Genomic DNA, 53,153 nt, shown 5'->3' with positions numbered 1-53,153 from the left:
GCCTCATGTGATGCTACTCTACACTCCACAAATGAGGAACCACTCATTCCTAACATGGAAAAAGAACTTCTTACACTGAGTGTATATATTCTGCAACAAGTCCTGTGTCAGGCACCTTACATATTATTTTCTTTGTTTTGTCACGTTAGCAACTATGTGAGTCATTATGGCTTCCTGTTCACCAATAGGATGCACTGATTCACCTATGTGTATAGGTGCACCTCCTTCATTCAAGCCTACCAGCACTCAACCTCGATTAAAGCTATCACTTATCTTTTGAAATGATCTCCCAGTCTCCTCCACCCCAACCCTCCTCACCCCCCAAAAATAAATTCCATTTTAGGCCCTTGAAATTCATTCTCTCCCCTGCTCCCAGGAGTCTTGTGATAAGACACACATCGTCTAAACTTGATTCACCTTAACTTTATCCTTCTGTGAATTAAGACAGGAGAAAAACAAACACTGTAATATTTCATGCTCAAATGCTATGTAAAGTAGCAAACTACTGAATTAAACAAATACAAAACAAATATTTACTCTTTAGGAGCAAAATAGTGGTTTCCAGAAGGGAAATGATAAAAGGAAGTAGGAAACTGGGTAAAATGAATCATCTGAATGGTGGATGGAAATTAGAATTAGAGAAGCAAACATAATATTGATTTCAAGGTTATAGACTGGAACCTGCATAGGAAGGAAGGAAGGAAGGAAGGAAGGAAGGAAGGAAGGAAGGAAGGAAGGAAGGAAGGAAGGAAGGAAGGAAGGAAAGAAGGAAGGAAGGAAGGAAGGAAGGAAGGAAGGAAGGAAGGAAGGAAGGAAGGAAGGAAGGAAGGAAGGAAGGAAGGAAGGAAGGAAGGAAGGGAGGGAGGGAGGGAGGGAGGGAGGGGGAGAGTAGAAGAAAAGTGGGGGGAAGGAGAAGAAAGGAGGGTAAAGAAGAGGAGGGGGAAGGAAGGAGAAGGGAAAAGAGAAGAGAGAAAGGAGGAATCATAGATTCCACTACTAAGAATGTTAGGAGAGCAGCCTGGGGTAGTCCCCACAATTTAGGAGTCTCCCCTTATGAAGCATTGTAAGGAGATCACCCTAGTTGAGCGAGTGAAGGACGCCTCTGAACAAACAACTGTATATCCCCACAAAAAGTCTATCTACCAATAGTAGCACCATTAACATCGTAGTAGCTTTTCCATTGCAAATCTGACATTTTATTCCTCTTCAAAGCTCATTTTGAGTGCTTTTGATGTTTTAAAAACATAAGATAATAAAGTCATCAACACACACTAAAAGATCTGCAACATTCATAAGCAGGGGTGTCCAGAGCATATCTTATGTTAAAGAAAAGATCGGATTATAAGGTCTTTTCTTTTAAATCTCTTAAAACCTTTAGCTTTAGAATGAGAGACTCAAACTCTTCTCTAGGTCTTAATTTTCATGTGACTTCTTATTGCTTTTTTTAAAAAAATCCTCGCTAAAACTCTAAATCCCTTCAACATAGCTTGGCTCCCTGCAAGGCTGAATTGGCAGCAGACTGATCCTTTATTGGTGGGTAATGGATTTAGTTTGATTGCTGACACGGGAACAATGAGAGGATAAACAATTCCATTTGTGGCCATGAAATTCTCCATCTGTTGAGTGAGTTCCTGACTGAAAAGCGAGGGGCAGAGACAGACAAATGGGCCTGCTAGGCCTGATGTTAACGACCCGTCATACAAGCTGAACATGTGGCTTCATCAATCAAAGGCAAATAGCATCTCTGGTGGCTCATGCCATTAACTCACCAGCCATTTAAGTACCTAAGAGTTACCAGAAAATTGAACCTAGAAACCTGCCTTGTAATTCTGATCTCACCGAGAAACCAATAAGACTAAAGGAAGCCAAAATTATTTTCTTGATATTTGACAATCATATCAAATCTCTTCTCAGGCCATGATGCTTTTAAAAATGAAAATAAATTTCAAAAACAATAGGGAACTACTCAAATTTTTATTAAAATTTCAAAGAATTTTGTTGGAAATTAAACAATAATACAGGATTTTCTGAATTAAAAAAAAGAACCACTGTATGGTAAAGCATGGTACTGTCAGGCGTGTCCAGGCCAGAGAGTGGGCTAAGACATTGGGTAGGTGGCCAATAATACATAAAGTATCATGTATAATATAATATATAAATACATAAAAATACATAAAGGCCTTGTATGTTTACTGCAAATGCTCATAAATGCAGAGAGCAATGCTGAACTGAAGGCTTACATGTAGATTCTCTGGTTATTGAGCATATCCCAGTGAACAAAATCCTCAGGCTGTGCCACCGATTTCACAAGGCTCACAGTGGATCAACCCCTGTCTGAGTTCTTCTTTCACACTGAAATGATGCTTACTGGAAAAGAGCAGATTGCTCCTAAATCAGAAGACGAGGGCATTGCATTAGGGGACCATACGCAGTCAGGGGTCTATCCTGGGTCAGCAGAATGCAAGGCAAGCAGCCAACCCTGTTGTACTATCTTTCCAACCCCCTGTATTTTAACTATATCATCTGAGTCCAGTGATTCTCAACCAGGGATAAATTTTCCACCCAGAGATAATTCACCTGGAGAAAAGTTTGGTTGTTGGTACTGAGGGAGTGTTATTGACATATTAGAGGTAAAATCTTGGGATGCTGCTAAACATTTTACTGTGCAGAAAATAGTGACCTGGTCCCAAATGTTAATAATGTCACATTGGAGAAACCTTGCCTGAGATCAATGGCTAGGCTGTTGTAGCCTCAGTTTTCTCATGTGTAAAATGGTAATATCGGTGCTGGAGTGATAGCACAGTGGACAGGGTGTTTGCCTTGCATGCGGCTGACCGGGGTTCGATTCCCAGCATCCCATATGGTCCCCCAAGTACCGCCTGGAGTAAGTCCTGAGTGCAGAGCCAGAATTAACACCTGTCCATCTCTGGGTATGACCCCAAAAGCAAACAAAACAAAATTAATAAAATAAAATAAAATAACATAAAATAAAATGGTAATATTCTAAAGAGTTGTGAGAATAAAACAAAATGGTGTACAACAGGCTCTTAGCATACTGTTTCGAAAACAAAAAGTGTTTATTTCACCTTATTTTTTTGGTTTGGGGACTACACTTGACTGTGCTCACTGCTTGCTTCTGATTCTGTAGTCAGGGATCACTTCCTGGTGGTGCTCAGGGGACGGTATGAGGTGCCAGGGATTGAATCTAAGTTGACTGTGTGCAAGGCAAGTGTCTACTATCTCTCCAGCCATGATAAGTGCTATTTTTATAAGATATTATTAAACTAAACCTATATATGATTATCTCAATGTTTACAGAATCTAGTAAAGATTTGTAGAATTTTTTTGTTTGTTTTGGGGCCACTTCTAGCAATGCTCAGGGGTTACTCCTGGCTCTGCACTCAGGAATTACTCTTGGTGGGACTTGGGGGACCATATATGATGGTGGAAATCAAACCTAAGTCTCCTACATGCAAGGCAAGCATCTTACTATCTTTCGGACCCGAAAACTTGGAAAATTTATTTTCTGCTGCTACTCAAGCCCTAATTGAGAGCATCAGACCCAGAGCATCATTGATACAAGGAGGTGAAACACACTCAACACCAGGACCAGAGGACCCACTTACATAAATGTACCTGATTTTGCAAATATAAATACAGAATACTCAATTTAATCTGACTTTAGGAAATGACGAATAATTTTTAATTCAGGCATATTCCATGAAATAGTTGAGAAATGCTTACCTCAGGTAAAATTATGTGTAATTTAATCTTAAATTGAACTAAATCATCTGTATTTTCTTCTGACCACCATTCACTAACAGCCACCTGTGGGCTACAAAGGAGAGTATTTTTCACACACAAAGAACATTGCTTTGCATAAGCTAAAGATCGAAACTCTCTCTCACAGGAACTGAAAGGAGGATGTCATCGTATCTACTAAAATTACAAATGTATCACAGTTTCACAAATATAAGGATCTCATGGTGTGGTGCCCACCCGCTTCCCATTCTGCAGAGATTGGTACCACGATGTGGTGAGAGTCCAGGTTAGAGAGACATACAGAGAGCATGACAGAGTTAGATCCACCTTGCAGGGTTGTTTTTAAGGCTAATGTATAACGAGCCTGGTACACAATAGGTAAAACAGTAACACCGGTATATCTTCAGTCTGTTATCCAGCACATGATGGGGGCCCATAAACATGGAGTGACTGGGTGTTGATAGCACCAGCTGAGAGGCCACAGGCCATCACTTATACTGGGGAATAGTACCCTCTGCTCAGCCCTGTATATATGAGTGTTCTTTTAAAGTCACAGCCTTCTGGGGACCAGGAAGAGTAAGTGCAGAGTGGGGTTTTGCATTCATGCAAATCAAGCTTAGCAGATCTGTTCTACCATCAAGGTCAAAAACCATAGATCCTTGCAGGAGGGCTGTCAAAGCCCTCTTCTTTCTTCCGTTTACCGGTAGTTTGCAAATGGGAGAGTGTTCAAAGTGACTGCTGGACTCTGTCCCAGTTTCTGACTCAGTGACAAGGTGAGAATTTGCATGTCTAACAAGTTCTGGGGCTGCACCCATGCTGCTGTCTGGGGACAATTCAAGAACCACCCAACTCTGTCCAAACACCAGCTGCATGTGATAGTCACCAGGGGTGTTATTAAACATTTATTCCTGGGTCCTAGGCAACCTAAACAGTCTGGTGGGAGCCCTGAATTCCCTGTAATTCTAATTCATCTAGGTTGGAAGTGTCTGTTCTCGCGGAGTGAATGCTCACCTCCAACTCGAATGTGTGCCCTGGGACTAGCAAGGAAGGCTCCCTGAGGACCTGCCCACAAACTCAGTCTTTCAGGCCCTGCCCAGACCATTGGGATCAGAATTACAGCAGTCAGAGGCCCAGGATGCCCACGTACACTCACGTCTGAGAAGCCTTTTTTGGATTTGGCAACTCCCCACTAATTCTTTCAGTGAAAATTATAGTCAATAAAGTTTCATTGATGCTTCAGACAGAGCAGAAAGGACCTCTTGTGACTGAGGCTGTGGTGCAAGCTTGGTGACCCTTTCCTGAAACAATGAACAGAGGGAGTTTCTCAGCTTTGAAAAGAGCTTATAACCTCAACAATGTTGTGTAGATTAACTTGGTCTGAAGAATCAATGACTTGACATAGTCCATGTTTTTAAAACCATGTTTCTTGTTTCATACTCGTCAATTCCCAACTCAGGTTTATCAAGTGACATCTTTTTACAGCAAAGCTTTCAAAAGCCAAGGATTTCCAAAGTCTTTTCCTCTGGCCGTTGTGTTTTGCCCAAATGCATGAACCAAACCAACCTAGGGGGAAAATACCCCATTGTAAAGAATAAATCAAGAGGTGGTGTCACTGAGCTCTGCCCATTAGTCAAACAGGGGGTCAAGCATTTTTCAGAGGATGCAATATAGAAATAGTCTTCCACTAGCACTGACTTCCCTTTGAGTAAGTATAGAAACCACTTTTAAATGAAAACACACAGCCATTTAGAATGTCAACAATATAGAATCCGTAGGAGTGAATTCCCTGAAACTGGGAGAAGAGAAACCTTGACCAGTAAGACTTACTCGGGTTTAGTTTCACGCTAGACAGGAATTGCTCCCTACGGTCACACCACAGTGCATATTACTATGTATGGATCACAGAGTTTGTATTTCAAACAAGGACTCTGGCCTTCATCCCTTCATGGGTTGGAAGGTAACTGGACAATATCAAAGTATCAAAGTGCTGACTAATATCACAATGATGAATTCAGAGCACAAAAGCTAAACCAGATCATTTGGCAAGAAAATGACAAGATCAATAATATCTATATTTCCAAGGCTTTGGGAAATAAGCCTTCTCATATCCTATTGGTGGAACTCTCTGGTGAAGAGTGATTGTGCTGTGGGTAGAGCGTCAGAGCATTTGCCTGACAAGTAACTGAGACAGATTGGATTCTTGCATCCATATGGGCCCTTGAGCACCGCCAAGAGTGATTCCTGGCTGCAGAGCCAGGAGTTACCCCTGAATGTCATCAGTGTGACCCCAAAACAAAAAGAATAAAAGAAAAACTGTCAATTGATGCCAATATTTTGTAAGGCAATTTGAAAAAGTCCATCAAATTTATAAATCTGTATATGATGACCACACTCCCACAGCTAGTACTAAAGCCTACAAGAATGAGAGGAGATATACATCAGGATACATAATCAAGAATGTGTATCTTTATAGAGTATGCTATATTGTTTCCATTTAAAATGTAAATAAAATAAGTTCATTAAGAAAAGGGTGGGGGGGCTGGAGTGATAGCACAGTGGGTAGGGCACTTGCCTTGCATGCTGCCAACCCAGGTTCGATTCCCAGCATCCCATATAGTCCCCTGAACACTGCTAGGGATAATTCCTGAGTGCAGAGCCAGGAGTGACCCCTGTAAATCGCCAGTTGTGACCCAAAAATTAAAAAAAAGAAAAATTTAAAAAAGGAAGAAAAAGGTAGAGCTATAAACATTTTGTATACTTTATTTTATATTTACATATGGGGGCTGAGAAAACCTGATCAAATCCAAGGCCTCACATGAGAGATCCATGTTCTACCATGAACTATAGTCATGGCCCAAGAAGAGATATATACTTATAATGGAGTACATATACGTACATATATGTTTATATTTATATAGAGTTCATGCACATGCATACATATGTCCTGTTAGATAACAGTTATTTAAAAACATAAGTTTAACAGCGGCCACTCAACACCTTTATTGCAAACCACAACAGCTAATTAGAGAGAGAAAACAGAAGGGAATGCCTTGCCACAGTGGCAGGGTGGGGTGGGGGGGAGATGGGATTGGGGAGGGTGGGAGGGACACTGGGGTTACGGGTGGTGGAGAATGGGCACTGGTGAAGGGATGGGTTCCCAAACTTTGTATGAGGGAAGTATAAGCACAAAAGTGTATAAATCTGTAACTGTACCCTCACGGTGATTCTCTAATTAAAAATAAATAAATTAAAAAAAAAACATAAGTTTAAAGGGAGAGAAATAGTGTAGAGGGTAGGGTGCTTGTTTTGCACATGGCTGACTTGGGTTTGATCCCCAGAACCTCACATTGTCCCTGAGCACAGAGTAAGCCCTGAGCATTGACAAGTGTGGCCCCAAATCCAAAACATTTTAAAAAATTAAGAATAAGTACATTTTCACACATGAGTGTGAACATACTTCTTTTCTCACAAAATAATTAATTTTTAATTGGCTCACAGTGAGACACACCATTACGAAGTTATTCACATAATGCCTAAAAGTAGAGAGAGAGTATGGGGGAAATTTTCTGCCACAGAAGCAGGGGTAGGGGAGGCATAGGGGGAATACTGAGCACATTGGTGGTGGAAAATGTGCACTGGTGGAGCAATGGGTGTTTGATCCTTATATGACTGAAACTCAAACATGAAAGCTTTGTAACTGTATCTCACAGTAATTCAATAAAAAAAGAAAGTTGTTCATGATTTGGTTTCAGGTATGACTATACTTCTGTTTTTAAAAGCATATATATATATACATATATATGTGCATATATATATATATATACACACACACACACAAGATCCAGAAATACATTTACTGATTTATCAATCATGATTGCTTTTAGGAAGTGAAACTAAATTAGTGGAAGTGTATTTCAGTTTTTTGTATACTCATATATTTTTAAAAATTGTTTATAACAAGAATTATTATTTCAAAAATATTTCAAAATGATAATTTTTTTTCAGTTTGGTGGGTTTTTTGGCGAAGGGATGCTGGGTGCCTGGACCATTCCTGCTGTGCTCTAGAGGCCCTAGAGTGCCAGGAAGGAGTCCAGACCCTGGCACAGCAAAGTCTCACCCAACCCTTTTGAGCCAATACCCTCAGATCCCAGAAATTGATATTTAAAGAATTATTTTCTCTGGCGCATTTTCTTAACAGGCTTAATTAGTTACAGGGGGTTTTGTTTGTTTGTTTGTTTGTTTGTTTGTTTGTTTGTTTTTTGCGTTACACCTCAGCGACATACAGGGATTACTCCTGGCTCTGCACTCAAGAATTACTCCTGGAAGTGCTCGGGGGACCATATGAAATGCTGGGAAAAGAATCCAGGTTGGCCTCGTGCAAAGCAAACACCTTCCCCACTGTGCTATCGCTCCAGCCCCTAGATATTGTTTTAGATATATCCATTTGACATAATACTATTCACTAAACACTATTTAGTATAATTGATTAGGTTTTAGCTTTTTTAGAAAACATTTAACTCAGTGGGACTAGTTACCCTGAGTGCCCAGAGGGTGCTTAGTCTCAATTGAGAATCAGATCATTGGAGATGCTCTGGTAGTCTTTTAGCCCTTGCCCTTTACTGTCACTGTCACTGTCATCTCATTGCTCATCAATTTGTTCCAGCGGGCACCAGTAACGTCTCTCATTGTGAGACTTATTGTTACTGTTTTTAGCATATGAAATATGCCAAGGATAGCTTGCCAAGATCTGCCGAGTGGGCCCAATACTCTTGGCAGCTTGCCAGGCTTTCTGAGAGTGGCAGAAGAATCGAACACAGGTTGCCCTCGTACAAGGTTTATGCCCTACCACTGTGCTATCACTCCAGCCCTTCACTACAGCCTTTTATTATGTATGTGATGAAGGTAAAGCACAGATATCAGTAATAAATTGCTGATATACCAAGGTCACCGTAATAGAGTGCTTAATCAGAATTTCTTAAATGTAAAGAGTAAGGTGTACATTTTTTTGTTCAATTTCATCTTGAAGAGTTTATTACCTACAATCTTTTAACATAATTATGGCCTATTACTACAACTTCGGATTTGTTTTCTATTGTATTAGATATTTATCTAAATTTTATATTATCTAAAAAGTTAATCATTGTGGAGGTTATAAAACATTTAATCAACACACTTATTTGATGAAAATATCCAAAACCTACTTAAACTTAAGCAAATGGAAATTGAACAAATAAAGACTGAGGAATCTTATTGAGCCCATGACAGAAATTACATTAGGCTTAAGAGAAACAGGTGGAAAATGGGAAGTAAGCTATCTGGGATAATGCTTTCTCTCTCCTTTATGACTGTATTTTGGGGATACACTGTCCAGCTGTACTCTGGGGCTCTGGGAATCACTTCTGGCAGCCACTTCTGCAATCCTTGGGTCATGGAACATGTCTGATTGTTGGTTCAATAGTTGGGCTTGTGAGTATTGCTGCTTGGGCCTAGAAGTGTCAGAAGAAACCCAATAACTTCTAGTGATGCGTGGAGGCCACCTGGACTATATTTGAAGTTCTCAGGGGCCATGCAGTGCCAGGTTTGAATTAGAGACTTCACACTTTCAGGACAGGCCTTCCAGCCCTTCTAACTGTCTCCCCAGTCCCAATTTGCATTTTTAATGGTATCCTTTTCAACTCTCTACACCCACCCCTCAGTCTCCCACCCTCATCCCCACTCCACCATCCCTCCCACTGTCCCTTGCCTGCATGTACACCTGGCCACCAAGTGTGGGACACTTGTTTCTTCACCCCAACTAAGTCCCTTAAACTAGACTTGCCTTAGACCTAAGGCTAATTGAAGACCAGCTCCTTTTGCCACATTTCACTGCATGATTATTATAGATCTCATGCCAATTTTTTTGGGGAAAAAAGTGGCTGTAAAACACGAAACTTTGTAAGTTTGAAACTATACTTCACGGTGATTCACTAATAAAACATTTTTTTAAAAGTGGCATGTAACCAATATGAAAAATGTTTTTTATCTTTCTTACAATTTTTTAAAATCATGCTTGCATTACTTTAAACCAATGAAACAATTGTGTGGTGAAATATGGTATTTCCACTAGCTTCCCCAGCTTCATCCCCATTAGGCCCCTAAGAATGATGCTTTCCCTCTGATCAGAGACCAAGCAAACCCCAATTGCTATTTCCAGAAGGCAGAAGTTTGAATTAGGTGTCCACTCTGGTCCAATCAGGTGTGATCAAATGGATTCAGAGGGTCAATCAAATGTGATCGAGTGGACAAATTTAAACATATGGCTTCCTAGGACCATCTTCCATGGCTGAGTACAATTTCCAAAGATCTAGTTTCATATCAACAACTGCCTATTGAGTTAAATACTCTAACCTTGCCTACTCTAGAAATATCAATGAAAGCCAAGTCCAAAATGAAGATATTACAGTTTTGGATCACCAGTTTCAAAGTAGGAGGGTTTTGAAGATAGATATTTAGTAGTTAATTACATTGACTGTGGAGTCAAGTTAGGAATTAATATTCTAATTCTGCCAGGAACTAAACATTTCACTCTTGGGTAAGTAACTCACTCTTTGTGCTGCAGTTTCCTCAGCATTAAGTTATAGTTGGATAGTTGTGACATTAAATCAGATTATATGTCATGTTTCTAGCTCTTTACCAGCATTTAACAAATGGTAATAAAATTATTGATATTATTACATCATCATGAATCTGTAATAATTATTTTTAATTAAAAAATAATGTAGGGGCTGGAGTGATAGCACAGCGGGTAGGACATTTGCCTTGCACTCGGCCAACCGGGGTTCGATTCCCAGCATCCCATATGGTCCCCTGAGCACCGCCAGGAGTAATTCCTGAGTGCAGAGCCAAGAGTGACCCCTGTGCATTGCCAGGTGTGACCCAAAAAAAAAAATCTGTAAAAATCGATGAGAAGTAGTAAATGTGACATATGTTTCAACTATATTGTATTTGTGTGTGATGTGTTATATATAAATATAAAAGATAAAATACAGACTATATATTATATGTGAGAAAATTTATCAGGGTATTTAAGATCATAAAAATGCAACCTTTCCATAGTTGAGTTCCTTGAGCACTGGACCTCACTACTTGTCCCACAGCCTGAAGGATGGTACAGGAAGATGCTAACCTCACAACTCTTTCTTAAAAATGCCAGCCCTGTCAGTCTACAGGCATGAGGCAAAAGAAACAATTCTTTTATTTAAAATAGAAACTTTGAAGGAAGCCAGATTAACACATGACAAATTTCTGCATCAACTTTTTATGGGGTATGGGGGGTGGGGAGCAGCCCCTTCACTTCTAAAATGAAAAGAGGAATCACTGGTACCCAATCCACATTTCTTTTTCAGTGACATTCTTCAGCCAAGCTTGGCGTTAAACCGAGTAGGCGATTTCACTTCATCATCACTTCACAAAAGACTTCCAAATTCATTGCGGCAGACACGGCGAAATAAAAATGTTAAATACATCCTGGCTGGGAGGGGACTGAAACCTCCACACTCAATCAAAGGTTTGCAATAATAGGATTCATAAAAAAAAAATAGACAGATGGGATTAGAAAATGTTGCAGTGAAGACTCTGGAATGAGATGAGATCACAGCACCAGCCTGTCTTTTGTGGACCTGCACAATGATTCTCGAGCCAGACTGGATTAGGAAACCTCGCGACTAGGGATTCAGAGAGAGGCCTCCGGTTCCCAGGCACTTTGGGGGAGAGAAGGTTGAAAGAATGCATCAGATTTACAGCTGCAGTGATGAAAATATAGAAGTTTTCACCACCGTGATTCCTTCCAAGGGTGAGTAAAATTGCCCTGGTGCTTCCCTTCCCCGTCTTTTGGGCAGGAAGGTAGGTTAAGACCAGCACTTGCTGTTTTGCTCGGTTTGGCCCCCAGGTCACGATGTGCCGATGGGTTCCCTGTCTTGATGGCATTTTGTTGTTGTTGTTTCTGAAAAGGAGGCATGTTGGATAATCGTCAATCATTGAGAAATCCATTGAGGGGAGTCTGGGGGCAGTTAAAGCACTCCAGTTCACCTCGCTCAGTGGGCAATCCTGTAATAAGCAAACAAGTGACAGCGAGCCTCCGTCTTAAGAAACAGACAAAAATTCCTAATGCATCTTGACAAATAATTGCATTTTCTCCAGCAAGCAAGTAGGTTCTGAAAGGAGAACCAGCTGGCCTCAAAGTGTGATTTCTAACTGTACCACAAAATGTAAGGAGAAATACTGGCAGGGGCCTGAAGTCCAGTGAAATAGTCAAAGAATGTCCTGACCTGGGTTGTCCCCTATGCAGACCCCAGGATCATGCTCCTAAGGATAACCTCAAACTAGCACACCCATCCCCCTCCCAGGTGAGACTTGGTGAGCTTTGGAGGGACATAGTGCAAATTCCAGGAAGGGCTTTGTGTGAGAACTCAGCTGATTCCTGGTGTCCAGTCACTGGACAGTCCCCCTTGCCTCTTCTGCAGCTTAGCCCTCTCTCCTCTCCCGGGAGCGCCGGGGACTCAGGCTTTGCTCCTGGCTCATTGTCAGGCTTGAATGCAATGGGCTGGATGTTTTCTGGTGTGGTGACTCCCTGTTCAAACAACGCCTTTCTTCTCCTCATGGTGTCAGGGCCACTGCCTGCCTAGGGGCAAAGGTGATAGGAGGGGGTGGGGACAGCAAAGAGATACTCAGCCAGACACAAAGAAAATAAATGAAGCTTAAGACAGCTATTGCCTCATAGAGAGGGGTCTGCTTACACAGAGTTGGAATTTTCTGTAGAGAGTCAGAACCATACCTGGGATGACCCTCTGACCCAGCAGTTTTACTTCTTCAGTTTACATTCATATACCAGTTTCCCTGGTATATGAATACTTACAGGATATTGATTCTACAAGGGCAAAATTGAAAATAATCAAAGCATCCATGAAGAGGGGAGGGTATAAATTGTGGTACCATCAACATGTTGTGGAATACTCCACAGCAGTCAAACAGGAATGGAATTGATCTAATGTGGTTATTATATCTATTCTATCAGAGGATGCAAAAACAGAAAGTAGAATAAAAATAAGTAGACTGAAAAGTAATGCACTTATACTAGCATTTATTGCATTTTGGAAATACAAGCTAATACTATATTGCTTATTGATAAATAGCTATAGAAAAGTATGAGGACTTCAACCAAAGCTTTTACAGATAAAATTAATTAACTGAATAATCCCGGGCATGAGGGAACTAGAATCAAAAAGGGTAGACAGTGAACTATGTGCTAGAGAGAGTTCAAAGGGCTGAACATACAATTTGTATGCAGGAGGCCTGGATTTGGACCCTGAGCACAGAGCAGGAAGTAGTTCCTGAGCACCACTGAGAGTGCCCCCAAATACATTTTTTTATTTCTTTTTAATTTATTTCTCTAAATTTGTATTCTAAAATAAGAAACCAAATAAGCAAATGTGGAAGTTGTTAAAATGTACTTATTTTTTCCATTGAAAATGTTAAATATTTCAATGTCAGACAGGAAGAAAAATAGCAAAGTCAAATGACCCTTTTAAGCTAAAAGCAATATGCAAGCCAGGGGCAAGGCCATGCTTCGCCTGAATAAAATCATTCAAAATAAGACTTTTGACTCATATACTTAGCATAATGAGTAAGATACTGCCTCTACTTCTGCTGTTACTTACCCTGTTTCTACTTCTGTTTCCACATCTGTAAAAGAGAAAACTAGAACTTACCTCTCAGCTTTGTGAAGAGCCTGTGCACACAATATCTAGAACCTGGCTATTAAGCATCACTAAATACATCACAACGTCATTTATATTTTTATTCCACATTTAAAAGATTGAGGATATCCAATGATCCTATATTCCTTTCTTGCAATTTTCACTCCTGGCCTCTTCTTGGTATTAAACAAAGTTTTCTTCTCTATCCATAGACATCTCATTGCTCAGAGAGTTATTTTCTGACATATTTGCAGTTTTACATTACCCCACACATACTTGAAATCCACCTCTTCTTATTTTGTGTTTTTCCTTCTTTTGCCTTCCCCAAAGTTCAGTAAGCAGTAGGCTTTGGATATCAAGTAGGCTCAGTCAGAGAGATGGTACTTGCTACTCTTGACATTTTATAGAATTGGTAACTCTTGATCAGCCCTGCCCAGATGCTTCAGCTGAGCCATGTTTATTCACGCTGCAATGACCCAAGCACCATCTGAGCACAGTCCAGCAGGTGCATGTTAAGAGCACGCGTAGGCTTTCTCCACAACCAACTGTGGGTCTTTATTAACTCCCATGTCTAAAGTGGAATTAGTTTCATCTCTATTAACTTCCATCTCTAAAGTGTAATTAGTGAAGAGTACCTACCTCATAGAGTTGCTATGAGGAGTGAAAAACAATGCAAATAAACCATCATCTGGTAAAACTCCATAGTATTATATTACTATTTTATTTTATCACTCTTTCAAATACACACAAACAGACTTATATTGTGTTCAATCTCAAAAATTGTTTTTTTTTAGATGAACCACTCAATGTCTCACAAAAATGTGGCAACAGAAAATGTAATGGTGTTTTTTATTGTTTAAAGGCACAAGACTGTAACTAAAGAAAAGTGCATAATTTTACTCCCTAAAGTATAAAAAATCCCTTTAAGGTAAATATTTCACAGACCCAATTCATAGTAACTATAAAGATAACAGTTGTGGTTTTACCAAGAAGTTGTCCCAGAAGTTATTTCCTGAAGCACAGCAGAGTGCAAAGAGGGTTTAAACCTAGGGTGAAGAACACCACAGCATGCAAAATAATTACCTTGGGGATAAGCAATAATGGGAGGAGGGGCAGGCTGGGGGTTGGTGAAGGCAAGCAGAGAAAACTCCAGAAACCCTAATAGAATTGAATCCATTCAGTCCACTCTGTATCTAGAAATAATCACCTATTCTTTCCACCTGCTCTCACCTTGTAGCCAGAAGGAAGTTGAATAACTTTTTTTTTTTGCTTTTTTTTTGGAGGGGTCACACCCAGCGATGCTTAGGGGTTACTCCTGGCTCTTCACTGAGGAATTACTTCTGGCAGTGCTGGGCGACCATATGGGATGCTGGGGATCAAACCTGGGTCAGCAGAGTGCAAGGCAAACAACCTACTGGCTGTGCTATCTCTCCAGCCCCAGAGGTTGAATAACTTTCACTAAGATCTGGAAACATAGTCTTCCAGGCAGGGAGCAGTCATTTATCATGGAATCCTACCACAGGACTAATTCAGTTGTAGGTGTCATTATTCATCTCATCTTATGTACAGGAAAGAGAGGCTTAGAGAGAATGTGTAATTTGCCTGAGTCATGTAAAGGCAAATGGTCAAGTTCAAATTCACACCCAAGTGAAGGAGCTGAGTGTTCTGGCTATTCACTGTCCTGATTTCTTTGGGTACAGGAAAGAAAGAAAAATAAAATAACAATCTAACACTTACCAGAGCATTTGTTTGATATGTGACAGGAAGTCATTTCAGTTCTCAGTAGAGCAGTGAGCATGTGATTTCAGTTCAAAGTACATCATTCAGCAGCAATGTAAGGAGAACTAAAGAGATGCCTGGGTACCTGGGCATCTACTCAGATGCCGGCTATCAACAAAAGACCCACCCATTCCCAAGCAAGTAACATTTCTCTATGGGTAATTGATTTTTTTGTTTGCTTTTTGTTTGGGGGTTACACCCAGCGATGCTAAGGAGTTACACCTGGCTCTGCACTCAGGAATCATTCCTAGCAGTGCTCAAGCAACCATATGGGTAGGATGCCAGAGATTGAGCCTAGGTCAGCTGCATGCAAGGCAACCATCTTACCAACGTAATATCGCTCCAGCCCCTGGGTAATTGATTTCTTTAAGGTCACTGTGTATTGTACAGTAAAATTAATCTAAAAATTATTTAGCCATTTTAAATGTACAGTTCTGTAGCATTAAATATATTCATACTTTGTGCAACCAACACCATTTCCAGAACTCTTTTTTTATCCCAAATAGAAACTCTGTACCCATTAACAACTCCCCATTCCCTCTTTCTCCAGTCCCTCATAACCTCTATTCTGCTCCCTGTGTCTATGGACTTCTGCTCTCGGTACCTCAAGATCCGCTCATGTTTTATTGTATGTCAGAATTCCATTTCTTTTTAAGACTGAAGAATATGCCATTGTATGCATGTAATGTATTTTTCTTATCATATTTATTAGATGGACAAAGGTAATTCCTATTTTTATAACAGTGAATAAGGCTAATAACTATAGTGCACCTCTATTGTAGGTTTGTTATTTAAAAAGTAGCTGTGGTTAGATAAGATAAATTTGCAGTTATTCTCTGCCTCTTCCTCCCATATCCCATCTTCTATTCTCCTGCCATCACTCCAAGCAGGAACCCTTTCGATTATTATTTCTACAACTCCATAAATATTACAGGCAATCTCTAAAACCGTTTCTTTATCTCTTTTTGCAGTGTCCAGTCCAGCCAGAAGGAGAGTCAAAAGCTCTCAGCACCTCTTGACTAAGAATGTAAGAAACCTGTTTTGATCCTTTCAATTGACTTTTTAAAAAAAAAGTAAAAACAATACAATATCCAGTCACATGACTCTCTCTCCTCTGCTCTTAATAACAAGAAGAGTTACTGCATTCCATATTATTATTGCTGCCTTTTGTGTTCTCCAATTAAGCAAAATAATTGATCAATATTAACCAAATACAAAATAGTTCCAAATTGCCTCCCATCTCCATTTATTTCCAGCACAGAAAGTATATATTATCAAATATATAAACTTTATTTAAATAGAGACCATGATATGGTAATAACACCTCTGACCTAGGTGTTGTCTTAGTTTGAGTCCATTTGTAATAGACTGGTTTTTTCAGTATAACAAATAAGAGTGCAATGAATTTATTTGTACAAAATACTATTGTTTCTTTTTGGATGAATTTATGGTACACAGATCTCAAAGTAGCATAAACAGGTAAAAAGATAGAAGCAGTTCCATTCATCCATCTGACTATTCATCTATTCATTCACATCTTCATTGAATATTTGCCTTTTTACTATGTGGAAGAGACACTGTCCTAGATGTAGCAATATAATAATTTCTAAAAGCAGATTTCTGCTTATAGTCTTGTCACAGACTGCCAACAATTCTGAATAATTTTCAGTCTTCCAGCTGTGCTTTTCATTTACCTCCAACCTCTTTGTCATTGGTTTTTATATCAAATTTATTTTCAAACTATCTTTGCTACTTTAATTAATTTATTGGAGATCTGCCATAGTCCACAGTGTTCGGGAACTTTGGGGATGCTCCCTGCAGTCACCAGAGGACCTTGAGTGCTGGGAATAAAACCTAGATCTTCCTGTATACAAAACATTCTTTCGCTACTTTAATAGTGTTTCTTAAATAATACTAATAATACTCCGAGCCAGGCTGTTTTCACTCGGGGCAGCCCAGAGGGGGGCGGGTGAGAATCCTCCCCATCCCAAGGGACCTAGCCCTGGCAGCCGACCTCCACTATCCAATTGCCACCATGCTCCAGGACATTTTCTGGACTGCGCGACACATTATAAGACACTTCCTACCCATTTGCCATAATTGCCACACCATATTTGATGGAGTTCAGACAGTAGGCAACAAATAATAGAGAGTACTAGATAGGTAGGTAGATAGATAGATAGATAGATAGATAGATAGATAGATAGATAGATAGATAGATTGATACCTCTCAAAGAGCCCAGCAAGCTACCGAAAATATCTCACCCATATGGGCAGAGCCTGGTAAGCTACCCGTGGCATATTCGATATGCCAAAAACAGTAATGACAGGTCTCATTTCCCTGACCCTGAAAGAGCCTCCAATCGTTGGGAAAGACGAGTAAGAAGAGGCTGCTCAAATCTCAGGGCTGGGAGGAATAGAGATATTACTGGTCCTCGCTTGAGTAAATTGATGAACACGGATGACAGTGACAGTGACTTTTTAAATTAAATTTAATGATGCGGTAAATTACTTATTTTACATACAGATTATATACAGATTTATATGCAGATATATACATATACACAAATTTCATAATATGAAGACTGTCAATACATCTTTGTATTTTAATTTGGGGGTATAATATTAATGGCCTTCTAAAGCACTCCAAGGCCTGGGGGTCATCCAGGCCAGGTGGTTCAGTGCTAGTGCTGAGTTAGTGTCGCTGCTCAGGCCCAGCAACAGTAGGCAATCATCTGGCCACCCCGGTGTTGTTTGGGGACTTTCAGGCATCAAACTCCTGTTAATGATAAAAATATCATCATTATTATATAATATTAAAGATCACAAAATAATTACATAATTGTCATATAATAATAACATTATTATTTTAGACAATGGAAAGGAAGTCATTAGACTATATAGTACCAGAGTTCTAGGGGAGAAATTTCTCAGGGGATTTAGAACCTAAACAAAGGAAACAATTCTCAGTGGTAGAGGTGAAATCACTTGGGATTGGATATAAAAAGTTGACAATCTTGGGACAAAGACCAACCTCCTGTATACTCTAGAATTTCCTGGGCATGGTTGTGATTAAGAAAGACCTCTATCTTTATGTTTATGTAGTCTCTTAAGTACATTTGCTAGGGGCTGGAGCAACAGCACAGCAGGTAAGGCGTTTGTCTTGCATGCTGCTGACCCAGGTTCCATTCCCAGCACCCCATATGGTCCCCTGAGCACCGCCAGGAGTAATTCCTGAGTGCAGAGCCAGGAGTAACCCCTGTGCATCACCGGGTGTGACCCAAAAAGCAAAAAAAAAAAAAGTACATTTGCTCAAAGAGGAAAAAAGGGAGTATGAATTTTGAAAACACGTGAAAATTCTTTACTTCTTTCCCCCTTCCATCTTCTGGCCATCCTTTCCCTCCCTGCCCCTCCTTCCTTCCCTTCTCCACCCACCCAGGTTATTGTTGGTTTGTTCGGGGGTCACAGTTGGTTCCTATCCTGTAACGGGGTTCAGGGGGTCACTTGCAATAGTGCTGGGTGGATCATACAGCGCTCCGACTCGGGCTGGGGTCTCCCTCGTGCAGAACACAGCTTCTCTCTTAAACGACTGGGACAAGGAGGACAGCACGTCCTCTCCTTCTGCTGGAGTAGTCAGAGGGCACCCCCGCCTGAACAAGGGCACCAATCGCCACAGCGCTGCATTTCAAATAGCCGCATCTGTTGTCAAACCATGTCAACCGACGGGGCAGCTGATCGTCCCGGGCTTGGGGCCTAATGACCCTGGCTGCTAACTGCGCAGGAACTGCTGCTGGGGGACACCCAGAACCCACATTTTCTTGGCCCCTGGCACATGAAACATTCTGAAGCTCAGTGACACAGTTTGATTTTCTGGCTAATGTTCTGCCTACTGTGCTTGGCATTCCCGGGAGGAAGGCAGGTGCCAAGGCTTGCCTGCCAGCACTCGCCCCAGCTGCTGAGCTGCGGGCCTGTGGCTGGGCCTGGGCCCTGGGTGCAGATGGGCAGAGGAACAAGCCCAGTCACCATCCTTGTCCCGCAGGTGGTGATAGAATCCGAGCTCTGCGCCCCACGCCCCCTGGAGCTGCTGCCGCACCGCAGAGACCGCGGCGACGGCGAGGGCCGCCGGGCTGGCCGGCTGCAGAGCGCCCCGCGACAGGGACCGCACCAGGGAAAGATCCCATCCAGACCGGGTAGGTGCTTGGGAAGATCCCATCCAGACCGGGTAGGTGCTTGGGCCCGAGTCCCTGACACAACCCCAAGGGTGCGGGGCGGCCTGGAGCGCCTGTCTGGGAGGGGGCTGTTTTTCTGCATCACGCAGGTGAACTTAGCCCCTGTGGTGTGGGGACCGCAAGGTCCCCAGCATGTGCTGCTCTGGTTGTGAATGTCCCAAACAGGCCCTTCGGGGTACGGGAACCAGCAAAGGGGCTTTCATCTACCCTCTTGCCCCATCAGGACGCCCTTGTGGGCTTGAGAGGTGATGAAAAAGGTGCCGCTCTGGGAGAGAAAAACAGGAGGACCTGGTCTGTGAAACTAAAGCAGCGCGCAGTTTATTTCAACGGCTGCACCAGCGTGCTCCTCAGACACGGTCATCTTAAAACCTTCACATCATTCTAAATGTGAACAACAGGCTACTTCAACACTTTATATGATTTGGGGACAAATTTGTTTTGAGGGGCCAGAGAGATGGTACAGTGGATAGGACGTTTGCCTTGTACACAGCAGACCCAGGTTGGATCCCAGGCATCCCATATGGTCCCCCCAAGCACCACCAGGAGTAATTCCTGGGTAAAGAACCAGGAGTAACCCCTGAGCATCGCTGGGTGTGGCCCAAAAAGGAAAAAAAATTGTTTTGAAAACTACCTCCCTTTGAACTTCTAAAAAAGAAATGGCTTCTGTGCCCAGTATCTGGGACTGGCTCGCTGAAGGAAGTCTCAGATGGTATTTTGCTTTCAGTGCTGGCTTGGCTTATTCGTTGTGTTCACAATACAAAAAAAAAATTTTTTTTAAAGAACACAATGGAAAGTCTGAGGTGTCCTCAAAGCTTTTGGATTTTGACAACTCTGTATGTTACAAGAACTGATAAAATACTCCACTGAGAGTGTCCCTCATGCTTCCATCTTCCCTTTTTATCTCCCTCATGAGTATCTAGATAGAATGGCTAGCCTTGTTTTTGAGATCCAATGTATAAGAACACATAAAATCAAGCTACTTTCTCTGGTTAAGCAGTTTCATATACATATGCATGTAAAGTGAAATCATTAGGAAAACCACAATCTGCCTTGCAAATTCAGAGATGTTTCTCTCTTTCTATATATAGATGGAAGGGTGGGCACATGTGAGTGTGAAAAACGAATATCTATATCTTCTACAAAACCAAAGTGAATTTAGAGCTGTGTTTCTCAAAATTTAATGTGCAAAATAAATACACCAAAAAAATTACCTAGGCCCCTTGCTTTATATGCAGATCCTAATTCAGTGGGATTGAGAAGAATCCCCAACTTTGCCTGTAATAAGTTTCCAGATATTGCTGTTGATGCTAGTTCCAGATTACACATTGATAATTTAATGGTTAGTTCTGAAATGTGTGCTTCAAAGTCCCCAGAGCAGCTGAATCACCAAAGACCATGCTGGAATATGAATTTTGGATCTTTAGAAACTCTTGGTTAGCAATCTGCATTGCAACAATCCACTTGTGGTGGGAGGATTGCATACTACAGAGAGAACCCCTGGTGCCCTGCATGCCTCCCTGCCAAGTCACACACAGAAAGGGAAACTGCAACACAGAAATAATTTGAGCTACCCAAGGCTGCACTGCTCACCTGCACCAGAACTGGCTAGTAAATTTTTAGACCAGTAAATCTACAGTAAATTTACAGATCAGTAAATCTCAGATCTCCTGATTTCTCAGTTCATGCTGAGAATAGCATGAAAATAGCATGTAAATTCTAGTTTAAGGGAACACTTTCTTCCCTTTCTAAGGAGGTTATAGACACAAGTGTAGAAGTCAGTTTTTTTTTTATTCTGAAGGAGGTAAATAGTGCATCTTGAAATGGAAAAAATCTGCTCAACACGTGACAGCTCATGTGAGAATGTGCAAGTCGGTTTTTTTTTTTTTTAAAAAAAAGAAGATTGAACTGGGCATTGATTCAATTCCTTCAACTCCTCCATCTGATTCTGCAGTGGATGGGAGGAAGGGAAGCTTCTCAGTCAGAGACAGGCTGGGTTATCCCTACAGGAAAGCGTTGGTACCAATCCTGGGTCTTCCATCCTCTAGTCAGAGGGAAGTGTGGCTCCAAGGATCTCCGACCTCAGGGTCTGTTTTTACTCTGGGCTATATACGAGAAGGCTCTTTTATATGAAGGCTATGGTGACCTTCTCATGTAGGAAAAAAAAGGGATACTCTGAAGGATCTTGGAAATTGCCTGGACTCTGAAAGAAGAGGTCTGGCTAAGAAACTCTTTCACTTTGAGGTCTTGATCCAGTGAATCTTGGGTGACTTGAAAGAGAGCCCTCTACTTCCTGAACCTAGGAGGACTTCCTGCCTGCCGAAACTCCCACCAATATGTCCTTGGAAACCTCAGGATCAGCTTGTTCAAAAAGAACTCCTCTTCCTCCCTCAAACCTCTCTTTCTTTCTTAGCTAGGGTCACTATCTCTCTTTCCAGCAACTTACTGGGTTATCTTACCAACAGCCCTAGGCCTCTCCCTCTTCCTCCCACTGAAAATTGAAAAGAAATTCACTCCTAGATGTGTCCCAGCTCTCCTTGGTCTATGGAATAAATGACCTGGGTCAGACTCACTCCATCTATTGGCCACTTTTGTTTTTGGTGCTTCCTGCCTGGGCGACTCCCAGCTCTTTGCACTGGAATTCTTTCAAGGGATCAGGTGGTGCTGGGGAGAAAATTGGATCAGTCACAAGCAAGGCAAGTGCCTTCACCCCTTTGCTATTGGCCCTTGCTTCTTCTCTAATGTGTGACAATCAAGCCTGGCCCTCGGCTACCCAGTCCCTTCCATCCACAAGGCACCTCAAAAGAGAGGGATTTTCCTAAAACAGAAATCATCCTTGGTCATCCTTCTGTTTTAGCATTCCCTCCCTACACAGGTTGCATTTCTTGGCTTTTAGCCAAGGGAGTGTGAGTAGAGAAATTTTAAGAATCCCTGTCCTAGACCTGACCTAGCTTCATCAGAATTATTATAAATCTCTAAGATCTGAGTTTCCTCATCTAGAAAATGGTCACGACTATGGCAGCTGCCTGACTTACTCCCAGCTTTGGCTCAGAGATCACTCCTGGAAAGCTCTGAGCACTATATGGGATGTCAGAAATCAAATTCAGGTTAGACATGTGCAAGGCAAATTCACTATCTGCTGTAATATTGCTCCAGCACTGTGTTTTACACTCGATCTAGTGCCTGACACAGTGGATACCTCAAAATAATTTATTATTATTTAGTCCAGAGCACTGGGTATTATTGCTTGGTCTTAGTAATCTTGTAACTTTTTATTTTATGGCATTAAGATGCTGCTTTCTTTGAGGGAAAGAATATTTGAGGAAAAGCTATTATTTGTTATTTCTTTATGCCTTAATATAATAGGATTATAGGAACATGAGTCCCAGAAGATAAATTTATTGAAATTCAGTTTCACCAACATTTTTTTTATTTTTTGCTTTTGTATTGAATCACAATGAGACACATGAAAAAATATGAAAGTTATAAAGCTTTCATATTTGAGTTTCAGTCATACAATGATCGAATACCCATCCTTTCACCAGTGCACATCTTCCACGACCAATGTCCCCAGTATCCCCCACCTCACCCTGCCTTATGAATAACATAAGATATTGTGTCCTTATGAGTGTGGCCATGTGGTCCTGAAATTCTAAAATTTTAAATAATTAGGGTCTGGAGAAATCTCTGCAGTGAACTGCTCAGTTCTGAGATTCTTTTGCGTGTCTCTGATTCATGGTCATTAAGGTGTTCAAATAGCCAGAGGCAGTTTGTGGGCTTGACCTTGAGGACTGGGGGATGAGAAGGACTGGCCCATCTCTATCCCTTGAGGCCTGGACTGTGCTGTCATTGGAGTGTGCTGCACTTCTCATTGGGTTCTGGAAGTTGGCAGCCACTGGGATTCTTAGGGGGCAGGTGGAGGGATGCCTGATCCTGTTTGAGGCACTCCGGTGAAACTGGCCTGGCTTAAAATCCAGAGGCATCTCTGCAGCAAGCTGCTCAGTTCTGAGATGTGTGTCCTCCCCAATGTTTTATGCCACAAATCAACACCAAAATTCTCAAGAGCTGTAGGCTTCAGGATAGAAATTACTCAGAAGTAGGTCAGACATCAGTTATGCAGGTTTTTCCTACCATCTAAATGTAAAATGTTGCTATTTGGTATGAGAGTCTTGAGATTATTTTCTGATTCTTTGGCTATTTGGGGGTTCTGGGAATGCCATTATCATACATTATATGGAAAAATCAGAGTATTTAAAGACCCCCAAAAATCTACCTAGTCATATCCAAAAGAATATCCTTTTAGATAGCTAGGAAACCCCCAGAAAAGCATAAGTGAAAGAATTCTATGCACAGAGATGTCCTGTAGCCTATCTCTTGGGACTGATCAACTCCAACCCTTTGCAGGAAGGATTCTGTGGTTACTTTAGTGAGGAATATCTGGGAGCAATAGATTAGATCATTGGATCCCGTCAGTAAAGACCCTATCTTCACTAAACTCATATGATCTTAGAGGCATTAGGAGGGAAGGAGGTGCTGAAAGCATGTTCTCAAAGCAGCTGCCTTATACAAACAACCTGATGAATGGCTTCACACTTATAACTTTATTAACCTTAGTTTTAGTTCCCTTGAAAGAACACTGGGGTGCAGGTGCTCCAATTGGAAGCTGCTCCAGAGGTAGACCCAGCTGCCTGATTTTGCTGCTTGCTACAGAAGCCTGTAGAAATCTCTTGCCTGTGATCTAACGAGATAATTGATGCAGGAGCAGGGGAGGCAGAACACTGAGTGCCACTGACTAATGTCTCCTCCTCTCAACTCTGCAGTTGGGATTTCTGAACCCAAATCATCAAATCTGTGTGGGAATCGAGCATATGGAAAATCTTTGGTAAGTAAAAATAAAGCCTGGTTAGCTGTAATTCAGTGCTTTAAACTTCTTGTCCTGTCTGTGTCATGGAAAGAGACTATGTGTCCTTGTTCTATGGCCTGAGGATTATTAGGGAAACATTCCTGAGAGTTCTTCAGCGCCAAACCCTCATCAGCTCGCCACACACTCCTGGCTGCTGGCTCTTGCTTGCTAGAAATTTAGTTTTTTGATGAACAGGTCTAGATATTATTACTTCGTACTCTTCTCAGACAAAGAAAGAGAGGAATATAGTCAACCCCTGCCAGGTAGAAATAAATGCAGTTCAAGGACAAGAAATGTAATGGTCTTAGGCACCATGGAAACACAAGACACCTGTCATCCTGTGATGGGCTGCCCCAGGGGGACATCTGCTCCAATTATGTTCTCCAAATCAGACCCTGAGGTTTTTGGGCTATGAGGGCGTGACTTTGGCTGAGGAGGTGACACATTGCAGGACACAGCAGATCTGCTTCCTGACAACCCGAACTGGGCAGCTTGTCCATGCTGGCTGGGGAACTGGGCAGTGCAAGTCTAATCTAACTCTGCCAGACCCTTTGCAGCAGACATCTGTGTCTTCTTCAGAGCATAAATGTGGGGTACCATCGAGGTTAGCCCCGGTGGGGGAGGAGGGGTTGTGACTGAACATGAGGTCACCTTGGGCATCTGGGCTTCCCCTTTCAGGACTCACAAACAAGGTGCCTAAGAGGTTATCTAGTCTAGAAGACCTCATGGAACACAGTTAACAGAAATGAGTCCCTCCTGGCCTCCAAGAAAATCTAATCCAGGGATGGTGTTTAAAACCCCACCTGGGCGGGGAGGGGGGGCTGGAGAAATAGCACAGGGCAATTGTCTGGCATGCAGTTTATCTGGGTTCCATCACCAACAGTTCATGTGGCCCCCAGAGCACCACCAGGAGGGAACCCAGAGAACCACCAGATATAAACAAAATAAAAGCCCCCCAAATAAAATGAAACCACACAAAGGGAAGAGAAGGCAGAGAACAAGTTGTTTTATCAGAAGCATCTGTCAACCTAGTATTCGGGAGAAACTGAGGATGGCTGAACTGTTACCATGAAGAAAAGTTTCCGTTGTGACAGCCCAAATAGCCACCCTCACCTAAGCCCAGAGGAAGACCGAGGCTGAAGGGATGAGAGTAGCTAATGACCTGGGACTACCTGCTTTAGTTCCCGCACTATGCTCATGGAGTCTGTGGCAGAGACAGAGCCACAGCTGGAGAACTAGAGAGCTGCAGGCCAGAGTGAGTTGAGAGGGAATTGTGCGGTGAGGGAAATGTGTTCACAGAGGTGGGAGGGAGGCCGTGATAATAATACATGGGATCAGGGGCTGCATGGCTAGCCCATTCCTCTAGGCCTGAGATGGTAGGACTGTGGGCTTGGTAAACAGGAGAGCAATTCAGAGCCACACAACTGGACCAACGACAATGGGAGAGAATGGCTTTCCTCCAGAACTAGGAAGGGTGGTGCCTGGACGATGGTTCCATGGACTGGAGCACATGCTGTGCCTTCAGGACACTGAGGTTTAATCTCTGACACCTCATGGTCCCCAGAATACTGGAAGGGGCCCAGGAATGACCCCAAAACAAAAGGAAAGATACTAAACAGAGGCAACAGCAGTAGCTTGATGGGCTGGAGCACATGTTTTGCACGCGGGGATGTAGGAGACCTAGGTTCCATTGTCAGCACCACGTGGTCCCTCAAGCACTACCAGAAGCAACAAAAAAGAACTGGGTGTATGGACCCCTCCCCCGAAAAGCTTTGACCTGGACAGCAGGGAGCACTCCCAAGAGGCCACAAGGTGGCACAGTAACTCTACTCACAGTCTCTCCTCACTGGGGAGAACGGGTGTGGTTCACAGGGCTAGCACTGAAATTTCCCAGCAATTTTAGGAATGTGTGACCTTATGACTCCAGGGCAACTGGGGTGGAGGCACAGTGCTTTGCCTGTGGACTTAGCTCTGATGAAACCATCCGTTACCTTCAATTCAATATGCTTCTTGAGCACTTCCACCCTAGAACCGAGGAGGCCCACGGGTGATTCCAGACTCTGTCACATGCCATGTGAACTTTGTGCTGATAAAGAGATTGGACAAACACCTGGGCCAAGTACAGAACCATAAAAAGAGAACTAGTGTTAGGCCAAATCATGTCACACTAGATGTTCAGGGTGGAAGGGACGTGAGGCCAGAGAGAGCAACTTGGGCCACTAACCTGAGGGAAGGCTTCCTGGAGAAAGTAGTTGGAAGGCGGATCAAGTGAGGCTGAGTCCAGGAGAGAAAGAATGGTCAGGGTAAATGACGGAGCTGTTCCTGAGCGTTAGGGAAGTTGGGACCAGCCCTGCTGGGCCTGGGACTGTTGGGACAGGTTGGGGAGAGCACAGGTCTGAGATGGACTTTGAGGAGCCTTGAAGTGAAGGCTGCAGGGTTGGTTTCACTGTGTGCAGAGGGGAAGTCCAGTAGTCAAGGGTCCAGATGGAGCTGGGGGTGGGGGGAGAGTGCAATGGGGAGCTGTAGGAGGGAAGACAAAGTGGTCCCAGTGTGCCATCTCTGAGGGCTGTAGCAGAGGCAACAGAGAAGATGGAAAGGATGTAAAAAGGATTTCAAAGCTAGAACCTACAGGTTTGACAGCAAGGTAGTGTGAGAAGAATAAAGGTCTCTGGTTAAGATAGGGTTGTTCTCCCAAGTTCTCCCAACTCTACAGTAGTGATTCTCAAAGGGAGATCCCAGGACCAGCAACACCAAGAGCATCCGGAGCTTGTAAGAAATGAAAGCTCCCAGGCCACTATCAAACAGGGTGTGGGCTATAGAGCACGGAGACGCCTTCCAGGGGAAACTGCTGCCATGAAAACGAGAGGACTCTGGCCCTAGGTGGATGGTTGTTCAATTTAGCCCATCTTAAGCTAGTGCCCAGTCAATGGCAGAGCTATGAACATGGCCGCGTCCTCACAGTCCCTTTCCCTTCCTCTCAACACAGATGCCACCTGTGGCCCGGATCTCAGTGAAAGCACCCGCCATCTTGGAGGCAGCAGCCGCGGGCACAGAGAATGGAGCTGTCCTGAGGAGAGGGTAAGGGCTGTGCGTCCCTAGTCCAGTGGCCTGCTGGGCTTCCCGCTGCTCCTGGGTCACAAAGTACACCCAGGTGGCCTGGTTTACAAACCCCTTGGGGATGCTAAAACAAAATTCATACCAACTGCAAATTATCTTTTAATGAGGATGATCATCCTGTTCTCTGTAGTGCCTCATCAACTGTTTCCATGAAATGTCTTTTTGATGGTTTCCGCTTCATTAAGGTCACTCTTAGGATTTGGAAAAGTGTCATCCAGGAGGGGTTTTGGTCAATTAGAGAACTATAATCACAGGCCATATTGAGAACTTCCCATAAGCAAACAAGTGTCAGAAATGTCTCATGAAGTAGGCTAATAGATTCTAGTCCAGATGGAGCAGGTGCAGTCTCCCCGCCTTCTCCAGATGGAATCCCAGCAACCAAGAGTTTCCACAAGCAAGGCCCAAGTATGCGGGTTCCAGGATTGAATCTCCAGACCGTATGGCGGCAGAGGACCTGGGATGTCCCTCCCTGGGTCCCCACCTGCCCAGCAGACTAGCTGTCATGCCCACGATTTGCCTCCAGGGGCTGGAGCAATGGCACAGTGGGTAGGGCATTTTTGCCTTGCACTCGGCCAACCTGGGTTCAATTCCCAGCATCCCATATAATCCTCTGAGCACCGCCAGGGGTAATACCTGAGTACAGAGCCAGGAGTAACCCCTATGCATTGCCGGGTGTGACCCAAAAAACACAATTTGCTTTTGGGTGCCATCTTAGTGCAGCACCCCTGACCCAGAGACACAGCAGCAAGTCCCAGAAGATACCACAGCACCAGAAATCTCTTCGGGCCCCATACAGGGCCAATATCACTGGGGCACCCCAGACAGAGCAGGTGCACTCTCTCTGCCTACTCTAGATGGAATTCTGGCACCAAGAGCTTCCACAAACAAGTGCCACCCCCCCCCGCCATATGTGTCTCTGGCCATAAACCAGTGTGTACCTAGGGCCACCTCATTCTCCCCCTCATCCCAGAAGAAGTTCTCCCAAGAGAGACCTATTCTAGACAAGTGATATGTGAACTGAAGAAGAACTTGGTCACTTTTCTTGGGGTAAAATCTAAATTTTTGATTTAGTAAAGTGACTGCTGCGCCCACCCACCCTGACTTTTCTTTAGATCCAGGCAGCTCAAGAAGATTACTGAAGACTATCCAACACTTCCCCAAGGAGCAGAAGCCTCCCTTCCTCTGACAGGAAGTGTTTCCTGTGGTATGCCCAGCATCCTCCGGAAAATGTGGACAAGGCACAAAAAGAAGTCAGAATATGTGGGAGCTACCAACAGCGCCTTTGAAGCCGACTAAAGGTGACTCTCGCCAAGTTGGCTGAAGTTCCCTGCACAAGTGCAGAAAAACTCTTGAGTTGGAACTGAGCCAAAATCACCTCTGCTAGTACCTATTCAATAGACACCACCTTTTTCCCTTTACTAACCCATCATCCTAGCACAGGTGTAGGAAAGGCAAAAGAAAACGGTTCCTTTTTAGAGTAACTAAAGCCAATGATCTGAAAATGACCTTGGAAGCCAGAAAGTTTATAGTCCTATCTTTAAGCAAAACACACCAAAATCAAACTTTCTCAACTCATATTTAAAAGCTCTAAGGAATGAATCAGACAGTCTTGTGAGTTATTCTAAATGTATGTGATTTCTGACATCAATCTAAGAGCTCAATGTTTGAGGCACTTGTTAACATAAAAGTTCTTACTGTCCCAATTATCATACATGTTTTAACTTAATGAGGTACTATTTTTAAGGACAAAAAAAATTATATATTTACTTCTAAGTTCAAATACTTACTTGAGCATACATCAATATCTTTTTGATGATTATTTGGCATGATTGCATGGATTTTCTATTCTTTTATGTGGAGTTTTTCTATATAAAACAGGATTAAAATTAAATGTTGAATGCTAGTGTTTTCTGAAGTGGCATAGTCTAATAGAATTAAGAATACCTTGCTTTGCACTAATGATTTTGAAGATTGGAAGTGATACTTTTTCCATCATTTTTCTCTTATTTTCACAAAATTTCTATAGAGAAAGCACAACTATTCCCAATTTATAGATGGGGAAATCTAGGCCTTAAGAGAATATGTGATTAGATCCCAGATAGTGGAAAAAGATAAATCCTCAACTTTTCCACCAAACTCTTTGCCTTGCTTTCCAATTTGAAGAAGGTTTTGAAGAGTAGGAATATATTTCTGGGGGCAGTCTTTGATGAGAAGAATTTGATAAATTCTTGATAAAGCTAGAATAAGTAATTTAAATGAAATATAGCATTATATATTAGTTTGAACCAACAGAAATTGGGTGCTTTATCGGTCAAAAACAATTATTAACTTTACATGGTTCAGCCTATTATCTAGGATTATGATTTCCATCTTTCAATGGGAATATCAATTCATTGTCAATATCAGTAGCCTTTGAATTATAATATAATAATGCTAACATTAAATATTTACTATGTGCCAGGCAGAACATCGAGCATTTAGCGTTTATCATCATGATATTTATGGCAATTTTGAATGAAGTGATTTTTTTAACCCATTGATAGGTATCAGTTTAAAGCAATGAAATGAGGACCAGAGAAATGAATAGCCGATAAAGTGTTTGCCTTGAATGCAGCCCAACGGAGGTTTCATCCCAGGCACCGTGTATGGTCCCAAGCCTGCCAGGAGTGATCCCTGAGTAAGCCTTGAGGAAAGCCAGGTGGCCAAAAACTGTCCCTCCAAAAAAAAAAAAAAGCAGTTAAATGATTAGACTGAAGTACCCAAGTACCCAACTCATAGGTCTGCCCAGTTTCAATGACTGCCCTGTTATGTCTATTTCACAAGAACAGTTTAGAACTTTCGAGAAGGATCAATGATAGTGAATAACTGTTTTCTTGAATGTTAACACAATTGATGAGCAATGGCTGACAGGTGTGGAGATAGACTCTGAGATGGTTAGCAATGTGTGACCATGGAAGTTAGCATGAGCACGTGCCTTGTACGTTTGTCATCTTTGGCCTCAACTTGACCACAGAAGACTTACTTTTTAAGTGAGAAGCTTAAATTACTCCAATCCTTGGGCCTGAGAGATAGTAGGTAAGGCACTTGCTTTGCATGTGACCGGCCTGGGTTCAATCCCTGACAACGTATGGTCTCCCAAGTGATCCCTGAACACTACTGGGTATGGCCCCAAAATCAAAACACATTTTTAATTAAAATTAAAAATAAAATACTCCAGGGCTGGCGCAATAGTACAGCTGGTGGTACAGATAGTACATCAAGGCGTTTGCCTTGCATGCAGTCGACCCAGGTTCTATCCCCAGCATCCCATATGATACCTTGAGCACCGCCAGGAATAATTCCTAAGCACAGAGCCAGGAGTAAGCCCCGAGTATCACCAGGTATGACCCAAAGAATAAAAATAAATAATTTTTTTAAAATTAAAAATAAAATACTCCTAACCCTTTCACCAGAGATGTGGTGAAATGTGACCTAAGATGAGATTGAAAGTTGTTGTTTCTTGGTACAAAGAAAAACTTGGCCACAGGACATCAACTGTTCCTCTTCTGCTACTGTTCTGTGACTATGTGTTGCTTTTCATTCTCTGAGTGACTTGTTATTCTTATGTTGGTAAACCATAAAAAAGTCATGGAGGAACAGGAAACGTAGGCTTCTCGACTTTCACCTTGTTAATCTCTGCCCTTCAATCATAGTTTTTGACTCAGCATTTGGTTGGCCCATTAGAAGATTATTTAGAGATTTGGGCATCAACTACATCTTACCTTGTGTAGGTAAGAGGGCCTGGAACAAAATAAAGAAGCCAATAGGTGAATTTTGCTGGACGTCTCAGCGTATTCTAAGATGCTGTACTTAACTTATTTAATTTACAACTGATGTTCTCTATTTGTATGTGGCAGCCGGAGGTGTGTGTGGGATGGAACAAATTTATTTTTAATTTATATATTTCATAATGAATTGTTTTTCTTGTATAGAATATTTGAATTGGCTAACCTCAATGAAAATAAAGTGTACTTTGTTTGTGATGTTAATAAACTATCAAGAGGATATGCCTCAGGTTCCCTCATTGAATGAGAGAGAATGCATTTTCTCAAAGGAAACAAATTAAACTCCTGGACTTGACCCAAATGAAAAGGATGGTGAGAAAGACCTGAGCACGGCCTTTCTATCGCAGGGCAACATCTGGCTTTGATGTTACCAGCCCTGCCCAGCGACCAACTTTCAGTAAGTAAGGGGCATGGCCTGGCACAACCTTTTCTTTTTTTTTCAGGGCTCACCACTACCCTATGAATGCAGACCCTCTGTCCCCAGCATAAAACCCAGGGGGCCCAGTGGCCATTCCCCTCTTGCTAGCTTCTCGCCCCTATGGCTCGAAAAGATGTGGCCTTTCTCCTCTGTATCCTCCTCAGGTCCAGGCCACTGCAGACGCACCATGACTCACACCACAGCCATTCACAAGAGGATGCCAAGGCCAACTACAGAGGCCTTCCGGGAATGACTGAGCCCGGAGTCTTCTCGTGCCAGAGGCAACAGGCTTTCCAGGACATTTAGGGTAATAAAAGTCACCTCTGTTAGGACCAAGTGCTATCAAATATCTCGGTTCTTCCTCATGTGCTCACTGTGGGCCCCCACCCGGCACTCAAGTTGCCTTGAAAGCGGGCAGATGGGCAGTGGGCAGGGAAAGCGGCACCAGCCAGAGCCCAATTTTAAAAAGAATTATGTGGCACGTTGTCTCTGACTCTAACTTGGCAGAGGATGAGAGACAAGCAAAGAAAAACACCAAGATGACTCTCTGAAATTAGAATTAGTCTTTCATCTGTTCTAAGAACGGCAGCCTCTGCCGAGAGGTGCGTGCGAATACAGCACAGGGAGTGAGGCCTCACTATGAGGACCGGGTCACATGCCTGGAAAAAAATTAATGAGGGGTCATTTGGACCCGGGACAATACTTGGGGAAGGCCTATGCTGGCCAGAGAGTGCACCCGGGTATGGCACTTTCATTGGCGGGCACAGGTCCTGTGCCAGCCTCATTCCTAGCCTCATGGGGAGGGAGGGAGGAGCCAGGCGGAGAGGCTCTGATCCCGCGTGTTATTGACCCTTCCCACACCCCTGACCTCTGGAGGCCCTGTAGTCTTGAGCCTTCTGAACACAGGTTGCCCTTCCTTCCTCCCAGGGCAAGCTGCCAGGCCTCAGCCGTTAGACTTTCTCTCTTAGGGCCATTTCAGTAAATAAGATCAAGGCCTGGCAAAAAAATAAAAAAAACAAACAAACATGGACTGGCACAGCCAGTTCCTTCAGGACTCACCACTGCCCTGTACATGCAGATCCTCTGTCCCCAAAAGCCTGTGCCTTAACCAGGAAGAGTCCCTATTTTCGGTTCAGATAGGGCACCTGTGGGGATTCTGAGCCAGTGCTCGCCCACACTTTAGACTTTCTTCACAGAATAAACGGAGTTTGCTCCTCTTTGACCACCTGAGCTTAAGCATTTTTAGGGAGCGCCCACTCCAGCCCCCTTAGCCATGCATACGCAACTTCGTGGGGTTCAGGACTTTACCAAACCTAGCATTTGAGTGTGTTTGTGTGTTTGGTGGGATAGGGGGGAGGGAGGGGGTTCTTGAAGAAGCATCAGAGTTAATTAGCAACTTCTGGTGAACTCTTTGGAAATGTCAATTATTCGGCCAGCGCTCCAAGTGTGCTCACATTTTCTGACAAGGTTCAGCTATGGGACAAGAGGCAAAGCAAACAATAGAAATACTTTGTCCCACTCAGCAGAACTGTGGGGAGGGCGGTTGGCTTGTTCTCAGTTTCTCAGTGTCCTGCACCCTCCTCTTCATTATGCATACACGCCCCTGTTCTTTCCCCCATTTTCCCACACCCTAGTCCAATCTCTACTGGGGCCTGAGCCATCATAGGGGTCCCTCTGTGCTCACAGGACTCCCCCCTTCTATACCAAAAAGGGAGTCCCCTTTTGGGGTCCCTCTAGTGCCCCCCATGCTTCAACTTTTCCAACCGCTAGGAAATACTGGCTGAGTACTTCATAAACTGGTGAACCTCAGTAAGACTCAATTTCTCCAATAATTGAAAAGAAAATGCCATCATTTTCTTTAATTCTAAAACTAAGATTAAAGAAGAGAGTGGAGAGATGGCCCAGGAGCTAAGGTGCTTGCCTTACATGCACCAGACCCTATGGAGTCCCCAGCACCTCCAGGGGTCACTCCTGAGCAGAGTCATGAACAGACTGAAGCACCACCAGGTGTGGCCAACAAACAAACAAAATTAAACAAAATAATTGGTGTCAAAATGCAACTCGAGGGCAGGGAGTAGCTCGAAGGGATGGGTGAATCCTTTATATGCCAGGGCCCAGCTCTGCATCTTCCCCAGAACACCCCCAGGTACAGCACCCAGCACTGAGCTGAGTAGGGTATGACCAGAGAACAAAACCACAGCAATAAACTGAAGAAGAAAAGAAATGATCATGACGGGGTTTACAGCGTCCCGCATGCCAGTGTCACACACCATGGACAGCTGCTGGGGTCACAGTGAGGACTGACTGAACGGATCCCCAGACTCAAATCAGGAAGCCAGTTCAAAGACTCTGCCACACTCTCAATCGAGCTCCTTTGCATGTGGTGTTTGCCTCCTGTGCCTGCTGCTTAGGTTTCTCTGTGCCTCCACTGGCCCTTATTCATGAAACAAAAATTGAATTACCTGTCAGGTCCACTTCACAGCCTGATGAAATATCAGAACTGAGTTGATGCAGAAAAGGGCTTTATACATGGTGAATTGCTCCTCAACCATATGGTGTTGTGATCCTTTACTCCACTCAGCAAGCAGCAGAGAGGGGAGAGAGAAGCGACTCAGGAAGCTCTAGGCAGCAGTGAAGGCTCAGAGCTAATCAGGGAACCAAAATAGAATCATTTTTTCAGTCCCAGGCCAGCTGGCAAGCCAGGGGTCTGATTTGGCAGAGCCCCAGGCTAACTGCTCCCCCCAGCTCTGCCCCAGCGGCCTGTGGGGCTAGGCAACCGATATGGCCACCTGCCTTGCTGGTGGCAGTCCTTGGCTCACAGGCCTGAAGGAGGGACCAGTCAGAGCCCCTGTGACTTCACTCTGAATTCAAAGGACTCACCCTCGCCAGGAGCTGCCTGCTCACTGCCAAACGCCGCCCCTGGCTTCATGCCTATATTCCCTACCAGCAAAATTAGCCTCCAATACGACCTACAAAGCAAGTTGGCCAAGGAATCACAGGCCCTCCTCACAGGCTCTGGCTCAGGAGGGAAGCTGGCCTCTGCCTGTCCCGCCTTAGTGGGGCACCCCCATCCCTTCCTCCTCCCTAGGTGCGGTTCTCTGCCTTGGTACCCATGGCACTCAAGACTGAAAGAACTACTTAGAGATCAGGACTGGAGGCTCTGGTAACTAGGCAGAGATTTGATGTTTTACAAACATTGCTCCAGGCATTTCCTTGGCTCAAGCCAAGGAAAGCAAGGTATAATTCAAAGAATGGTGACCTCATCTGGAAAGCAGGCTCCCCAACCCCTCACACAAAACCCACACCGCTGACCAACCCAGGACACACAGTTGGTCATGGGGAATCCCAGAGAGAGCAGGTGGCTGGGCTGGGAGCAGGCTGGGAGCAGGTCGGGGGTCTTTCCGTGCTGGCTGGGGAAGTCACTGACCTCAGGGAGAGGGGCAGGGAAGGAGGGCATTTTCAGCCTGGGGCCCTGCCCTCCTGCTACCACATGAAGAAATCAGAATAAAGCCAATGTCATTTGTCCTCTCCGCCTTCGAGTTTTCCCGGGTTCCCACTGGCATGATGCCTGAGAGCTGGCTACTGCCGGGAAGTGGGTCCCGTTGCATTTCCTCCACGGGCTCCTTTGTTCTCCCACAGAATGTGCTGAAGTGGTGAGAGGTGAAGACCAGGGAAGGAAGTCAGAAGCAGGCAGTGGAAAGGATGCCTGGATGTTCTGGCTACTTCATTCCTACTCAGTTGTTCCAGCCCCTGAAAATATGGAAACAGCCCCAGGTGCCTAGGGCGGTGATCTAGTCACCTTTGGGTCACGTTTCTTCCTGGGTCTTCCAGGCAGGATGCAGTAGACCACCTTTCTTCCTAGGTTCTCCAACCAGGATATAGTAGAATTCTGAGGTTCTGGGAAATATATGTGGTACAGGAACAAGTACGTGTGTGTGTGTGTGTGTGTGTGTGTGTGTGTGGTGTGTGTGTGTGTGTGTGTTGAGGGTAAGGGAAGTGCTGGTATGCATCAAACCCAGGGCCTCACACATGTAAGACAAATGCTCCCTCACTAAGCTACATAAGGGTTTACCCAGAGCCAGGCACTATGGTAGGTGCTTACAGTGCCTTTACACATGCCAGCCTGTGAGCACTGCTGTGAGATAGTTCTCTCTTCCACAGAGACTTCAGAATTCATTAGCTCATGCCACCTGAAGTCACACAGCTATTGGTGGCAGGCTTAGAGATGTGTCCAGGCACTCAGACTCAGCACCACTACATGTACAAGTGCAGTTTTGATATTGTCTGAGGGACTTTAGTTGCAGCAGGTACCAGGTGTCCTGTCTCAGGGGCTTTGTCCTCATGAAGATACTGTCATCTCATCTTGAGGGGCCAGGTCCCGTCTACAGCAAAAATTACTCAAATACAGTCTAAGCTCTTCCTGGAAGTAGTGTACCAAAAAATAATAAATTATATTTGTGTCATGTAATTAGTTATATATAGTAGAATTATATATGTGTGTGCATATATGTATATTCATTCTCTCCTTTCCTTTCATTTAACATATGTGTATGAGAAACAGAACATGCCCAAAATGGAATAATTTGTCACCAAACCAGCACTTAATACCTAACCTAATTGCAGTTTTAACATTTTTCAGAGTTATATATAAACTTTAACCAGGAAACCTGAAATGTGCTGGTCAGAACTAGGAAGATAATCTGCCTAAAATAATTCTTCTATTTTAGATTGCTTCATGAGCAGAGGGGAGAAGGCAGATGGAATAGAGAAGGGATCACTGAGAAGGGAACACCTAGTAGAGGATGTTGGGAGGACCCACTCGGGTTGAAAGATGAGTGCCAAAAGTAGACTATAGACCGAACATGATGGCCACTCAATACCTCTATTGCAAACTACAACACCCAAAAGGAGAAAGTACAAAAGGGAATGCCCTGCTGCATTGGCAGGGTGGGGTGGTGGGGATTGGGGTTGGGGTGGTGGGGGGATACTGGGAACATTGGTGGAGGAGAATGAGCACTGGTGGAGGGATGTAAATGATCACTGTATGACTGAAATGCAAACATGAAAGTTCATAAGTTTGTAACTATACCTCATGGTGATTCACTAATAAAAAATTTTTAAAAAATAAGAAAGCATAAAAAAAGTAGTATGGAGAAGCATTTTTAAGGTGGTTCCACTGGAAACGCATCATATAGATGTATGACATATCTATACAACATAAAGATACACTTTGGTTAATAATGGGCTGCCTATACAATGGTGATTCCAACATGAGTATTGCTTAATGACATTGTAGCTATTCTTTCAGCCTCATACATGTGTTGTTTATTGTAGCTCTTGAGAGCATAATTTTCCCTATGCTTGATTTTATTTTATGTTGTTTTATTTATTATGGTATCAATGTCTGTAAATTCTACTGCTAATGTAGCTAATAGGAAGTTACATAAAATTATTGACCTGGAAACAAAATTAAAAGGGACTGAAAAAGTGAAAAATCAAAAAATAAATTGATGCCTGAAGGAATCAGTCAGGATGGGAGATGTGTTCTGAAAGTAGATAATGGACCAATCATGATGACCTCTCAGTGTCTGTGTTGCAAGCCATAATGCCCCAAAGTAGAGAGAGAGTATGGGGATTATTGCCTGCCATGGAGGCAGGGAGGGTGTGATGGGGGGGTGGTATACTGGGGATATTGGTAATGGGGAATGTGCACTGGTGGAGGGATGGGTGTTTGATCATTGTGTGATTGTAACCCAAACATGAAAGCTTATAACTATCTCACAATGATTCAATAAATTTTTTTAAAAAAGATTCTTTCATTTTATGTATAAATGTAATGAAAGGTAACCAATCTAACCGGAAACAACTCCTTCTTTCATTTTCTCATCTCTTATCTATAAAGCCTCCCACTGTGTACAGCTCCTTAGAACTCCATTATATGTGTTAATTGGGACACTGCCTAATTCATGAATTACCTAATAAATCAGATCTTCAATCTTCTCCACTGACTTTCTATTTATCTTTGTGTATATGTATATACTCTCCTCTCTTTATTTCTCTCTCTGTGTCTCTCTCTCCCCTCTCTCTTTCCTTTCTAAATAACTCAGTCCTAAAGTCTCATGACTAACAAAGAGTATTTAGCTATAAGGGGAACACTACAAGGACACTACACTCCTTTAGCTATAAGGGGGACCAACTGGAGAAATTAGAGTAGGGGATGCAGTGAGATGGTAGTCAGGCTCCCACATGAATTTCCCAATTGGCTACAACTCTTGGGATAATGGCATTGGAAAGTATGTGTAAGAAAGTGTCTAAATGGGTGTTTGAGCATTGTATAACTGAGACTTTAACCTGAACGCTTTGTAACTTTCCACATGGTGAATTAATAAAAGAATTAAAATAAATAAATAAATAAATAAAAAGAAAGGGTCTAAGTAGTAGATCTCATGCAACTTATTTTTTAAACATTTAAATATTAAAATTTTTAGGAATGGAGAGGTAGTACAGCCTGTAAGGTGCTTGCCTTGCATGTTTTTGACCCTGTTTGATCCCTGACACCCTATATGGTCCTCCAAGCACTTACAGGAATAATCCCTGCTCCCAGAGCCAGGAGTAAACCCTGAGTACAATAGGGTATAGCCCAAACATTCCCCCTCCCCACCCCCACACACAATTTTTTCTTTGTTATGTTTCTTTTTTTATGTACTTTCAAAGCAAAAGTACCAATGCATGTATATACTTTTGTTGTAAAAAAAATTAAGCAGTACAGAATTTGATCATTTAACAGTGAAAGGTACACCCTTTCCCTTCGATCTCAATTCTTTTCCCAAAAGTCAGCATTATTGTAATGATATTTTCACAAAATTGAAATTATGTAGGTGAGAGTGTAGGTTTTATCACAGGAAAAAACTGAAACTATATGAGGTGATAGATGTTAGCTAAATTTACTGTGGCAATCATTTCACAATACATATAAAATATTTTATGGTAGATCTTGAATTAACACAATGTCATGTGTTAGCTATGTCTCAATAAAACTGGGGAAAACAATAAAATTAAATTATCGAAAATATGCATACAATTTCTATTCTCACTATAAAAATACAGTTCAGTAAGCTTTCATATATTGGTCATTAAATTCCAAAAGATAATAAAGTATACATTGATGGGGGGAACCAAATGTACAGGAAAATAGGTTTTTTTTTTTTTTTTTTTTTGCAATTTGGGTCACACCTGGCGATGCACAGGGGTTACTCCTGGCTCTGCACAGGAATCACCCCTGGCAGTGCTCAGAGGACCATATGGGATGCTGGGAATTGAACCTGGGTCGGCCACGTGCAAGGCAAACGCCCTACCCGCTGTGTTATTCCTCCAGCCCCGGAAAATAGTTTTTAAATGGTTTGAGCAGGGGGCAGGAGTCCTTTGCTTTCAATCTCTAAGTTTGGAATTATTTCTAAATGTTTTTTAAAAATAGGAGCGGGGGCCCAGAGAGACAGTACAGAGGATAAGGTGTTTGTCTTGCAAACGGCTAACTCAGTTCAATTCCCAGCACCAAATATAGTCCCCTAAGTACCAACAGAGGTTACTCCTGAGCACAGAGTCAGTAATAGTACCTGAGCACCTCCAGGTATGTCCTTCAAACCTTCACCCAAAATAAAAAAAAAAATTAAATAGCAAGAAAACACACATACAGAACTCATCAGGGAAAAAATTGTTTGGTGAAGACCCCCAAGGGATATTTTCACCATCTTTTTAAATGGAAGGTGCCAAAGTATAAACGTTTGGGAAGTTGCACCACACCCAAACCAAGCTTCCTGGAAATCCCAGGTGATCTGAACTCCCCTGGGAATGGAAGGCTCCGCCTGTGGCCTCCTCATGGCCTCCCTCCTCAGCTGGGGGTTTCCACAGCACAGGTCACATAGGAGTGTTCCTGGGTTCTCTGTAGAGTGGCTATAGGTACGATGAGTTCCCCATTGCAGACGCAGCCCAATCCATCCAACACTCTTATGGCAAAATGCCTTTGAAGTCACTCTTTATTACAATAGAAATTAAGCTTAAAGAAGAGATGAGCTTTGTCCTCCAGTTTCCCACTCCGAGGGCAGCAGCTCTTTGGGCACTGGTAGTGCTATTCAGGAGTGTTATGGGAGGGTGGTGTGAGAAAGTGCCAGTGTGATGGTGACATCCCAGCCCAAGGATGTGCAGGCTTCTGGGGTATAGTGCAGGCTTCATGATTCCTGCATCATGAAGATGACCCCTTCCTGCCACCCTGGATCTAGGACAGAGGCTATTGGTATTTCCCCAGTACTGACTGTATTGGAGACTCTTATTCTAAGGACCTAGGGAAGGACAGAAACTTATACAGTGTCCTTCACCAGGCCTGAACCAAATTTTCAGAGGGAGGAGAAGTTGTCTGATTTCCCAGGGAGCTAGCAGAAGCAAGCCAGGCCCTCAGCCAAACCATTACTCAGCAGGTACACAGATTGCAAAAGATGTGGTTGTGATTCCGTGTCCAGGGAAACGGCACAAACAGTATGGGGGTGTACAGGTCAGTGCCCTGAGCCCCACACATAAAACCCCTGTATCATATGTGCTAGGAGAGAGCAGGGCAAAAAAAAGAAATGCAAGCAGGTAGGCTACTTGATATAAAGTGTTTCTCCAGCCTTAACTATTTTCATTGTTTAGCTGCTTGCTCTTGCAAGAAATGCAGTTAGTGAAAAAAAAAAACAGTGACACAACTTCTGCCTAAGTAATTTGTATAAGTGCTGGGGATGTCTGGATTGACAACCCCATCCGCTCTCCCACCCTCAGCACAAACCCTACGTTTTTTGACAGGGATTTGTGATAAAGGCACCCCCTCTTTTGCAATGTAATACTATTTTGAAATGAATCTCTGTTGTCCCTTTAAAACAACAACAACAATGCTAACCTAAAGAAATAAATAATTTAATAGTGCTCAAGTGGGAATTGTAAGACAAATGGACATGAGGACAAAGAGGTTAAAGGATGTGAAGCAGAGGGGCTGAAGCAATAGCAAAGCAGGTAGGGCATTTGCCTTGCATGCAGCCGACTCAGGTTCAATTCCCAACATCCCATATGGTCCGCCGAGCACCACCAGGAGTAATTCCTGAGTGCATGAGCCAGGAGTAATCCCTGTGCATTGCTGGGTGTGACCCAAAAAACAACAACAACAACAAAATGTGAAGCCAGGCCAAAGATAAAGCACAGTGGGTAGGGTTCTTGCCTTGCATGTCTCGAACTCACATTCAATCTTTGTATGGTCCCCCAAGTCCTCCAGAAGTGATTCCTGAGTTCAGGGCCAGGAGTAAATTCTGAGCACCACCAGGTGTGTCCTCAAACAAAATAAAATCTGTGGCAGTGGAAGAGAGATAAGAAACTGAAGTGAGAATTTAAGATGACAATCAGAAAGCAAAAAAGAGAGAGAGAGAGAGAGAGAGAGTAGGAATTCAAAGTTTTGATTGGCCAGGGAGATGAGTTCAAATAGTAGAGCACATGCCCAGCATACAAAAGAAAATTGAGGTCCATCCTAACACTACATGGTCCACACCCCAGCACTGCCAGTGTTGTCTGGAAGGCTGAGAACCACCAATTAGGAACCCTATAAAATGGAAGAGAGGGAAGGAAGGAAGGAAGGAAGGAAGGAAGGAAGGAAGGAAGGAAGGAAGGAAGGAAGGAAGGAAGGAAGGAAGGAAGGAAGGAAGGAAGGAAGGAAGGAAGGAAGGAGGAAGGAAGGAAGGAAGGAAGGAAGGAAGGAAGGAAGGAAGGAAGGAAGGAAGGAAGGAAGGAAGGAAGGAAGGAAGGAAGGAAGGAAGGAAGGAAGGAGGAAGGAAGGAGGAAGGGAGGGAGGGAGGGAGGGAGGGAAGGAGGGAGGGAAGGAGGGAGGAAGGAGGGAGGGAGGGAGGGAGGGAGGGAGGGTGGAAGAGTAGAAGGGTGGAAGGGAGGGCGGGAGGGAGGGAAGAAAACCTTTAAATTAGAAAGCAGGATGATTTCAGATGAGTTGAACTCTCTGTGCAGGACAATGGGGCTGCAAAAATTAAAAGAGGGCCCATAGTCTTAAAGATAGTAGGTGACAATCAGAAAATGGTCTGATCCAGGAGGCTGGAGCAATAGCAAGCACAGCAGGTAGGGCATTTGCCTTGCACTCGGCCAACCCAGGTTCGAATCCCAGCATCCCATATGGTCCCCTGAGCACTGCCAGGAGTAATTCCTGAATGCAGAGCCAGGAGTAACCCCTGTGCATCGCCAGGTGTGACCCAAAAGCAAAAAAAAATGGTCTGATCCATATAGAGGATAACACTGCAGACATTTACTCACTGCTAAGGGAACTGAAGGAGTGTGCTTCTGACTGGTAGTCAGAGACAGTTGAGCTGGGTATCAAAAGTGAGTATATACTTTTGACCAGAAAAGGGAGAAAGCTTAGGACATTCTAAACAAGTCAGTTAGGAAGAACTTGAGGAAAATATGCCAAAAAAACCAGTCCTGGAAGATCTTTCTTACTGTGAAATCAGAGCACATTCCTGAGCAAGAAGTCTGAACCTTTTGGCAAAGAGCTTAAGGAATGGAATTCAGGTCAGCCTGAACTCAAAGAGGTGGTGAACAAGGGAGGAGAGAGAATGGTCTTCCTTATACTTTCCACATAGACTTTCATCTCAGATTACCTACCAACCAAAGACAGATAATAGCAACTACTTTGCAAAGCTATGGGAGAATATACACACTAATGGTAAAGACAGCAAATCTTCTAAAGTGGTGGGGGAAGACATTCACTAAATGGTTTTTTTAAGTCAGAATCCAGTAAACATGTGTTGAATTAAAAAAATACTTGTTGAATTATTGACACTGAGGCTGACTCTAAATGAGGTCACACAGAGTAATTCAAGACATTCTTTTCCTGGGAAGTAGAATGTTTAAGAGAGTAGGGGTGGTATTTGGACCTGATAAAGAGAAAAGAATAACCCTCCAACACACCACTCTACCAGCTGCATGAAGAAGTCTGTGGGAGACACACCGAGGTGACCCTGCATATAGACATCACCCCAGTCCCAAACCTGTGGAGCTGGCACAGATCATCCATTGCCCCAAAGTGCCAAGGACACTCCTGAGCGGAGAGGGAAGGTTTCCGGGTATGTGGATGTTACTTACTCAAGGATCTACCAGGATATCTGTTTGCTCACTTTTTACATCTTAACATTTAACAGATCAGTTCACCAGGAACTGAGATGCAGGCTGTGCCAAAATTGCTGTAAGGGCAGGGGGGGGGGTGTTGAGTTTTACCTACAAGAGCTCTCCTGTAAAATATTCTTTTTCATTAAATTGGAAAGGTTTTGGTTGGTTGGGCTTTGCTAGTTTGTTTTGTGGTAGCAGGGATTCAACCCAGAGCCTTATAATAGTCAGAGATCCAATCCAGAGCCTCGTAGCTCACACATGCAAGGTAGACTTTTTGCCCTGGCTTTGGACAGAAGTCCTTATAAAGAAAAACAAGTCACTTATACCCCCAGTAATGACCCAAATATATTGTTATGTTAAAGCAACTTAACTATATTAGTGGTAAAACAAGCTTACAAAATTTAAGAACAAAACTTTATTTTTTTCATATGACAAATAGTTTCTCAATGAGTTTCATATGACAAATAGAACTGCTTTGTTGAATTGGTTGCCCTTAGAGAACAGGCATGATGTACTGACCACAGAAGCAAAGCTGTCGTGTTGGATAAAGACAATTATATAGCTCTCCCACTTGCTCTTCTCTATTATTCTCTATTATGGTAAGAAATTACCATTGTTCATGCCACTATCCAACATGGGCTTCTCTTTCCTCCATCACATCACTTACATACAGCTTCCTCCTTTAGCTTCTTCAGCAACTGCAGCTATTCTTTCCTAGTTAATTATTCTTTCCTGTTATGCCAATTATTAGTGTCAATGACAGAATTCTCCTCCTGAAGAGGAATAACTCTGATTTTATAACAAGGCAATTACCCAGATCACCAAAAACAATGTATCATCACAAATAAAAGCATCCAATTAAAAATTTAAAAAAAAAACAAAACACCTTTTAACTTTCCAGTTCGAGCAATGTTTATTTTGTTTCTTTTGCCGTGCCAGGGATTGAACCCAGGTCTCAGGTATACAGGCCAGCACTTTAGCACTGAGTCATATCCCTGACCCTTAAACAACATTTATAAGGTGAGTGACTGTTTTAAAAAAATAAAAAGCCCAGATGGAAAATAAATTCAGAGAGTCTCAAAGAAGAAAGTATGCAAAGGCTGTTATAAGAGTGGTCAAAAAAAATTTAAAGGAAGGTTTCAAAGTAAGCTGGGAAGTATAAATGGAAAGAAAAATAATAATTAAACATTACCTTGTTTTGTTACTGAAGAAGATGAAGATTGGTTTTATTTTGGCTAGGAATGTCTCTGTATTTTAACAACCTACCTTTCCATTTTGGGGAGCAGTTGGATCACATTTGGCAGTACTTGGGGGCTACTCCCTGCTCTGTGCTCTAGAGTTCTCCAGGTGGTGCTCAGCAGACCACCGTGCACTGGGGATTGAATCAGTCTCAGCTGCATGCAAGGCAAACACCTTAACACTTGTACTATCTCTGTAGCTCAGTCTAAACAATCTTTTGTAAATTAGGAATTACAACTACTCTGACAGCTCAGGGAAAAATTTAAGTCCCACAATTTTCCTTGAAATTTCAAAATCTCTCTCTCTCTCTCTCTCTCTCTCTCTCTATATATATATATATATATATATATATACATATATATATATCTTTTTAAAAGTTGAGTCACTCATTTGTGGAATATAAAGTAACAGACTGGGAGACTAACACCCAAGGATAGTAGAGATAAAAACCAGGAGGATTGCTCCATGGCTTGGAAGCCTGCCTCACACGCTGGGGGAAAAGACAGCTCAGATTGAGAAGGGACCACCAAATAAAGGATGTTTGGAGAGCCCGCTCGGGATGGGAGATGTGTGCTGAAAGACTAGGCCAAACATGATGGCCACTTAATACCTGTATTGCAAACCACAACAGAGAGCAAAAGAGAATGCGCCTACCACAGAAGTGGGAGAGGGAGGATGAGAGGGTGGTGGGAGGGACACTAGGATCATTGGTGGTGGAGAATGGGCACTGGTGGAGGGATGGGTACACGATCATTGTATGACTGAAACATAAGCAGAAAAGTTTGTAAGTCTGTAACTGTATTTCACTGTGGTATATTAAAAATATATATAAATAAAAGAAACTGGGGGAAAACTGAATCACAGTGAGATACACAGTTGCAAAGTTGTTCATAACTGGGTTTCAGTCATACTATGTTCCAACACCTGTCCCTTAACCAGTATAAATTTTCCACAACAAATGTCCCCAGCTTCCCTCCCACCACCCCAGCTTGCCTCTATAACAAGCATTCTCTCTCTCAAATATATATATATATATATATATATATATATATATATATATATATATATATATATATGTCACTCACTCTCCACACACCTTTTTGGGCATTATGATTTGCAATATAGGTACTGAAATGTTAACATGTTGTTATTTCCTTTACCTATTTTCAGCATTCAGTTCTTTGTTATCCAGAGTGATCATTTCCAACTATCACGTCATAGTGGTCCCTTCTCTATCCTAATTGCCCTCCCTTCACCCAAGCACTTGAGGCAGGCTTCCAACTGTGGACCAATCCTCCTGGCCCTCGTTTCTACTGTCCTGTGTTAGTCTCATACTATGTTTTCTTATATCCCACAAATGAGTGCAATCATTCTAAGTCTGTTCCTCTCCTTTTGACCCATTTCACTCAATATGATACTCTCCATGTTCATCCATTTATAAATGGATTTTATGACTTCATTTTCTGCCCTGATGGCTGTGTAGTATTCCATTGTGTATATGTACTATAGTTTCTTTATCCAGTCAAGACATTTCTTGAGCTTTTATGTCTCAGCTTCTTTCTCAGAAATAGTAGTAGCTTCTTTATCAAAGAATTGGAGGACTCAATGCTATAAGTCATATTTTAAAATACTACTAAAATCATGTTATCTAAACTATAATATTAAAAACAACTAAAATCTCACAAATAAAATCATTCTTAGAATATATTTATATTCTCTAGTCAGTCATATATATGCAGAAGTATACACACACACACACACACACACAAGATACTTCCTTTTGATTTGACACCACACCTCATGGTGCTCAGGCTTTCCCCTGGGTCTATACCAGGGATCATTCCTGGAAGTGCTTGGGGACCATATGTGATGCTGGGGATCAAACAGGTGGGCCTTGTACAAGGCCAGTGCCTTATCCTCTACACTATCTCTTTGGCCTCAAGCAAAGGTTTCATGCTAAATATTTTGAATAGTCTATTTGTATTGCATTTAATAAGTTTCATTATTTTATAAGATCACCAGGGGGTCAGAGAGATAGTAGGTAAAGCAGGTATGTGGCCAATCTAGGTTCAATCCTTAGCATCCAATTTGGTGTCCCCATGAGCACAGCTAGGAGTCATTCTTGACTATAGAACCAGTAGTAGTCCCTGAGTATCACCTGGTGTGGCCAATGCACAAAACAAATTTGCAAAATATCTATAATATTTTTGAAAATTTGCATTTAGTAATAATACATTGAGGGGGTACTCCCAAAGGACCCTTAGGAGACCCCAGGGTCCATTCTGGTGATACTCCACACTTGCCAACCATGTTGAACATTGAATCTTGAACCCTATAGAGCTGGAATCATCCAGGCCACATTCAGAGATGCCCAGCAGCAACTCAGTGCTGGGGATAAGCTGGGTTCCAATCCTGTAGTTTCTCCCAGGTCCCTAAATTAATACATTTTTCTTTTTTTACTGTTGGCATCATCAGTTGATTCCTCTATAGGCCATAATTTTTTTTAGTTGGAAAATAGTTTCTACAGCTGCTAGCGTATCTATTAGTCTGAAAACATATTCTACTAAATAGAAGGATTAACAATTCTAATCCCAAAACAAAAACAAACAAATCTCCAAAGCACAAGCTCAATTAGAGATTTTAAAACTCGGTCCTGTATAATATTTGAACTCAGATATTTAATTGCTTTTAAATCACTATTAAAATTTAGCCAGTGTTGCTAGTGCGGCCTCTCGACCTCATATCTCTTCATTCTCAGCAATGGAAAACAAATTATCAAATGCTTTCTTTTCAGCAGATCGACTTTATGGGGGAGAAACTCCAAATCAATAATAGTGAGTTTTTTGTTGAAATATTGAATGTAATCAAAGTAAAGTGAAATTTACCAGTTACACATGCGGGGTGGGGGGCTGGGGAAATGGGGGGAAGGAGGGAGGTATACTGTGATTCTTGGTGGTGGAATATGTGCACTGGTGAAGGGATGGGTGTTTGAGCATTGTATAACTGAGACTTAAACCTGAAAGTTTTGTAACTTTCCATATGGTGATTCAATAAAAGAATAATTTTTTTAACAATTATCCAGTGTTAATTGCTATGCTTAATCACTGATAATTGCTATTTAATTACTTATCGCTCAACTTCTCTGCTTTTATAGGGATAAAATTCACAAAACTACTATTTTTTTATCTTAAATGCACTGATTACTTTGATTAACCATTTTAAACTGATTTAAATGAGAGGATTTATTTATCAAAAAATGGTGGTTTTTACTATTAATGAATACAGCATGTTAATCTCAATTGCTGTATCCTTTCTTATATACACAAGAAAAGTTGAAATTGAATAAAATTAATCTAACTAAAAGGCATTTATCTAAATGAAAAGTCTTGTTTCATGGATGCTTGACACCATCTTTCTATCAAATCTTATTAAATTTATTACACATTTAAATTGAGGTATCCATAGCAAATGGTATTCTGCTTTCCTGTGGTCAGTGATATCCCTCTGGTCCCCCATTTTAGACAATAAATGTTGGCAACAACTTTGCTCAAATTTGTTGTCCATTATCCACTCTCTTAAGACAGAAGTCTGAGTATCTAACTTTTCGTTAAGTATGGACTTTTAATTTTTTTCAGCTTTTGGCAGAAATATTTATTGAAAGATTAAAAAAATAAAAGTTTCTCCAATGTATTGGCTTCCTATGGAAGCTATAACAAATTACCACAAACGGTGGCATAAAGTTCATAGAATCACTCTTACTGAACTAAAGCAAAGATGTTGGGACAAGAGAAATAGTACAGGGATTAAGGCACATGCGTTGCGTTTGAATGAATCCCAGACATCACACAGGGTTCTTCAGCAACCATCAGGGGTCACTTCTGAGTGCAGTCAGGAATAACTCCTGAGCAACACTGAGTATGGCTCGAATGTCAAAATAAAATCAAATAAACAACAGAAAAATGTTGGTAAATCTGGTCCCTTTGGAAGCATTGAAGAGAGAATTCATTTCTTTACTTTTTAAATTTTCTGGAGTCTATTTGCATTTCTTGGCTCATGACCACTTCCTTATATCACTCAGCATCTTGTTCTGATGTTCAGATACCTGTCTGCTCTGGGTTCTTGTGAACTGTGTAGGACTAGCACACCAACCACAAGTCTACTGTTTTACAACTCTTTAACAGTTTACATTGGTATAGCAAGTCAAGCATGTATGAAGACAGGCAGCTAAGACAGAAGAAAGTAGAGCATAGGGTCTTTTGTATAATGACCTGGGTTTATATACATTACATATTCTCACCCTTAATTGCTTTGGCTACGTAACTGTCTATACCCAATGAAATCATTCGATTGGAACAACTAATCTGGGTGAATATGCAAATAAAGGTGTGATTGTGAGGAAACCAATCAGATCTTTTTTCATGCCCTTATCTGGGCATGTAAGGTGATGTCACTTTTCCTTATGCAAATACACTCTGGGGGATAGATTGCACATGCCATTGTATAGGCTTGTAAGATTATCACATTTGCCCTTATGCAAATGAGGTCTGTTAAATAATCAATCAGCTTCCACATTCGAATTAGAGCCAGATAATATGATCCATAGCTTAATATGCTCCACGGATGGTTTGACCCCTCCCTGCTATCTTACTCCCTAACATGAGTCCTCTGTTTCACTTGAGCAATCCAGAATAATCTCACCATCTCAAAATCCTTATTCTCAAAAAAATCTGTGATTACATTTGACATGTGAAGTAATGATTCACAGATTTAGGGTATAAACACTATGAAGGAGACATGGACATAATTTATTCTATCACAATAGGCAACATGAAAACTAAATATGAATTTGTACAGAACCATAAATGTCAGATACACTGTAGCAGGAGCTCTCAGGTGTTCTAATGTTACCAGATGTAGAACTTTTTAGTCTCTATTTCTTGAACACACCTAAGGTGTGCTTAACCTATAGTTCTTCATATGTCACATTGAGCCCATTGACCTGACTAGCTGAAAGCCTGACATATTGAGAGTGTCTCATCACACAGATCAAAACATGGGTCCTAAGATAACTGGCTGCCACACCAAATCACCAATAGCAATCAGCAAGTGGTAGGGCAGCATCAAACACTACCACCTGGGACGAGAGGGAATTAATTGTCCCTAGGTGCTCTGTAAAAGAACACTTCATTTTATGAGAGTGCTGGTTATGGAGCATCTGAAACATTCCCAGAAGTGACCAGTAAGCTCTGTTTCCAACTTAATCATGTGCTGAAGGTGAGAACTCTGACTGCTGCATTGTCTTCACACTGCCTGCCAAACCAGAAGCTGCAGGTGGAGGCTACTAGATACTAAACCCATTCTGCTTACCTCTGCACTAGTAATAATAACTCTTTTTCTAAAAGATCAGGCATTCTCTACTAACCACACCACAACTTTCAGTGTGTACTTTTTAGCTCTCACTCCATTTTTCTAAATAAAATGGTTTTACTTCAAAAATTTAAGATAAAATAAAAAATATCTGGAGAATCAGGGCAATAGCTCAAAGAGATGTAGTATATGCCTCATACATTCAAGGCCCCGAGTTCAATCTCCAACCCATTAGCACCATACAGCCAGCCTGCCTTCATGTTTCACTCCCTACCTCACTAGAACTGTACCAAGAATCACCAGGAGTGGTATCAAAGTCCCCGAGCATCATTGAAGATTTGCCGTAAATTAATTAAACATAAAGGAAGACCCGGAACAAATGTTAATCCAGATAAATGTTACTCCATATTATTATACTAAGAGACAGAACAGGGACTGTCTCAAACATTCCTGGACCCACATCTTCCCTCCTGTGGTACCTTTCTGACAAGTTATGGGCCAAAATTCATTCATTAATAACCATAAACTACAGATTAGCTTATTGTTCATTGAATGTTATCCATTCTACGGGCTTCCACAGACATATAATGACACCTATCTGTTCTTAGAAGACCATACAAGAGAGCAGAATTTCATTGTCCTTAACCATCTTTGTGCTTTATCTTTCATCCCTCCTTTCCGCTGAGCCTTTAGGTATCTTTCGTCATTTCTTACTGTTTTGCCTTTCTTTAAAACCATGAGAATTTTTTACTTATTTTTGAAAGCCCATTTTTATGGGCTTGTTTTGTTTGTTTTATATTTGGGAGCAACATCCATCAGTGCTCAGGGGCTGCTTCCAGTGGTGCTAAGGGACCATGTGGTAGCCAGGGATCAAATAAAAACCTAAAAACCACGTTTAAAACTATGGAGAAATATTTTTGGAAAGTCTATCCAAACAAGTTTAGCCTGTCAGAGAAACCCCTACAACCTATCATCAAAAAGGAGTCTAACCATATGAACTATCTTGTATAAAGTATGTAAGTGAAAGACAGTAAGGATACAAGAACATTCACAAATATTTTCTTGGATGTTCTGAAATAGGCCTGTTGTGAAAAAAAAAAGGGAATCATTTTGTTTTAAATATCCTTCTCTTCTTTCTCTCCTACTCAGCTCCCTCCACCCACCTAACCCCCCCTACTAGTGTCTACAAAGTAATTCAGTTGACATAATAAAGAAACTTATACAACACTGAAGTAGCTGCCAATCTATTATTAGTTAAAAGTAATGGACACAAATGTTGCAACTCAGCTAGCAAAATCAGATGACCTGAAACAATAGAGCTTTCAGGCAGAACCCAAACAGCTTCTCAGAAAAGAATTCTCATGTACCAAGAATAAAGATGTCTTCCTCAGGTGCAATAAACCTATTTCTTCAGTATGCTGATTTGTACTTTCCTTTCCTATCACTTACAATCTGCTCTGATTATCTGACACACCCAGTTCTTGATCCTACCACTGCTGCAATCCTCCCCAAATTTAAATATATACCATAAGGATTTAAATGCATATTTAAAGGATTCAGATGAAAGTTATTCAATCATAATGAAATCCTCAAGAATTAAATGCAGCTTACATTCTTCTGGAAAACAACAAGAATCCCAAAGGACACCCAATTTTTTTAAAATTTATTTTTGTAATTGAATCAACATGAGATACAATTATAAAGCTTTCATGATTAAGCTTCAGTCATACAGTGTTCCAATACTCACCCCTCTACCAGTGTATATTTCCCATTACCAATATCCCCAGTATCCCTCCTACCACCTTCACCCCACCCCACTCCCCACCTCTATTGCAGGAACTATCCTTCTTACTCTCTCTCTCTACTTTTGGGCATTATGGTTTGCAATACAGATATGAGAGGCAATCACGTTCGGTCCTTTGTCTACTTTCAGCACACATCTCCCATCCCGAGTGATCTCTCCAACCATCATTGTCTTAGTGGAAATCACATCTAATTTAAATATTTAGAAACATCATTGAATATTTGCTCGTAATTTATATCCAATCTGTTTCTAGAATTTCTTCTCCCTTTTTTTGGGTGGGGGGTTGTTTGTTTGTTTGTTTGTTTGGGGGCCACACCCAGAGATGCTCAGGGTTTACCCCTGGCTCTATACTCAGGGATCACTCCTGGCAGGCTCAAGTGACTATGGAATCCCAGGGATTGAACTACAGTCGACCACTAGCAATGCAAACACCCTATCCACTCTACTGTTGCTCTGGCTGTTTCTAGAATTTCTCAAGCACTTTGCTGCCCAAACAAGATGACAAGAAAAGAGAAATGTTGGGGAAGGTGAGACAAACCTTGTTAAGAAAATGAGAGTAAACCTCCTATTCTGGAGCAGCACCTCCAGGGTCAGTGCTGTTATCATAAGGTCATGCTGTCCAGTACCCTTCATGGCAACCTCATCAAGAAAACAGAGGAGAAGAAGCACAGAGAGGTTCAGTAATTTACCCAAGGCCACACAGATCCTTAGCATTATTCTGTCCTTTTGCCTCAGCCCTGGTTGATTCTGGACCTCCCCTAGTCCCAGTCTATCTGATGAACTAGATAAGTCGACATGAAACTCCTTGTTTCTAAATTTAACAGAAAAATAAAAAGATAAAAAAAAACCCTCTTGAATATGTGCCCAAATGATGGCTACATGACCATGACCAACATTAACCTCCCACTGAAAGTAAAAAGAATTAGGGGACTAGAGTGATAGTATAGTGGGAGGGCATTTGCCTTGCATTTGGCCAACTGAGGTTTGATCCCCAGTATCTCATATAGTCTCCGGAGTCCTGCCAAGAGTAATTCCTGAGTGCAGAGCCAGGAGTAACCCCTGAGCATTGCTGGGTGTGAACAAAAAGGCAAAAAAATTAAAAAGAATCTGATTACTTGTGATCAAGAAAGATTGCCACACCCTCAATGTCATACCTATCAAATTTCCATTTTACTCTGGCCTCAACTTGAGTTATATAAATGCACCAGGGGCAGAATAGGGGGAATTTCACCCAACACTGATGCATTATTTCAGGAATGAGTGACTCAGCTGTCCTGACAGACTCCCTGGCCCACCAATTCATCTTACTAAGGAGGCTCATACTTTCCCTGCCTACTTAATGGGACTTAAGCTTCTGGGGTCACAGTTTTTAGCACACAGCTTCATTCTGGCTCTTTGTGCAATAGACAGAATCTTGATGTGTTGATTTGTTTCTGGATGACTCCTCTGTGGGCCTGCAAAGACCCAAGGGTGTAAAGCTACTAATTCCCTGCAGTGCTGGTGATTACCTGGGTCATCTTGATGTTACTTAGGAATCCATGTTCTGTGTGAATTGAATTTGGGTCTGGCACGGGCTAAGCATGTACCGTAACTCTATACTACCTCCCAACCCCAACAGATAAAATCTTTAGAAAGCTCTCGGGCAAGTGAATTCACTTCTCTGATTCAAGAGGAAGAGAGCAGGACCAACACCAAGCAACGGCATCTGTGTAGAAAAGAGGAGAGGCATAGATCAGGCACCCCTGGAAAAGTAAATTTCTTTGGAGAGTTGTCAGAAAAACTCCAGAGATGGTGAG

At 42.3% G+C, this 53,153-nt stretch overlaps 1 protein-coding gene across 1 annotated transcript; it reads left to right on the top strand.

Annotated features, from left to right (window-relative positions):
• Positions 1 to 11,204: 11,204 nt before the first annotated feature.
• VXN (vexin) lies at positions 11,205 to 31,565 on the top strand. The gene is made up of 6 exons (XM_004602417.2): positions 11,205 to 11,593; positions 16,247 to 16,302; positions 19,315 to 19,465; positions 24,322 to 24,383; positions 27,391 to 27,482; positions 28,634 to 31,565. Exons 1-6 carry the CDS (start codon positions 11,527 to 11,529, stop codon positions 28,815 to 28,817), a joined length of 612 nt encoding a protein of 203 aa, XP_004602474.1. The 5' UTR covers positions 11,205 to 11,526; the 3' UTR covers positions 28,818 to 31,565.
• Positions 31,566 to 53,153: the final 21,588 nt, after the last annotated feature.

This window comes from Sorex araneus, chromosome 2, assembly GCF_027595985.1.
Source record: "Sorex araneus isolate mSorAra2 chromosome 2, mSorAra2.pri, whole genome shotgun sequence".
Lineage (NCBI taxonomy): Eukaryota > Metazoa > Chordata > Mammalia > Eulipotyphla > Soricidae > Sorex > Sorex araneus.
Note: the sequence above shows the minus strand (reverse complement) of the source record. Positions and strands in the feature narration are given on the sequence as shown.

What these genes read in the sequence shown, in the direction of transcription:
- VXN (XM_004602417.2), top strand. Translation starts at nt 11,527, where the DNA reads ATGCATCAGATTTACAGCTGCAGTGATGAAAATATAGAAGTTTTCACC. An exon ending in AGCACCTCTTGACTAAGAAT is followed by an intron (nt 16,303 to 19,314) that starts GTAAGAAACCTG and finishes CTTGTCCCGCAG; the next exon opens with GTGGTGATAGAATCCGAGCT. An exon ending in GGAGCTGTCCTGAGGAGAGG is followed by an intron (nt 27,483 to 28,633) that starts GTAAGGGCTGTG and finishes ACTTTTCTTTAG; the next exon opens with ATCCAGGCAGCTCAAGAAGA.